At 43.2% G+C, this 72,089-nt stretch overlaps 2 protein-coding genes across 2 annotated transcripts in view; both read right to left on the reverse strand.

The window, feature by feature from the left end:
• Positions 1–643: 643 nt before the first annotated feature.
• On the reverse strand, positions 644–45,464 carry fndc4a (fibronectin type III domain containing 4a; the record flags this gene model as incomplete). The annotated part of the gene is made up of 6 exons (XM_083791040.1): positions 644–685; positions 5,127–5,272; positions 9,809–9,898; positions 27,657–27,870; positions 34,068–34,183; positions 45,389–45,464. 6 exons carry the CDS (start codon positions 45,462–45,464, stop codon positions 644–646), a joined length of 684 nt encoding a protein of 227 aa, XP_083647166.1.
• Positions 45,465–59,087: 13,623 nt separating this feature from the next.
• Positions 59,088–72,089, reverse strand: part of blk (BLK proto-oncogene, Src family tyrosine kinase) — a gene marked incomplete at its 3' end in the record, with an annotated part of 20,592 nt that continues 7,590 nt past the window's right edge. The window contains exons 9-13 of the mRNA XM_083791032.1: positions 71,317–71,496; positions 70,180–70,256; positions 64,936–65,086; positions 60,047–60,178; positions 59,088–59,290 (exon numbers count right to left, since the gene is read on the reverse strand). Of these exons, the coding sequence (XP_083647158.1) occupies positions 59,088–59,290; positions 60,047–60,178; positions 64,936–65,086; positions 70,180–70,256; positions 71,317–71,496 (743 nt within the window). The remainder of the gene's footprint in view (positions 59,291–60,046; positions 60,179–64,935; positions 65,087–70,179; positions 70,257–71,316; positions 71,497–72,089) is intronic.

The raw sequence follows: 72,089 nt of genomic DNA on the forward strand, positions 1-72,089 counted from the left end.
GACCGGGCACCCATTTTGGTGTTAGCATCATGTTATGCTTTAGCTATTGAAAAATAGCAGATCTACAAGCTCATATCGATTATTTTTTTTGAAAAATCGACGAACGACTGACATTTTTATAATCTGATCTCAGGTCAGAATGGGTTCATCAGACCAGTGTGTGTCCGGCGGAAACCTCGTATGAATCTGATCTCAGGTCAGAATGGGATAAAGTGAGAATGGTTGGCAATGAATGAAGCGACTGCGCAGGAGAGGGAGAAAGGCAGACGACTTCTGTCTCAATGAAGCGACTGCGCAGGAGAGGGAGAAAGGCAGACGACTTCTGTCTCAATGAAGCGACTGCACAGGAGAGGGAGAAAGGCAGACGACGTCTGTCTCAATGAATCGACTGCGCAGGAGAGGGAGAAAGGCAGACGACGTCTGTCTCAATGAAGCGACTGCGCAGGAGAGGGAGAAAGGCAGACGACTTCTGTCTCAATGAAGCGACTGCGCAGGAGAGGGAGAAAGGCAGACGACTTCTGTCTGAATGAAGCGACTACGCAGGAGAGGGAGGAAGGCAGACGACGTCTGTCTCAATGAAGCGACTGCGCAGGAGAGGGAGAAAGGCAGACGACTTCAGTCTGCAGCGTCCGTCCACCGTCTCTCAGACCTCGATGATGTTGATTGACGGCACGGATGGATGGAACTGCAAACAGGACAGAAGAAATGAACAATGGCAATGAATTGACTTTCCTCCTTTTGTTTAGCCCATTCTGACCTGAGATCAGATTCTAAAAAATGTCTTCTACATCCTGACAGTTTTCCATTCTGACCTGAGATCAGATTCTAAAAAATGTCTTCTACATCCTGACAGTTTTCCATTCTGACCTGAGATCAGATTCTAAAAAATGTCTTCTACATCCTGACAGTTTTTCATTCTGACCTGAGATCAGATTAAAAAAAATGTCTTCTACATCCTGACAGTTTTCCATTCTGACCTGAGATCAGATTCTAAAAAATGTCTTCTACATCCTGACAGTTTCCCATTCTGACCTGAGATCAGATTCTAAAAAATGTCTTCTACATCCTGACAGTTTTCCATTCTGACCTGAGATCAGATTCTAAAAAATGTCTTCTACATCCTGACAGTTTCCCATTCTGACCTGAGATCAGATTCTAAAAAATGTCTTCTACATCCTGACAGTTTCCCATTCTGACCTGAGATCGGATTCTAAAAATTTCTTCTACATCCTGACAGTTTTCCATTCTGACCTGAGATCGGATTCTAAAAAATGTCTTCTACATCCTGACAGTTTTCCATTCTGACCTGAGATCGGATTCTAAAAAATGTCTTCTACATCCTGACAGTTTTCCATTCTGACCTGAGATCGGATTCTAAAAAATGTCTTCTACATCCTGACAGTTTTCCATTCTGACCTGAGATCGGATTCTAAAAAATGTCTTCTACATCCTGACAGTTTTCCATTCTGACCTGAGATCAGATTCTAAAAATGTCTTCTACATCCTGACAGTTTTCCATTCTGACCTGAGATCAGATTCTAAAAATGTTCTTCTACATCCTGACAGTTTTCCATTCTGACCTGAGATCAGATTCTAAAAAATGTTCTTCTACATCCTGACAGTTTCCCATTCTGACCTGAGATCAGATTCTAAAAAATGTTCTTCTACATCCTGACAGTTTTCCATTCTGACCTGAGATCGGATTCTAAAAATGTCTTCTATGTCAGTCGCTCTTCGATTAAAAAATAATAATAGCAGACCTACAAGCGCGCTACCGAGTGGTGCGCTACGAGCTTGTAGATCTGCTATTTTTCAATAGCTGAAGCATAATGTAATGCTAACACCAAAATGGGTTAAAACCACTTTCTCCTCCTAATTTCCCTCTAGTCTACACCGAACCTCTTTTCCAAAAAATAGGCGATATACAAGTTCACAACTGGTCGTGCGGCGACACTATGTGTGAGCTTGTAGATCTGACATGATGGTGTTGTCAAAAGCCACATTTACAGTATGTGACATGGTTATTGTGAAACATACCAGTGGAATATCAGAAATATATTTGTGATCATTTTGTATTGGCAATCTTTCCACAAGCTATAGGATCTGGATGGACATGCCATGGTTTCATGTGGTTGTTGTACTATGCTCCACATAGCGTTTGTCATACAAAAACTAACCAAATTAAAGGAGAATTCCATACTAAAAGGCTTTCTTACCTGTCTTTGTAGTTGTTACATCCCCACCAAAGAGGTCCAGGTGTTATTTTGTCCAAAAGCTCCTTATTGGCTATTTCCCCTACCATAAGCCCTCAATGAATTGCATTGAATTGAATGGGAATTGAATGGGGCTATGGGGTGTTGTGCTAATTCGCTTATTTCCATCGCTCAAAATTATAATTTCTTTGTATATATCCTCTCTTCATAATGTAAATAATATCCCAAGCGGCACACTTTACTACTGCTTTCGATGGAAATAAGCAAACTAGCATAACACCCCATAGCCCCATTCAATTCCCATTCAATGCAATGCAATTCATTTAGGGCTTATGGTAGGGGAAATAGCCAATAAGGAGTTTTTGCACAAAAAAAACACCTGGACCTCTTTGGTGGGGACGTAACAACTACAAAGAAAGGTAAGAAAGATAAGAAAGCATTCTAGCATGGAATTCTCCTTTAACTGATGAAAAGCAAAATCCTATTTCTAGAAGTGGCACTGGGCACACATCCCTTTGCTCCCCCTCCAAAAAAAAGTTAGAATGATACATTTCCATAATATTTTCACGGGTCATAGTTTAGTTTTAGAGGCATAAAGTACCAGTATTGCTGACTCGGTCTTTAATTAATTTAATGAATTCAAGACGGTGCACGCATTGAATCATAATACAAACGTTTTTTTAATGCAAGCCTTGAGTTAAACAGCAATCGCAAAATGGCTCAAATGAAGAGGAGAACTGATAGAGCCAGCGTACATTTAAACCTGTAACTTTTGATATAATCTTTTCACTGGCATATTTTTCACAGCAACCGTTCCACAAAATGTGCAATTAACTATTAATATTAACCCATTTTGCGCGGGAACCCCTTTTGGTGTTTTAAACATTATGTTATGATTTAGCTATTGAAAAATAGCAGATCTACAAGCTCATAGCGCGCCACCGAGTGGTGCGCTACGAGCTTGTAGGTCTGCTATTTTTGAAAAATCTTAAAAATGTGGCGCAAATCTTTGAATATGTATTCTTTCAAAGTTAATGTTTTTAAATCGGGTCTAAATTTTGTGATTTTCTGCCGCTGGCAGAAATATAATGTCCGTACCAACGTATTGTAACTTTCCAAATATCTCCAGGCGCTAGCCTAGGACTCTTGCAGCAGATTCTGTATATCAGACAAACGCTGAGTTGCCAATGTTACACAGAATTATATTTTTTGGGGCATTTTCTTCTTTTTTATTTTTATTTTTTTAAGATATTTTTTTGCGGCTTACGCCTTTACCGCGACTGGATCACCAGTCCGGTGCCCAGACCGTTATGCTACGGCCTGGGCCGATTTTCTTCTTTTTTTTAATATATTTTTTATCCCACGATTTTGTAACCCATTTTTCACCCCTGTGTCAATCATCTAATCACCCTCCGCCAACCTAGTCCCTTGCCTGAGTGTCCAAGTTGCTCCTTTACACCTGACAGGGGGGAGTTTCCCTGGTTGGACGTAGCGCGTGGAAGGAGCACGTTATTCCAACCAGTTCCTTTCCCCTCCACCAGGCGCCCCGGCTGGCCAGGGGGAGGCAGTTTAGAGACCAGGATTACTGCATGTTTTTGTGAGGGTACCTACCCTAGGGGACACGGGGGGGAGAACATGTGATGGTATCTACCCTAGGGGACACGGGGAGAACATGTGAGGGTACCTACCCTAGGGGACACGGGGAGAACATGCAAACTCCACACAGAAAGGGGCATTTTCTACTGTATCTGACGGTGACAGTGAGTGAGAGAGACGTGGCAAAAAATGGGAATGAGTCTGACATGCAGCAAAGGGTCTCGTGTTGGATTCAAACCAACGTTAAAGGGACACTTCACCCTTTTTGCAAAAACATATATGTTAATGACGTTTAGAAGATTTAGAACACTTTCCTGGGGGTCTTTATGTGTGTAATATGTGGTTTTAGTTATTTTAGATTGTAGCAGTGAGCACAGTGTCTCTAATGTCATGGACACTGGTCTCACTACCTTCCTGGACTTCATTTCCCATAATGCTTTGGTGCACTGCTCCTCCTTGTGGATAGGGGGAGAGCTGTCTTACTGAGACAACATGTAGTCCAGGAAGGAAGTGAGCCCAGTGTCCATGACATCAGAGACAACAGGCTCACTGCTACAATCTAAAATATCTAAAACCACATATTACACACATAAAGACCCCCAGGAAATTGTTCTAATGCTTATAAACGTCATTAACATATATTTTTTAGCAAAAAGGGTGAAGTGTCCCTTTAACTAATGTAGCAAAAAATACATCTTTTCATGTCATATGAAAGCAGGGAATCATATTGACATATTGGTTGTTCAGTTTGACCCACCAGTTTTGGAGATATGGCTTATAGAGTAATGTCTTGCAGAAAACGGTGAGTTGAGAAAACAGGCTTGAAAGGTTCACTTCTGTGGTCTCTAACATTACACCTAGCTACATGTTTATTTCATATTTACATGTAAATTTCAGCTCTGACACTTATTTCAGACATGATCTAGTATGTGAAGATGTGTCTGCCTGTGCTATTAATTCATTTTGAAAAACAAAACAAAAGTTTTTCTCCTCTGGTGAAAAGCTGGAATGTGCATGATGGCTGCAGGCTCTCAGTCGAATCTGGTGCCATATGGCTTAGCCTTAGAGAACCCCTTTTGGTGTTAGCATCATGTTATGCTTTAGCTATTTAAAAAATAGCAGATCTACAAGCTCATAGTGCGCCACCGAGTGGCGCGCTACGAGCTTGTAGTTCTGCTATTTTTGAAAAAATCAAAGAACGACTGACCTATAGAAACATAGCTTTTTCAGAAAACTGTCAGGATGTAGAAGATCTAACATTTTTTAGAATCTGATCTCAGGTCAGAATGGCTTAGAGAACCATGCTATACAGTATACCTTGCTGCGTAGCAGTCCTCCGTTGGGGGGGTGCTCCGGCGTGCTCCTCTCTGAACACGGCTTGGCCTTCTCCTTCTCCTTGCTGCTACTGGTGGAGTCGTTGTCCTTGATGATGTCATACTGTCTGCAGAACAGGGCAATGACGGCTGCCAGGGTGAGAGATGGACACACACACACACACACACACACACACACACACACACACACACACACACACACACGCACACACACACACACGCACACACACACACACACACACACACACACACACACACACAGAGTCAGGTATAGCCATTCATATATATTGGCACCCGTCACTCACAGACCTGTCACCTCGTGCTCTGACTGAGCGTGTCACATTGAAAGCCCCATGTTGGATAATGGAATTCAGCCCCCAGCGGGGGGGGGGGGGTCTGTGCCTTTATCTCTAAGCTCATTGGGTTGGAAAATCTCCACAGACTTGCTTGAAAATCAATTAGCTTGCTTGCTTCATTGCAATTTTTTTTTTAAACAGTTTCCGTGCCGGGAATGAAGGTTACTGTCGCTGCCAACCCCGCTAATACCGCCTTTTGTTTTATGTGTTTAATCCGCCATAATGTAATAAATAAAAAGAAAATCCGTCTTCGTCGCGGAGAAAGAGACTAGATGCATTCGCTTTGATGACGAAACCGGAAATCGTCACATGCTGTGGGCTGCTAGGGCTTCTGGGAAATTGAGGCCAATGGAAATGCATGGGGTGCAACGCCTCATTGAGTCGAGTCTTGTGTGCGTCTTCCGGGTGCACCAAGATGGTGGATGATATGCTCGGATCACAACAAACCACGGGAGCTTTTTTTGCTGGATTTTCGCGGATTAAAAGCCCAAATAATTCAGCGTATGCTCTAAAGGTAATACAACAATCTCGGCAGTGAAGGGGGGTTGATTAAAATGCGGGTTAAGCGTGAAAAACAGTCAAACTTACAGTAAATATAATGATCATTATTTATTGAATCCTTCTCCTATAAAGTGCGAGAGCGGGGACCAGTTTATATTCATAATAAACTTAATTACCAGATGTTAACGACGTACTGTATAGTGTTTCATATTCAAGTCAGTTAAGCATCTTGATTGGATTGGAAGTACCATACTTCAATCTCTTCCCGAACAAGATAGTGATTATTTCCTGAGGCAAAGCATGGTGTAAAGTGTAAACGGAAAGCATCCGTCATGATTTCCCATTCAACCTCCTCCTCAGCTATGTAATTCTTGGGGAGCTTACGATCTGGTTTCATTGGCATATTATGCATGTTGGCACCAAGAAAGTTTTTTAAATAATTACACCTGTACGTGCCCGTCGAAGTCGGCCACCGGAAAGATGCAACTTGGGAACCTAATGATATACGTTGGGAACCTAATGATATACGTTGTCGTAGCACCGTTTTAACGGTCAGCTGGTTGTCCCACATGGAGATCTGTGTATGTATACTTGGCAATCATTTGGGCCCACTGGCAGAGCCTGATTGGTTGAGCCTCATTAGGCCGACTGGCAGAGCCTGATTGGTTGCGCCTCATTAGGCCCACTGGCAGAGCCTGGTCCATGTAAAAGGAGTTGGCCTCATTAGGCCCACTGGCAGAGCCTGGTCCATGTAAAAGGAGTTGGCCTCATTAGGCCCACTGGCAGAGCCTGGTCCATGTAAAAGGAGTTGGCCTCATTAGGCCCACTGGCAGAGCCTGGTCCATGTAAAAGGAGTTGGCCTCATTAGGCCCACTGGCAGAGCCTGGTCCATGTAAAAGGAGTTGGCCTCATTAGGCCCATCTGGCAGAGCCTGACCAGAGCCTTTTGTGGTGGTTCTGGAGAAACATGGACACGTGGGTCCGACCGACCCGATACCGGGCACTGCACTCCCTGTGTGAGAGTGGAACGCGTGTGTCGAATGTGAAGTCGGTGGGGCAAACGGTTCTCGACTTACGTGCATTACAACCGCACGCGCACGCACGCACGCACGTACAGTACGCAAAGACGTGGCGCATTTATAGTAGGATAGCATAATGTAATCATTTTTAGTTAGTTAGTTCGTTTATTTATCTCAGTAATTTACAGTACAGTACATTTCAGAATGGGGGTTTCGGAATTACAGTTTGACTGAAAAGGTTTGGGCTGAAGCCGAAGCTTATTATGCCCACCTTTTTAATGATTCAAATAATAGAAGAAAGGGAAAAAAAGGAACAGAAAAAAAACAAAAAACAGGAACAATAGCAATGGGAAAAACTGATTATCTGTAGTGATGTGCTTCTTGTATATCAATGATGAACAGAAAATTAATATTTAGCTTAAATGCCTTATACTAGTTACGTTACGCCCACATAGATTTAGCTTTTTTAGAGCATACTTTTATATTTGAAGTGGTTGCTTCAAATATAGTGTATTTTTTTATTCTCGTTTACTTTTACTGCATATGTGTTTGTATATTTATGTTTGAAGTGGTTACTTATAATAATAATTTATTTTATATATATATATATATATATATATATATATATATATATATTTCTTTTTTTTATATATAATTTTGTAATATAATTTTGTAATATCTACTGCCTATGCATATTGTATATATTAAAGTGATTTTATATATTTGTCAATTATCATAGCTTTATATGATCTTTTAAATGTTCTTATGGAGTTGCTCCCTTTTAGTTCTGTATTGAGTTCGTTCCACAGATTCACCCCAATGGCAGATAGACATCTCTGTTTTATGTTAGTTCTTGAGATTTTGATTTTTTGGAATAATCCAGTTCCTCTGAGTTCGTATCTACTCTCCCTGGGTTTGAACAGATCCTGCATGCAGGTTGGAAGTAGCTTACACATTATTGTAGCTGAATCATTGCAAAGGTTGCATAATAACATGACATTTTGTCGAGTTCAGGAATCAAGCCCTTTTCTAAACGGTATGCTTTACGTCTTGCGATAGTGGATAATCCATAACATTTTATAGAGAGAACAAACGGCAATAGTGGAAGTGGAAGCCAAGGCCTTAATTAGCTTTCCATTTACCGAAGCGATAAGAGTGACATTCAATTTTCATTTCAATGAATATTTAACAAAGGTGTTAGCTGTTTATTCCAAACGCATGCAAAAGCCATCTGTGATACCGTATTACTAATTCATTAGGTATCTGTAAACTACCTATACTGTATTTTGCAGATTGAACTGACACGGGTAATGAGCTACTGTACATTTTAGAGCTCCATAACCACATAAGATCCTTCTGTACTTTGTTATCAGGAGGCCAACAAGGGTCTTATCCCATTCTGACCTGAGATCAGATTCATACGAGTTTTCCACTGGACACACACTGGTCTGATTAAACAAGGACTGCTTCTTTTTCCCCTACATCAAATCTCACTAAGTAGCCGATCCCACAAGTTTACAATGCGTCACGTGGCGACATGTGAGTTTGTAAATCTGCTATTTTCGCCAAATGACACTATACTGTAGTTTAATGTAATTTAATCACAGTCTTTATATTTGTTACCCGCTCTTTCTTTCACCAGCTGGGCTATAGAGCGTTGCAGTCCCGCCCCCTCGAGAGACCCGGTAGATAAATCCCTGTTCATCCCCGACTTTTCAAAAAGTTTTTATTTACGTTTACGCCGCGGACAAAGCCAACTCTTGTCGTGACCAATCATGACAATAAACACAATGTTTTGGGCCAAACAAAGAATTAGAAAGTAGAAAATAACATCAGGTTACAACACTTTTTTTTGTTGTTTTTCTTCTTTGTAATTCTTTGTTTGGTCCAAAATATTGTGTTTGTCGTCATGATTTGTCACGACTCCAGTTGGCTTCGTACGACGCTTGAAAGGTCTTTAAAGAAATACGTTTTGAAATGTCTAGGGGAAAGATTACCGGTATGGAGTTAATGATTAAGCTGCTGTCTAATGTATTGATGTATTGGCCCTTGGACGATTACGCTGTGAAATAGCTGGAATATGTGCAACGTGACCAGCACAGTCTATACAGTAGATACAGTACCTACTGTACTCTCTTCTTCAACTTCCCATTGAAAACGACCCAGCATATCATGTGAGATCTGTAGTGTGCGTGTGTGCTTGTAGAAATGCTATTTCCGCTGAATGTACGCTTTATCATCACATGCCCAGAATAGGGACGCTAGGGTCCATTTGGTTAATATTTCATGTAGGCCTGCTCTAGGCATCGCATGCAATGTGTTTGTCGTGTGTTTGGACTGTTATGTATTAACCATGTCAGTAGTACGGTGTGTGTGCGCTTTGACATTTTATTATCAATTATGTTTTAGCACCCATGTAACTTAAGACATTTCTGCACAGTAACTGGCAACCCTAGTCTTATTCCTTAAAGGGACACTTCACGCTTTTTGAAATATATATATATATGTTAATGATGTTTAGAAGATTTATAACACTTTCCTGGGGGTCGTTATGTGTGTAATATGTGGTTTTAGATAACAAGTAGTTATCATGAAACATATGCGTAAGGATGTCGGGGCTAGGGCAAGTGCTACGGGCCATGATGGAGTCTGAAGACACTTAGTGCGGACACTTTTTTGTCTTTCAAAGACTATGCCTTTTAGAAAAAAAGTCTGGATGTTACGCCCCAGGATAAGGACGCTATAGGTTTCATGTGGTTAATCGTTAGCATAAATATATAACAGACATACCTGCCCACATGAGCAGCACCACCACAATGATGACCATCTCCCCTGTTTGTAGATGTCTGGACTTGTCCAGTCCCTGCACTGTGGGGTCATCTGGGAGAGAGAGAGGGAGAGAGAGGGAGAGAGAGATCAGAAGTCAATACAGTCAGCGAACTGTGGGGTCATCAGAGAGAGAGAGAGAGAGAGAGAGAGAGAGAGAGAGAGGGAGAGAGAGAGAGAGAGAGAGAGAGAGAGAGAGAGAGAGAGAGAGAGAGAGATCAGAAGTCAATACAGTCAGCGAACTGTGGGGTCATCAGAGAGAGAGAGAGAGAGAGAGAGAGAGAGAGAGAGAGGGAGAGAGAGAGAGAGATCAGAAGTCAATACAGTCAGCGAACTGTGGGGTCATCAGAGAGAGAGAGAGAGAGAGAGAGAGAGAGAGGAGAGAGAGAGAGAGAGAGAGAGAGAGAGAGAGAGAGATCAGAAGTCAATACAGTCAGCGAACTGTGGGGTCATCAGAGAGAGAGAGAGAGAGAGAGAGAGAGAGAGGGAGAGAGAGAGAGAGAGAGAGAGAGAGAGAGATCAGAAGTCAATACAGTCAGCGAACTGTGGGGTCATCAGAGAGAGAGAGAGAGAGAGAGAGAGAGATCAGAAGTCAATACAGTCAGCGAACTGTGGGGTCATCAGAGAGAGAGAGAGAGAGAGAGAGAGATCAGAAGTCCATACAGTCAGCGAAACGTTGGTGAAAGTAGGACCCCACTTGACGACCCCTGTGAAGTGTCTGTCCAGCTGTCTCCACATCACAGTGCTCAAGTCTTCCAGGTATGCGGTCAATATGCTTACATATTTTGTCAATACTTTCAGTTGTTACACCTAATAATGTGTAATCATTAACTATAACATTACAACAAACAAAAACATGGTGCAAACTTGAAAGGAAGAAGAAAGAGAAAAATAATAACGATTGAAAGTAATCATGGCAGCTCAGATCTAACCCTTCTGAGGTGTGCACTGTGCATCGGCCTTTTGCTAAAAATTGGGCACAAAAGTGTGTTTACCTGATGCAAGCATCATGCCATTATTTATTTTCAGAAGCTGCTGAATCCAATGTTCAATCCTTCTTTAACCCATTTAGAGGACGATTCTACAAATCTAAATCCTGACGGTTTTCTTAAAAACCCCATGTTTCTGTGTCAGTCGTTCTCAAACCTTTGTCATGTCAAGGACCCCATAAAATATATGTAATTGGCCGCCGATCTGAAAATATGTTGTTCCAGAGACCTCCCCTGCATGCAGAAGCAATGATTTAAGTTAAAACTGTTCGCCACATTTTCACACTTTTTCAAAAATAGCAGATCTACAAGCTCATAGCGCGGCACTCGGTGCCGCACTACGAGCTTGTAGGTCTGCTATTTTCCAATAGCTAAAGTGTAACATAATGCTTAAAACACCAAAAAGGGTTCCCACAAAGAATGGATTAAGAGGATTGACGGTGAGCCTAAACTCCTTCTCCTGAACCATCTTTTAACCTGTAAGGATGGAACTCTTCCAGAGCACCACTCTTACCAATTGCTACTCTTTTAGTGAAGCAACTCATCAAGGCATATACATATACATATTGGCCCTGAATACCAGAGTGTCAGCTCTCTCTCTCTCTCTCTCTCTCTCTCTCTTTGTCCACTTCTTGGGTCATAAAGAGAGCTGTGACTCCTTGTGGAAGCATTTACCAATTATAATTATGTAGTAATGATCATCATTCTAATGGACAATTTGCCATGAAACGTGATGAGCACAAGCATATGCTCCCTCACTGCAACTTTTAGTGACCAAGAGACCTTGGGCTGTATTTTGCGTGTCTTAAGTACCAGGTCTTATTCCCTAACTTGAGTAAACTAAAGACCTGGAGGCGTGATCAATGCTCTTTGGCCACTCAGAATATAATAGCCAAATGGCATTGATCACGCCTCCAGGTCTTTAGTTTACTCAAGTTAGGGAATAAGACCTGGTACTTAAGACACGCAAAATACAGCTCCTTTCCTCTATAGTGCTGCTCTCAGGCTGAAATGTCCACTTGTTTTCAGTTTTAAAAATGCAGAGTAACGATAACGTGTTCATCTAGCAGTTAATCAGACCCAGTGTGTGTCCAGTGGAAACCTCGTATATGAATCTGATCTCAGGTCAGAATGGGTTAATATATATGTATATAAATTTGAGGTTTTCTCAACTTCGACGCTACACCTTTTGCTGCCGAGCGTTCCGATGCTAACGCTCACAGTATCTCCACACTGCTGGTGTGAATGTTGTCATATTTAACACTGCTGGTGTGAATGTTGTCATATTTAACACTGCTGGTGTGAATGTTGTCATGTTGATCCTTTGCCTTTCCCCAGCCGTAACCTGTTTGAAACCTACATTATTGTCCATTCCCATAGTTATTGAAAATGCGAAATATATATTTTTTAATTTGGTCTAGATCAGTGGTTCCCAAGCTTTATCATATCAAGGACCCCCACATTGACCCTAATTATCCCGTGGACCCCCCATTTGAAAGAAATATGCCAGGGACCCCACCATAAGAGAAGGTTTTTACGGCTCTAGCAGAGATTCTCAACCCGTTTAATTTCAAGGACCCCCTCAGTTTGACCTGCATTAGTCTACGGACCCCCCAATTTAATGGCATTTCTATCTCTGGGACCCCCGAATTAAATTGTAAAATCAATGCTAATTTAACTTGAGAGCATACAAAATGTACATTTGTACACTCTCTGAGTCACAGACCCATATAAGGGTCCATTTGGTTCCAAACTATCATTTAGCTGGGGACCCCCGGCCTGTAACTCCCTCAAGGACCCCCAGGGGTCTCCGGAACCCACTTTGGGAACCACTGGTCTAGATAATCAAATGATAACCTACTTTTAAGAACGAGATTCTGAATCTTAACAAAGGTTTTGTTCCTGAATTAGTCGAAGGAACCTGACCTAGTAGTGTACAGTATGCTGCTACAGTATACCCTACATATTTCAGTACAGTACACTACAGTATACCCTACATATTTCACACTAAGTATTCAGTTTCTCAATGAGAACAGTTTCAGTGGATTGTGCTCGACACTTTCCAAGGACACTGTGATAATTAGTCCAGCCGTGGCCAAAGATCCCATGACGCTCTTCTTTGGGATTGTGAACTGTACAGCAAAGCTATATGCACTAATAATACCCCAGCTGCTCCTAATTGGTCCTACAACTGATACAACTCCTCTGCTGATTCATTTCACATGTACATTATTCCTCTTTGTTTGTTTGTAGTTATAATGTGAAGTATGTTGTAATCAAAGTGTTCCCAGCTCAGCTGTGGCCTTGTGGTTACTCAGAGTGTTCGCCCCTGAGACAGGGAGGTCGGGGTTCAATCCCCGGCCGGGTCATACCAAAGACTCTAAAAATGGGACCCAGTGCCTCCCTGCTTGGTGCTCAGCATCAAGGGTTGCATTGGGGGGTAACGGCCGATTCATACTCTTATTTTAGAGCCGAATAAAAGTCGGTTCGGCTCTGTAGAGCCTGCCGAAACAGCGGTAAAATAGGAGTATGAATCGGCCCTAACAAGTCCCTGCAGCATACTAGCGTCATGTCCAGGGGGTGTACATCAAGAATAGATGCCTCACGCTACAGGCACAGGAGATATAGGCTCCTGCCGTATGTGCTTCCATGGCTATCTGCAAGGCTTACTTACTGTATGTTGTAATCAATAATAGCATGCTAACACGATGTCAGTCGGTTACCTTTGTGGTTTGTTCATGGTTTTGTAATACCCTGCAGTATCACTTCCAATTTCATCGTCTGATTTATGTTTTGGAAAGTGGATTTGTCTATTATTTCCCCTGGTATTATCACTGAATTTACAGTATGTATATTAGGACTTGTGGATGGTGCATTGCATAAATATATAGGCCTATAAATTAAATAGAAACATGTCTGGGGAAAAGTTCCTGACCACAACCAGGCGATCTCTGACGCTGCACTAGCGACTCTTACTGGTAGGTGTGTCTTTGGCAAGGAGAGGAACTATAGCTTGTATATAGCATGTGTGAATGCCATCCCAGTTAACCCATTTTGGTGTTAGCATTACGTTATGCTTTAGCTATTTAAAAATAGCTAAAGCAAGCTCATAGCGCGCCACCGAGTGGCGCGCTACGAGCTTGTAGGTCTGCTATTTTTGAAAAATCGAAGAGCGACTGACCTAGAAGACATTTTTTAGAATCTGATCTCAGGTCAGAATGGAAAACTGTCAGGATGTAGAAGACATTTTTAGAATCTGATCTCAGGTCAGAATGGGTTAAAACTCCTCACTCCTCCCATGCAGGGCCAGATATAGGCATGGGACACGAGTGTGGCAATGCCCCCTAAATTACCCGACTGCCTGCCCCACCAAACATGATCGTGCAAAAATCCCAAATTTCAAAGATATTTCAAATGAAAGGGCTTATATTTAAAACCATTTGAAACACTATGCTACTAATTAACCAAAACTGTCGCACCAAACCACCACCAAACCAACAACATTTTTATCATCCAAAAAATAAAGATCTCAGTCGGACCGCTCTTTGCTCTTTGCCCACTGATCTGGGATCAGATTACCTGTGCACCGAGAGAGACAGCTCTGATATCTACAACAACCCCCCAGAGCAGAGCACAAGATAAAGACATTTAACACTCAATTTAACTACTTTCAATTGAATGCCATATACCACAGATACATATCACAATAGAACAACATCACATTATAATCACAGAGTCACCCATTACATAGCCTCGATACCCAGGCTTTCATTTCGTCTGCGCGAAAGATGAAAGCCTGGAAAAAGCCGTGGGCTGAACCAGTCTAAAAGTGGGAGTCAACCCTTCCGGGTGGGCGTCGCTCTAAACAGAGGCGCAACACGGACCGAACGCTAGGGGGGGACAAATAGCGGCGCCGCGAAGCGGCGCCGCCGAAAAATCCGTCCCCCCCGTCCCCCCCACCACCCTAGGGGAGGGGGGGATGGGGGGGTCTAACCACAAAAACGTGGGGTTATGGTTAGGGTTTGGGGTCGGACTGAGAGGTTGTTCCAGTGACTCAATGTACATACAAAACTGCGTTTTGGCACAGTTATTATTATTATTATGAAATACCTGGCTGTGATTCCTCCTCCTCCCCATTTGTCTCAGAACGTAAAAGTTTAACCACATTATCAGCAGCGCCTCGAACAGGTCAAAACTCACTGACCATCTGATCTGTAAGTTAGCCTATCCTATATAAAATGTACAACACCTGGGAAGTTTTCAGGAGAGGATGTTTTAACATCAACATATATAGTTAGTGTTAAACCCATGCAACTCGAGAGGAAAGAAAAACCTGCAGCGCCTTACCTGCATGTTGACAGTTTTGCTTAATAGCGGCGTGACCGGCGTCGATCTCCTCCTTTCCCCAAATCCCCCCAAATAATAATATAATTCCCAAAGTGGGGTCCGGGGACCCCCAGAGGTACAACTACATGATAGTTTGTGGCATGTCATGTGGACGCTCTCAGTTTTTTAAATTAGTCCCATCCCATCCCACCGCTAGACATGGCATTACAATAGGGTCCGTCCGAGCTGTATAAAACTATAAATCTTCTCTTATGGGGGTCCTTCTCTTCTCTTCAAATGGGGGGGTCCGCAGGCTAATACGTGTCCATTTGGGGGTCCTTGACATGAAAAGGATAAAGTAAATCCATTCATCTACTGATAGCCAATACACCAAAAGTGGTGCATGACACCAAAAGCGGTGACCTATTGAATCCTGTTCCTGTATTATTAGAATCATTACAGAGTGCAAAGCACATTGGGTCACTGATGGCGGTGTAACAACTCCCAAACTTCCGAAAACACAGAACAGGCCAAACCATTTTGGGATTTAAACAGGGGTGGATCAAATATATATGCTTCAAAATATATCGCGTTTATGAACGCAGGATTTCAAAAGTATTACTCCTAAGATAACTTTGGAGCCAGGGGGGATACAGGGGGGGACCCCCCCAGCCAGGGGGGACCCCCTAACTCATCTGGGGGGGACCAATGTGACGCTGGCAGGGGACTCGTCCCCTGCGTCCCTGTGGCTATTGCGCCTATGGCTCTAAATGATGTGACGTAGCGCTGCACTAGGGGGGAGAGGAGGGGCCGGGGGTGACGGACAGATCGATGAGATCCAATCAGGGTGCGCGCTTTTCTGAGGCGCGACCCTCCCATCTAGGCCAGAAATGTCTCTGCTTAGGTCAGGCTACCCATTACACAACTAGATGCCACTTATCATGGTACAACCGCCATTAACCCATTTAGGCCCCGACGTCGAAATTCATAAAATATCAGTGGTGCTCAATATTTCATATGTCAAGGACCCCAAAAATTATATGTAATATGCCTCCGCCCCCCCGTCTGAAAATATGTTATTCCAGGGACCCCAGAAGCAAAGATTTGAGTTAAAATGTTCACTCTGTAATAATATATATTCAAAGATTTGTGCCACATTTCCACGACTTTTCAAAAATAGCAGACCTACAAGCTCGTAGCGCGCCACTCGGTGGCGCGCTACGAGCTTGTAGGTCTGCTATTTTTCAATAGCTGAATTATAACATTACATAATGTTTAAAACACCAAAAGGGGTTGTGTCAGCTATAGCATTTACAGTAATAGTGACTGCTTGTATAGCGAATATGAGAGTGAAGGGCATTGACGTGGAGAGACAGCTGAAGGAGCAGAATGAATTACTGTTAGAGAATGAATTCTGAACGGGGGCCCGGGAAATATATAATAAACCTTCTGACTTGCATACATGTCTCAATGAACTATCGCTGCGCTGGATTTATTACAAGATGTATTCATATCAGCGATCAGCATCGATCATGGATTTCACATCAACGCCACGCCAGACTTCCCGGTCCTTCATTGCCCATCCCCAGTTCCTGCTTACTGATGCCTGTGTCTCCTATATAGGGATGACATCAGAGGGAACGACAGCTTTCTACCTCTGGTCTGCTTTGAGGCAGGACTCCAGAGGAGAAGGGAAGATATATAACCTCATTGTCAGCTCTGTAGCAGTGGCCGGAAAACTGTGTTCTTCTGGATCGGACTAGTGAAGAAACACGGGGGAGGTTGCCGTATATTAGATCAGTCGATGGGTGGACTAGTGTAGAAACACAGGGAAGGTTACCGTATATTAGATTAGTCGATGGGTGGACTAGTGTAGAAACACTGGAAAGGTTGCCGTATATTAGATCAGTCGATGGGTGGACTAGTGTAGAAACACAGGGAAGGTTGCCGTATATTAGATCAGTCGATGGGTGGACTAGTGTAGAAACACGGGGAAGGTTGCCGTATATTAGATCAGTCGATGGGTGGACTAGTGTAGAAACACAGGGAAGGTTGCCGTATATTAGATCAGTCGATGGGTGGACTAGTGTAGAAACACGGGGAAGGTTGCCGTATATTAGATCAGTCGATGGGTGGACTAGTGTAGAAACAGGGGAAGGTTACCGTATGTTAGATCAGTCGATGGGTGGACTAGTGTAGAAACACGGGGAAGGTTGCCGTATATTAGATCAGTCGATGGGTGGACTAGTGTAGAAACACAGCGGAAGGTTGCCGTATATTAGATCAGTCGATGGGTGGACTAGTGTAGAAACACGGGGAAGGTTGCCGTATATTAGATCAGTCGATGGGTGGACTAGTGTAGAAACACAGGGGAAGGTTCCCGTATATTAGATCAGTCGATGGGTGGACTAGTGTAGAAACACGGGGAAGGTTCCCGTATATTAGATCAGTCGATGGGTGGACTAGTGTAGAAACACAGGGGAAGGTTCCCGTATATTAGATCAGTCGATGGGTGGACTAGTGTAGAAACACAGGGGAAGGTTGCCGTATATTAGATCAGTCGATGGGTGGACTAGTGTAGAAACACAGGGAAGGTTGCCGTATATTAGATCAGTCGATGGGTGGACTAGTGTAGAAACACAGGGGAAGGTTCCCGTATATTAGATCAGTCGATGGGTGGACTAGTGTAGAAACACAGGGAAGGTTGCCGTATATTAGATCAGTCGATGGGTGGACTAGTGAAGAAACACAGGGAAGGTTGCCGTATATTAGATCAGTCGATGGGTGGACTAGTGAAGAAACACGGTGAAGGTTGCCGTATATTAGATCAGTCGATGGGTGGACTAGTGAAGAAACACGGGGAAGGTTCCCGTATATTAGATCAGTCGATGGGTGGACTAGTGAAGAAACACAGGGGAAGGTTGCCGTATATTAGATCAGTCGATGGGTGGACTAGTGTAGAAACACGGGGAAGGTTGCCGTATATTAGATCAGTCGATGGGTGGACTAGTGTAGAAACACAGGGGAAGGTTCCCGTATATTAGATCAGTCGATGGGTGGACTAGTGTAGAAACACGGGGAAGGTTCCCGTATATTAGATCAGTCGATGGGTGGACTAGTGTAGAAACACAGGGGAAGGTTCCCGTATATTAGATCAGTCGATGGGTGGACTAGTGTAGAAACACAGGGGAAGGTTGCCGTATATTAGATCAGTCGATGGGTGGACTAGTGTAGAAACACAGGGAAGGTTGCCGTATATTAGATCAGTCGATGGGTGGACTAGTGTAGAAACACAGGGGAAGGTTCCCGTATATTAGATCAGTCGATGGGTGGACTAGTGTAGAAACACAGGGAAGGTTGCCGTATATTAGATCAGTCGATGGGTGGACTAGTGAAGAAACACAGGGAAGGTTGCCGTATATTAGATCAGTCGATGGGTGGACTAGTGAAGAAACACGGTGAAGGTTGCCGTATATTAGATCAGTCGATGGGTGGACTAGTGAAGAAACACGGGGAAGGTTCCCGTATATTAGATCAGTCGATGGGTGGACTAGTGAAGAAACACAGGGGAAGGTTCCCGTATATTAGATCAGTCGATGGGGGTGGCTCTTCTCTTCCATGACAGATTTTGCGCTCTCATTAGAAGGCGGGTGTAAAGGTGCCATCAAACCGTTTCTCTAATATCTTTGAAAGTGTCCACATTGTCTCTGAGCCATAGAGTAGAATCGGCTCAACGGTCGTCCTAAATATTTTATATTTTTAAGCTGGGATGAGCAGATCGTATGCATGTCATTGCAGGCTGACCAGGCCATATCCTTCCTTCCTTCCATGCATTGTAGGGGAAAGCGCCCTTCAAAATAAGTGCCTTAACCCATTCTGACCGGGCACCCATTTTGGTGTCGGCATCATGTTATGCTTTAGCTATTGAAAAATAGCAGATCTACAAGCTCATATCGCGCCACCGAGTGGCGCGATACGAGCTTGTAGGTCTGCTATTTTTGAAAAATCGAAGAGCGACTGGCATTTTCAGAATCTGATCTCAGGTCAGAATGGGTTAATCAGGACCAGTGTGTGTCCGGCGGAAACCTCGTATGAATCTGATCTCAGGTCAGAATGGGTTCATGTGTATCCTCCATCATGACTAACTGTAGGGGTCAGCACTTAGCAGTGACAGGGACTTCACGTATGTGTGTGTGGAGAATATTGGGAATTGTCATGATGACTATATTTGGAGAGCCTTTTGAGTGCCAGCATTGAGCGTATAGTAGCTTTGATATATTTCCTTCCTGCTGTTAAAGCGTTGCAGCGAGGTTTAGACTCAGCAATAGGGATTATAGTGAACCTGTCATTCCTTTGAAGTATTGCACAGTAATTGTGTCTATAAGGGGACCACGTTTCTATTGTTTGACAGCCTATAATAAGACATTCATGCTTTTGACTTTTGCTGTTGTAGGTCTGCTATTTTTGAACAATCGTGACAATGCAGCACAAATCTTTGATTATATATTCTTTCAGAGCGAACGTTTTTAACTCAAATCGTTGCTTCTGAGGAGGTTCCTGGAATAACATATTTGTGACCCAGCCCAGCAGAATGTGCCTCAACTCGCCAGAATGAAATGGTCGAAATGGTCGAAATAAAACCTTTTTTATTTATTTATTTATGTGATTTTCGTTCTTTTCATATTAACACAGTTTGAATGTTGAAGAAGGTTTTCGTTCCAACAGATTATTCATTTGGGCAAATTAAATGTATACATTTATCAGTCAAAGATGTGCTTGTTTTGTCAGGATTCTTTGCATGGCAAATTCTCTGCTTTGGGGTATCTGTTTCAACAAGTTTTAGATGGTCATATCTCCTTCAATTATTCCAATTAGTCCAATTTCATTGAATGATACATCATATGAAAGCTTACATTCTGTACTTTAATAATCTGTAAAAATCTGTAATCTGTAAAAATCGAGTTGAGGCATTTTTTGCTGGAGTTGGTCACATATTAGCTCAAACTCCCAGACTCACCTGTCCTGGACCTGTGTGCCTTATTGGGGGCACACCGTTTGAGAACCCCTGCTCTGTCCTCTGTAAACTAAGATTGGCTGGATGAAGGATGGCTGCAATTCGAAACTGGCCTCTGTAAAATCTGAATCCCCCCCACCCCCCCCCCCCCCATTTCCCCTCACTGTATAATGTATCTTTTCCCTTTTTTGCTTCCTATATGATGAATTCCTGTTCTGTTCTTTAGCTACATAGAAATGTCTATTTGTATGTCTCTAAATGTTTTGATGAATTGAACAATGTGGACCCTGTTGTAAACAAGTGTAATGCTTAATTGGGTCGTCCACTCACAGTTAACAGTCTCTGTATTGAGTTTGTGCTGTAAATTCTACAAACTGTTAATAAATATTTCAATCAATTCAATCAATCAATGTCCTCTCGTCACCAGGTACTTTTATCACTTTAATAAGGTGTTATTATTGCTCCTGGTTAGTTCACCTATTAGCCTCCTTAAGTGCAGACATTGTGCTTTCTGTACGTTGTAAAGATGGATTTGTTGTGGAAAGTTGACACTGATTGTTTATTTACTCACTACAGTACTATGCCACACTTCAGGTAATGAAGCCCGTAAACAGATTCTGCGGTTCCTCTGACCCACTTGGATCACTCACGGGGCTCCCAAGACCCCACGTAGTAAATCTTTACTTTTATGAGTCTAAATGTAGGGAAGCATTTCATCATTCTATTAATGTGCCATGACTGAGTTATTTCATCACTCTCTAGTCACATTGTGTGAATTTCATTTTATAGGTAAATCAATATAATCTCATTGACAGAATGATATCCAAATGCATGCATTTTGGGGCGGGAACCCCTTTTGGTGTTAGCATTATGTTATGCTTTAGCTATTGAAAAATAGCAGATCTACAAGCTCATAGCGCGCCACCGAGTGGCGCGCTACGAGCTTGTAGGTCTGCTATTTTTGAAAAATCGAAGAACGACTGACATAGAAACATAGCTTTTTCAGAAAACTGTCAGGATGTAGAAGACATTTTTAGAATCTGTCAAAATGGGTTAATACCACCATGGAATGCATACAGTACAGGGATCAGTTTAGAGGTTGATTGTAAATTAGTCGGGATCAGTTTAGAGGAATGCATACAGTACAGGGATCAGTTTAGAGGAATGCATACAGTACAGGGATCAGTTTAGAGGAATGCATACAGTACAGGGATCAGTTTAGAGGTTTATTGTAAATTAGTCTCTCCTCTCACTTTTGCTGATCGTGCCAAAACTAAACTAATGCTACCGGATCTGAGTCAGCTGGAGAGAAACATGGTTCACGAGCATCAGCACTTCCCACATATTACATAATAGGAACTTTGGCTGCACCGCCTAAGTCAAGGAGAACAAGTATAGGTCCGGTGTTTAGACCTCTTTGTTGTTGTGGGCAGCGGTGGCCGAACGGTTTGCGGAGCGGTCTTGATATCGGAAGGTCGCTAGTTCGTATCCCCACGTTAAAATCACCACTGTTGAAGTGCCCTTGAGCAAGGCATTGAACCTCTACCATGAAATGTTCTATGAGCAGGGCCTGGCTGTAAACAAGTTCTTGAGCTTAGTCCAAGAACTTGCTTTGCTTTTCTTTGGCTGTCACTATTTCAGTCATTCTGACCTGAGATCAGATTCTAAAAATGTCTTCCACATCCTGACAGTTTTCTGAAAAAGCTATGTTTCTATGTCAGTCGTTCTTCGATTTTTCAAAAATAGCAGACCTACACAAGCTCATAGCGCGTGCTATTTTTCAATAGCTAAAGCATAGCATAATGCTAACACCAAAAGGGGTTCCCGCCCCAAAATGGGTCATTAAAGTCATTTTAATTGATTTATCCTATATTCATGACTGAACCAAAAATTGAGTCATAACATAACCCAAAATGATTGCTTCTGAAATCTAGTCTGGTCACAGTGTGATAGCCTGGTTAACCCTTTTACTGCTGCCATTTATTGAGAAATTAGGACCTAATTCATGCCAGCATTTTTTTAATTTGAGCTCTTATTTTGAAAAGCCACATTTTGCCTCAACCGGAAGTGAGCTTATCCCTGCCAGCTTTACGTTGCCAAGACAACCTTTGTTTACATAATCGAATCAATGCCGGTACATATAGCACTCCACAACGTCGGCTCTGTGCCGTCAAAGAAACGCTGTTTTGACCAAAAATGCCATCTGGGACAAGGAATAGGAGATACAGGCGATTGAAAGAAACGGATAGAATGGATTCTTATGGCGACCGCGATCTAATCTGAACGATCCAGTGCAGTGCTAACAAAACTGCTAGCTAACCGGCTAACGTGAGTAGCATTATGGCTCGATCGATCATATGCACTATAAAAGTATAATTGCCGAAGGGCTACGGCAATGGCAGCAAGGTGTATTATCAAATTGAGGCTTTGATTGCCGAAGGGCTTCGGCAATGGCAGGAAGACGGTTAATAAACCAGACCGAATCAGCCGTTGGCAAAAAAAAATTGCCTACCGGCGGATTTCGGTCTGGAGAGGCTCAATTGTACGCCCATTTTCTACACACGAGAACGTGTGCACCCAATAGGGACACGGTATGCAATATGGGCGGGCTTTGGTACAGTGACGTTCAATGCTTGAGACCTTTGACTGACAGTATACCTCTGACCAATTGCGACAAAGAGAAAATGTTTCCCTGGAAATGAAATCCAAGCTGAGCCTCCCCAGACTAATATCCCGCGGATCCGTGCGATATTAGTCTGGTTTATTAACCAGGCTAACAGTGTGATGCCCTGCGCTGTCGATATACAGTATCTCCGTCCCACTGCTCTCATCTGCTGCTGAAACCATACAGTACCTCCGTCCCACTGCTCTCATCTGCTGCTGAAACCATACAGTACCTCCGTCCCACTGCTCTCATCTGCTGCTGAAACCAGTCAGTACCTCCGTCTCACTGCTCTCATCTGCTGCTGAAACCATTCAGTACCTCCGTCTGTCTCACTGCTCTCATCTGCTGCTGAAACCATTCAGTACCTCCGTCCCACTGCTCTCATCTGCTGCTGAAACCAGTCAGTACCTCCGTCCCACTGCTCTCATCTGCTGCTGAAACCATACAGTACCTCCGTCTCACTGCTCTCATCTGCTGCTGAAACCATACAGTACCTCCGTCTCACTGCTCTCATCTGCTGCTGAAACCATACAGTACCTCCGTCCCACTGCTCTCATCTGCTGCTGAAACCATTCAGTACCTCCGTCCCACTGCTCTCATCTGCTGCTGAAACCAGTCCCAATCCGTCATGGTCTTCACTTCACCAGCACATCAAATGCAGAGCTCAGACACTGAATCTCAAGTGCTTTAGAGTGCGTGTCAGAATCCTGATCAAGCACCCCCCCCCCCCCCCCCCCAAAGTGATATATATATATATATATATATAGAGTTGCATATATTTAGAGAGCCCGGCCTGTCTCTAGCCATGCGTGAAGACACACTGTCAATAATAAATTGGATGGTTGGAGGAAATCAACCTTTAGAGAGCCAGGCCCTCTGGGAGATGAGCTGCAGAGAGGGGGTTCTCAGGCCAGGTGCACTTATCGTGTCTATATACTCTATGTAGCTCGTTTTAAAATGTCAACATGCTTGAAAGCATTCACAGTCCAGGAGAGGGCATACTGTGCAAGACTCCCTATACTGTATGTTCTGCCTGAGGAGTAATATGGCCTTTATAGCAGACCGTGGGGCTGTATTTTGCGTGTCTTAAGTAACAGGTCTTATTACTTAAAGGACAACTTTAGTTTTTTTCAACCAAGGTTCATGTTTTAGGTTGTCATTAGAGAAACTAAAAGGTTGAGAGTTCATTTTCTTTCATTTGCTGCTTTCTTTCGTTTTTGGGATTTTACCAGTTTCTGATAGGGGGGTGGGGGCATTCGAGCATGGGGATAAATATGTATTTTTTGACAAAATATTATGGCGATTTATTATTTTATAATTTACTATAGTCCTAATAAACCCCAAGAAATTACATCTGTCCACAAAATATCACAGGATCTACTGAATGTGACAAACTGACATATTGAGCCTATACACACAGTATAAGCCTTCCCCCAGTAGGCTACCTTCACATTCAGTAGATCCTGTGATCTTCTGTGGCCAGATGTAATTTCCTGGGGTGTATTACGACTATATATCATAGTCAATAATACAGAAATAAATCACAATAAAATTTGGTAAAAAAATACATATTTAGCCCCATGCTCGAATGCCCCCGCCCCCCTGTCAAAAAGAGCTAAAATCCCTAAAACGAAAGAAAGCAGCAAATGAAAGAAAATTAACACGCATCTTATACTTTCTCTAATGACATCCTAAAACATGAACCTTGGTTGAAAAAAACTAAAGTTGTCCTTTAACTTAAGACCTGGAGGCGTGGTCAATGCTCTTTTTGCCACTCAGAATAGCCAAATGGCATTGATCCCGCCTCCAGGTCTTAAGTTAAGTGATAAGACCTGGTACTTATAAGACACGCAAAATACAGCCCCATGTGTTTAGTGTGAGGTAATTCAGCCGTAAAAACATAATTTTCATCATCGTTATAGAGTGGTGAAGTCACTGCATGGGCCCCTATTTAGATGATTGTAATTGCGGGTGCTATGTTCTCTCTGTGTACATTAGCCACGTATTTGATGGTGATCTGCATTACTGCGTTGATCAGAAATGAAACTATAGGATTCATGAACTATGGATTCATGATTCCCTTCTGGCTCCAAAACTATGGAATGCACTTCCCATCACAATCAGAACTGCAGCCTCACTCCCCAATCTAAACTATGGAATGCACTTCCCATTACAATCAGAACTGCAGCCTCACTCCCCAATCTAAACTATGGAATGCACTTCCCATCACAATCAGAACTGCAGCCTCACTCCCCAATCTAAACTATGGAATGCACTTCCCATCACAGTCAGAACTGCAGCCTCACTCCCCAATCTAAACTATGGAATGCACTTCCCATCACAGTCAGAACTGCAGCCTCACTCCCCAATCTAAACTATGGAATGCACTTCCCATCACAGTCAGAACTGCAGCATCACTCCCAATCTAAACTATGGAATGCACTTCCCATTACAATCAGAACTGCAGCCTCACTCCCAATCTAAACTATGGAATGCACTTCCCATTACAATCAGAACTGCAGCATCACTCCCAATCTAAACTATGGAATGCACTTCCCATTACAATCAGAACTGCAGCCTCACTCCCCAATCTAAACTATGGAATGCACTTCCCATTACAATCAGAACTGCAGCATCACTCCCAATCTAAACTATGGAATGCACTTCCCATTACAATCAGAACTGCAGCATCACTCCCAATCTAAACTATGGAATGCACTTCCCATCACAGTCAGAACTGCAGCATCACTCCCAATCTAAACTGTGGAATGAACTTCCCATCACAGTCAGAACTGCAGCCTCACTCCCAATCTAAACTATGGAATGCACTTCCCATCACAGTCAGAACTGCAGCCTCACTCCCAATCTAAACTGTGGAATGCACTTCCCATTACAATCAGAACTGCAGCCTCACTCCCAATCTAAACTGTGGAATGCACTTCCCATCACAATCAGAACTGCAGCATCACTCCCAATCTAAACTATGGAATGCACTTCCCATCACAATCAGAACTGCAGCATCACTCCCAATCTAAACTGTGGAATGAACTTCCCATCACAGTCAGAACTGCAGCCTCACTCCCAATCTAAACTATGGAATGCACTTCCCATCACAATCAGAACTGCAGCCTCACTCCCAATCTAAACTATGGAATGCACTTCCCATCACAATCAGAACTGCAGCCTCACTCCCAATCTAAACTATGGAATGCACTTCCCATCACAATCAGAACTGCAGCCTCACTCCCAATCTAAACTATGGAATGCACTTCCCATCACAGTCAGAACTGCAGCCTCACTCCCCAATCTAAACTATGGAATGCACTTCCCATTACAGTCAGAACTGCAGCCTCACTCCCAATCTAAACTATGGAATGCACTTCCCATCACAGTCAGAACTGCAGGCTCACTCCCAATCTAAACTATGGAATGCACTTCCCATCACAGTCAGAACTGCAGCCTCACTCCCCAATCTAAACTATGGAATGCACTTCCCATCACAGTCAGAACTGCAGCCTCACTCCCAATCTTCCACCGTAGTCGGGGAAACCCACCTGTAGACTTAGATAGCATTTTATACAGACTTATAGCATGTTATGTAGACGGCACTAGAATTGCATTTTATGTAGTCATAGTATAGTATAGTATAGTATATATATAGTATATATATTCCATTGTTACGTTCTTAGCTTACGCATGTTTCATGATAACTACTTTGTATGTATGTGATGTATTGCTGTGCTTTTCGTTCTTGCTTAATGTAAGTCGCTCTGGATTCTGCTAAATGCCTAAATTGTATGATATTCTTACGATGATGAGAAGTATCATTTATCAGCAATAAAGGCTATACTTAAATAATCCATATATTCTCTAACTATATCCCTCCGTGCTCACCGTTCTTGTCTCCAAGGACACATTGAGACATAATTATATTATTCATGACTCTTATTGGTGATATTGTTATTAATAGATCTAATTAAAAAAAAATCTATCGCTTGAAAGTACTGTAGTTTATTTGATGATATTGAGCATGAAAACAGTTTGTTTAGTTATTTCTACATTTACGTCTGATTTCAAATGGCCAACAGTGGTGTTGGCCAGTGATTTGATATTAATATTAACGTGATGGACGGAGGTACATGGTCTTGATATATCAGAAGTCTCTTTCTATTTGTACATTTGAAAAATACACAAGTCTATGTCTAAAGACATCCTCACACATTTTAACCACACTGGGTAGTCTAGACTAGAGGAGTAATGTTTGTTGAATGTAAACTGCCACACATATCTGTGTACAGAGAGATCATATGATTCTAAGACATTTCTGTGTACAGATCATATAGTAAGTAGCCTTGCCAAGCCATGGGGCCCATAGGGCAGGAGCCTATCTCCTGTTTCTGTAGCCATGGGGCCCATAGGGCAGGAGCCAATCTCCTGTTTCTGTAGCCATGAGGCCCATAGGGGCAGGAGCCTATCTCCTGTTTCTGTAGCGTGAGGCAGCTTGATGTACAAGTACACCCCCTGGACATGACGCTAGTATGTCGCAGGGACTTACCCCCCAATCCAACCCTTGATGCTGAGTGTCAAGCAGGGAGGCACTGGGTCCCATTTTTACAGTCTTTGGTATGACCCGGCCGGGGATTGAACCCACAACCTCCCAGTCTCAGGGAGGCCACAAGGCCACTGAGCTGGTGTACAGATCATATTATGCTAGGATAATACTGTATGATCCTCCCTCAACAGTGTAATGATGGAGATCCAGACACCAAAACACATGTACGGTATGTGTGCACTTTCATTTACACGGTGAATCCTCACCTTGGTTGGAGCTGTTGTTGGAGGAAGAAGGGAAGCGGTCAGACTTCCTGAGGGTGCGGAAGTGGACCTTCTTGCTGGCCTGGCTCTCTCCGTACAGGCCGATGGACTGGACCTGGATGAGGTAGTCCGTGTCCTCGCCCAGGTCCCACAGAACGCAGGCCCGGCTGGTGGTGTTCACCTCGCGTATGGAGCGCTGCATGTGGCCATCCTGTCTCTGGGTTAGGGAGGAGAGGGTGCAGGCCGGGGTTGTTTTTGGCAGCAAATTTCTATTTTAGTTTTAGTCATCATAGTCTCCTGAATAGTTTTCACTTAGTCTTAGTCACATTTTAGTCACCTGGAATGTATTAGTGTTTAGTCTAGTTTTAGTCGACTAAATGTCATATGATTTTAGTCGACTAAATCTACAGTTGATTTAGTCGACTAAAATGTGTTTTGACAGGCCTTGATGTCATTGTAATGACATATTTTTCTGCGACGCGTTGTGAGATTGTAGATCTGCTATTTTCAGCATGCAACCCAGCATAAAACTGGATCTGTTGTCCACTAGTCCCTTCCTAACATTTTAGTCTAGTTTTTATTTGTTGACGAAATTGTCAGTATATTTAGTCTTAGTTTTAGTCACCATAGCATAGTTTTCATTTAGTTTCCATTTAGTTTTCTTCAGTGGAAAAAGGTAGTCGACGAACATTTTTCGTCTTAGTTTTAGTCGACGAAAACAACACTGGTGCAGGCCAGGGTCCGGTTGTTGTGAACGTTTCTGTTTTAGTTTTAGTCATATAGTCTCTTGAAACGTTTTCTTATAGTCACATTTTAGTCACCTGGAATGTTTGTGTTTTTAGTCTAGTTTTAGTTGACTGAATGTCATAAGATTCTTTGTCCACTAAATCTACAGTTGATTTAGTCGACTAAAATGTATTTTGGCGGGCCTTGATGCCGTCGTAATGACTGATTTCACACTTGCTGAAAATAGCCGATCTACAAGCTGCGACGCGTTGTGTGTTTGTAGATCGGCTATTTTCGCCATGCAAACCAAGTGTAAAATGACTTATACTGGATCTCTTCCTAGCATTTTAGCGTAGTTTTTATTTGTTGATGAAATCGTCAGTATGTTTAGTCTTAGTTTTTGTCATCATAGATTAGTTTTCATTTAGTTTTCGTCAGTGAAAAAAGGTAGTCGACGGACATTTCTCGTCTTAGTTTTAGTCGACAAAAACAACACTGGTGGGGTCAGTGGGATGGATGGATGGACGGATAGATGGACGGATGGTCAGATGGATGGTTGGATGCATGTATTGATTGATAAATGGAATCCTTAGTCAGACCAGTGTGTGTCCAGTGGAAACCTCGTATGAATCTGATCTCAGGTCAGAATGGGTTAAATGATAGAGTGGGTAGATGGTAAACCACAATCCGGTTTACCACACTTGACAGATGACTAGATAGATGCTCTTGTCTCAAACTTTATCTGCTCCTCTAATCCAAACACAGTGTGGTCAGTGGCGTGCACAGATAGACACTAGGGGGTGCTAGAGCACCCCCTGCCCTTATGGCTAAGGGCAGTGTGGGCTATGTGCTAAAAAAAAAAGAAAAAAAAATCTTGATAAAAAACGCTTCTACTATATTATTTAGGCCTCCACAATCTAAAGCTATGTTTCTATGTCAGTGGTTCTTCGATAAAAAAATAAATAGCAGATCTACAAGCTCATAGCGCGCCACTCGGTGGCGCGCTATGAGCTTGTAGATCTGCTATTTTTCAATAGCTAAAGCACCAAAATGGGTTCCCACTTCCCGCCCCAAAATGCGCTGCACAAGGTGCCCCTTTTTTTCACTTGAGCACCTGCCCCTCTAAATGTCTGTGCACGCCACTGAGTATGGTATACGTTATTATTTGATATTGAATAGCTTCTGAGATCTGTGACGGATCTCGATTCTCGTGGCTTTCTTTCTTTAGACTTTGTCTTTGACCATTTGTGAAAGTTACGCACAGTAGGTTATTGAAACCTATAATGTGTGAAAGTTACACACACAGTAGGTTATTAAAACCTATAATGTGTGTGAGTTATTCCTCAAAGAATGTACTATGCACAGTTGTTTACGTGTAGCTCTCGTCGGCCCGTTGGAAGCAATGGGCCAGATGTCTTTGATGACCTTTAATAGGGGCGGCGGTGGCTGTACTGTATGCTCTGTACTGTACTGTACTGTATGCTCTGTACTGTACTGTACTGTATGCTCTGTACTGTACTGTACTGTATGCTCCCCCAGAGTCAGTGTCTTTTATAGGGGCGGCGGTGGCTGTACTGTATGCTCTGTACTGTACTGTATGCTCTGTACTGTACTGTATGCTCTGTACTGTACTGTATGCTCTGTACTGTACTGTACTGTATGCTCTGTACTGTACTGTACTGTACTGTATGGTCCCCCAGAGTCAGTGTCTTTTATAGGGGCGGCGGGGGCTGTACTGTATGCTCTGTACTGTACTGTACTGTACTGTATGCTCCCCCAGAGTCAGTGTCTTTTATAGGGGTGGCGGTGGCTGTTCTGTATGCTCCCCCAGAGTCAGTGTCTTTTATAGGGGTGGCGGTGGCTGTTCTGTATGCTCCCCCAGAGTCAGTGTCTTTTATAGGGGTGGCGGTGGCTGTTCTGTAGGCTCCCCCAGAGTCAGTGTCTTTTATAGGGGTGGCGGTGGCTGTTCTGTAGGCTCCCCCAGAGTCAGTGTCTTTTATAGGGGTGGCGGTGGCTGTTCTGTATGCTCCCCCAGAGTCAGTGTCTTTTATAGGGGCGGCGGTGGCTGTTCTGTAGGCTCCCCCAGAGTCAGTGTCTTTTATAGGGGCGGCGGTGGCTGTTCTGTAGGCTCCCCCAGAGTCAGTGTCTTTTATAGGGGTGGCGGTGGCTGTTCTGTAGGCTCCCCCAGAGTCAGTGTCTTTTATAGGGGTGGCGGTGGCTGTACTGTATGCTCCCCCAGAGTCAGTGTCTTTTATAGGGGCGGCGGTGGCTGTTCTGTAGGCTCCCCCAGAGTCAGTGTCTTTTATAGGGGTGGCGGTGGCTGTTCTGTAGGCTCCCCCAGAGTCAGTGTCTTTTATAGGGGTGGCGGTGGCTGTACTGTATGCTCCCCCAGAGTCAGTGTCTTTTATAGGGGTGGCGGTGGCTGTACTGTATGCTCCCCCAGAGTCAGTGTCTTTTATAGGGGCGGCGGTGGCTGTTCTGTATGCTCCCCCAGAGTCAGTGTCTTTTATAGGGGTGGCGGTGGCTGTTCTGTAGGCTCCCCCAGAGTCAGTGTCTTTTATAGGGGTGGCGGTGGCTGTTCTGTAGGCTCCCCCAGAGTCAGTGTCTTTTATAGGGGCGGCGGTGGCTGTACTGTAGGCTCCCCCAGAGTCAGTGTCTTTTATAGGGGTGGCGGTGGCTGTTCTGTAGGCTCCCCCAGAGTCAGTGTCTTTTATAGGGGCGGCGGTGGCTGTACTGTATGCTCCCCCAGAGTCAGTGTCTTTTATAGGGGCGGCGGTGGCTGTACTGTAGGCTCCCCCAGAGTCAGTGTCCAAGTGACCTTGAGCATGACACTGACAGAACCCCTACTTGCTCCGGATGTGCTAGTTGGTGCCTTGCATGGTTTCCACTGCCGTGTGTGTGTGTGTGTGTGTGTGTGTGTGTGTGTGTGTGTGTGTGTGTGTGTGTGTGTGTGTGTGTGTGTGTGTGTGTGTGTGTGTGTGTGTGTGTGTGTGTGTGTGTGTGTGTGTGTGTGTGTGTGTGTGTGTGTGTGTGTGTGTGTGTGTGTGTGTGTGTGTGTGGTGGCTCAGGTGGTGGCTCAGGGGGTAGAGTGGCTGGATGGTAACCACAAGGTTGCCAGTTCGAACCCGGGCTCCCCCAGAGTTACTGTCGAAGTGTCCTTGGGCAAGACACTGAACCCCTAATTGCTCCCGATGTGCTAGTTGGTGCCTTGCATGGTTTCCGCTGCCATCGGTGTGTGAATGTGTGTGTGAACGGGTGAATGTAATGCACAATCTCTGTAAAGGTGTGTGAATGGATGAATGTAATGCACAATCTATGTAAAGCGCCTTGGATAAAGGCGCTATATAAATGCACCATTTGCCATTTTGTGTGTGTGTGTGTGTGTGTGTGTGTGTGTGTGTGTGTGTGTGTGTGTGTGTGTGTGTGTGTGTGTGTGTGTGTGTGTGTGTGTGTGTGTGTGTGTGTGTGTGTGTGTGTGTGTGTGTGTGTGTGTGTGTTTATAAATGCACCATTTACCATTGTATAGCCCTCCTTGACAGGGAGATCTGTTAGAACTGAACTCATTACACTCTTTATACGGTATGTGCAATGAATAAACATAAACATAATGATGGAAACAGACACACAGCCATACTCAAATTATGATGGCTACCATGATGAGTAGTTATGGGGAGCGTTGGTTTTTCACAGGATGAACAATGTGGGCAAAAGTCCATAAAGTGGAACCTTCATAATTACTGTAGTTATACAGCATAATATCCACATCCATAATCAGTTTTCAGTGAGCCATTTGATTAAACTGAATGATGTGGGTTGGCATTCACATTTGCAACCTTGTTTTTCTGTCTGTAAATCAAGCATACGGTGTCAGCCTTTGGTGTAAGATTAAGATTTGTGTTAGGCTTGCCCAGACTCAGCAGACTGCCAACATAACTAATCCTTATTTAACAAGGATCTTGTTAAATAAGTACAACATCTGATTCGCAGTGTGATGAGGCCTTTTTCGCTTAGTGCACAAATCCTCCACAGAATTGAATCGGTAAACTAGTAATTTCGTATTTCACAGTTAACATGACCATTTGGACCTGGGAACGATTCTACAAATGTCTTCTAAATCCTGACAGTTTTCTGTAAAACCCTCTGTTTCTATGTCATTCGTTTCTACAGTATGTCATTCGTTCTCAAACATGTCAAGGACCCCAAAAATATATAATATATTTGGCCGCCGACCCCCATCTGAAAATATGTTGTTCCAGGGACCTCCCAGAAGCAAAGATTTGAGTTAAAAACGTTCGCTCTGAAAGCATTTTTTTCACGATTTAAAAAAAATAGCAGACCTATGAGTTTATAGATCTGCTATTTTTCAATAGCTAAAGTGTTAAAGCTTAATGCTTGAAACACCAAAAGGGGTTTAATAAAACATTAGGGAGATCAGATTCATACGAGGTTTCCACTGGACACACACACGTCTGATTAACCCATTCTGACCTGAGATCAGATTCATACGAGGTTTCCACTGGACACACACACTGGTCTGATTAACCCATTCTGACCTGAGATCAGATTCATACGAGGTTTCCACTGGACACACACACTGGTCTGATTAACCCATTCTGACCTGAGATCAGATTCATACAAGGTTTCCACTGGACACACACACACTGGTCTGATTAACCCATTCTGACCTGAGATCAGATTCTAAAAATGTCAGTCGTTCTTCGATTTTTCAAAAATAGCAGACCTACAAGCTCATAGCGCGCCACTCGGTGGCGCGCTATGAGCTTGTAGATCTGCTATTTTTCAATAGCTAAAGCACGACACGATGCTAACACCAAAATGGGTTCCCCGTTCAGAATGGGGAAACTTCCCCCATATGCTCCACAGACCGACAGACAGTGAGTAATACAATATAAAATACATATCAGGTGTGTCGCCTGCGGGGCTACTGTATACCGTAGGTGGGTGCCAAAATCACATCAGAAGGATATTGAGCAATAAGGCCTAATGCCAAAACACCATTACTGTAAATGGCTAAAGGTAATGTAGAAATGACATCGCTTCCCTCGAGGGACAAACAAGACGCGGTCAAAATAACAGTGTGACTTTATGGATTTCAGACTGTTTTCAGGCTACGACACCAGTCAAGGTGTACACTAGTACCTATGATGTATGACTATACTGTATTCGCGCGCGCGCGCCACCGAGTGGCGCGATACGAGCTTGTAGGTCTGCTATTTTTTGAAAAGTAGTGAAAATGTGGTTCCAAATCAGCAGCCAATTACATATATTTTTTGGGGGTCCTTGACATGAAATATTCAGCACCACTGATATAGAAACATGAGGTTTTTCAGAAAGAAATACTTAAAAAAAAAGACATTTCTTTATTTCTATGGGTCAAATGGGTTAACCCATTCTGACCTGAGATCAGATTCATACGAGGTTTCCACTGGACAAACACGGGTCTGATTAACCCATTCTGACCTGAGATCAGATTAAAAAAATGTCAGTCGTTCTTCGATTTTTCAAAAATAGCAGACCTACAAGCTCGTATCGCGCCACTCGGTGGCGCGCTACGAGCTTGTAGGTCTGCTATTTTTCAATAGCTAAAGCATAACATGATGCTGACACCAAAATGGGTGCCCGTTCAGAATGGGTTAAAAGTAAGAGTACTAGAGACGTATCACTCGCCTGCTGTGAGATGGAGAAGCCGATGATCACGTCGCCTTCTGGAACCTCCCAGGAAACGGTTGCAGAGTCAGCACGGAGGTTCATGACGGACACGTTGACGGGAGCTGGTGGTCGATCTGGAGAAATGGTTAGAAGAATGGCTCGGTTTTGTAGAGAAGGGTATAACCATGGAAATGTCAGGACTGCAGGCGTCTTACTGTACTGTTTATTATTCCAGACAGTGTTATTTTTATTCACATCAGTCACCGTGCTGATTTGCATGCGTCCTGTTGAGGTAACGGATAGGTTTTTGAGCACTTTACAATACCTCAGACTATACTGTATACTATAACATGGTAGAAATAGAATAGCGTAGACCAAATTATAGCTTTTTATCATCGCAGTCACACTGCACTGATACATTTCTAAAGGTCCTGTTTGTCCTCTCTTTTCTTAAACCATGTGCCACGGCAACAGAACCTGCCAGGTTGTGTTAGATAGAACGTATCGATGTCACCAAGGTTACGGTATCCCTTTCATTTCATGTCCATCCATCTCTCTCTCTCTCTCTCTCTCCTCTCTCTCTCTCTCTCTCTCTCTCTCTCTCGCTGCAGCCAATTTATCGTCATTTATCCGCCAGCGGACAAGCTGAATACAAAGTGGTACCAAAGCCTGGGCAGCGAGCGGGCAGATGGAACGGAGTGTGACCGATCCAGTAGAGGGGCGATACGGCCGTACACAGAGTGGCGCGATACGAGCTTGTAGGTCTGCTATTTTTGAAAAAAATCGAAGAACGACTGACATTTTTAGAATCTGATCTCAGGTCAGAATGGGTTCATCAGACCAGTGTGTGTCCAGTGGAAAACCTTGTATGAATCTGATCTCAGGTCAGAATGGGTTAAGAAAGTGACTACCATGACCCGTGGTAGTCACTTTAGGGCAGTTATTGCTGAGAGCAGCAGGTGCCACGTTCACTTATAGAATTGGTCATTAATTATTACTAATTATAGAGCCCTATGTTGCTATATTTATATTTTCCACTCCAGGCAATATGAGCAAACGAGCCCCTGCAGGGCTTCTAGCGTTACGTACTGTTTTCAGTATGTTGGTATTCAATTAAACCCCATTTTGGACATGAGGTCCATTAAAAAAAAAGGCTTCTAAATCCTAACATCTTTCTGAAAAACCCTATGTTTCTATATGTCAGTGGTGCTCAACCTTTTTCATGTCAAGGACCCCCAGAATTATCTCTATTGGGCCACACAGACCCCCCATCTCAGAATATGTAGTTCCAGGGACCCCCCCCCCCCCCCCCCCCCCCCAGGAGCAAATATTTTAGTTAAAAATGTTCGCTCTGAAATATATATTCAATGATTTGCGCCACATTTTAAAGATTTTTCAAAAATAGCAGACCTACAAGCTCGTAGCGCGCCACTCGGTGGCGCGCTATGAGCTTGTAGGTCTGCTATTTTCCAATAGCTAAATTACATTATATATGAATCCACGGTATGAGTCTGGCCCCACCAGGCGAGAAATCACCTAACTCAAAAAATTTAATTTTCTTTGGATTTTCTTTTTCTTTCCCATGTTAACTGTGATCCCTGTTAACTGCCAACCCCCTGTTGGCCAGGGGAGGGTGCTGTCTCCTCCTCTGACCACTGCAGCTTTTCACCTGACAGCGAGGAGTTTTACCAACGCAGGACACGAGACAGTTGTAACAGGAACAAATCATTCCAATGCTCTCGCTCTCCCAGCAGTCCTTATCTTACTTATATACCACATGATTGACTTGCAAAGTCTCTCCATAATTGCCCCAAATTACGTATATCCGTTCTCCATGGATTCTTCTAATTCATTCAATCAATGTAGCCATTTCTTTTGTCGTCCGGGTCAACAGGGTTGATTAACAAACTGGATTACTTCCATGAATTAATCCATTTTGTGCGGGAACCCCATTTTGGTGTTAGCATTATGTTATGCTTTAGCTATTGAAAAATAGCAGATCTACAAGCTCATAGCGCGCCACCGAGTGGCGCGCTATGAGCTTGTAGATCTGCTATTTTTTTTAAATCGAAGAACCACTGACACAGAAACATGGATTTTTCTGAAAACTGTCAGGATTTTTTGATTGATTGATTGAAATATTTATTAACAGTTTGTAGAATTTACAGTACATTTTAAGCACAAACTCAATACAAAGACTGTCAACTGTGAGTGGACGACCCAATTAAGCATTACACTTGTTTACAACAGGGTCCACATTGTTCAATTCATCAAAACATTTAAGGACATACAACCATTTAGAGACATACAAATAGACATTTCTATGTAGCTAAAGAACAGAACAGGAATTCATCATATGGGAAGCAAAAAAGGGAAAATATACAAGCACTGGGAAAATATACAATATACAGTGAGGGAAATGGGGTGGGGGGGTGGGGGGGATTCAGATTTTACAGAGGCCAGTTTCGAATTGCAGCCATCCGTAGGTGCCCTTTGAGAGCGGTTTTGAAGGAGTCAAGGGATTCACATGTCTTAATGACTGTTGGTAGGGCGTTCCACATTTTGGTGGCATAGGAGCGAAAATAATTTAGTCCCTTGTTTGTGCCGAATCTGGGTTGTACATGGTTTGTTGCACTCCCTCTGGTGTTGTGGGTGTGGACTTCGTTTACATTAAGGAAGTATTTAGACAGGTACATGGGTATCTTGGTGGTGTATCGAATCTTGTGGACCAGACCCATTGCAAGATGCTGTACTCTGTCGACGACCCTAAGCCATCCCAGCCTGTCAAAGTGGGCAGGGGTGAGGTGGGTTCGGGGGGTGAGGCCAAGTAGGAGCCTGACCAGTTTGTTTTGGGAGGTCTGGAGCCTTGTTTTAAGGGCCTTTGAGGTGCTGTGGTACCAAGAGGTGGATGCATAGTCAAAGAAACCTTGTACGAGGGCTCCTGTTAAGGTCTTCAAGGTGTTTTTGCTGACCAGTGAGGAGATCCTGTAAAGGAATCTTGTTCTTTGATTGACTTTTTTGATTACGTTGGTGGCCATTTTATCACCGGAAAGATTAGCCTCCAGGATGGAACCTAGGTAGGTAATTTGATCTTTTCGTGTGATAATATTGTCACCCACTCTAACCAAGAAGCCATCTGCCTTGCTGAGTTTACTATTTGATCCGAAGAGGATGGATTCAGTTTTTCCCAGGTGTAAGGATAGTTTGTTATCAGCGAGCCAGGTGCAGATTCTACCGAGTTCAGAGCTGAGGGTCTTTTCAACCTGCAGTTTGTTCCTGTCCGAGACCAGCAGTGCTGAGTCATCTGCGAACAGGAACAAGTTGCAGTCACAAGCTGAAGTCATGTCGTTAACATAAATTAGGAACAGTAAAGGCCCTAGTATGCTTCCTTTTTTTTTTTTTTTTAAGATATTTTTTTGCGGCTTACGCCTTTATTGATTTTTTTTAAGGGATAGAAAGTAGGCTGACAGGAAACGGGAGAGAGATGGGGGATGACATGCGGTAAAGGCCGTGTCGGGTCCGGGAGTCGAACCCGCGGCACACCGCGACTGGATCACCAGTCCGGTGCCCAGACCGTTACGCTACGGCCTGGGCCCTAGTATGCTTCCTTGTGGGACACCACAGCTCACTGGGAGGGGAGGGGACAGTGTTCCGTTCACCTCCACCATCTGTTCTCTCCCCTCCAGGTAGGATTGCATCCAGCTCACTGATGTGCTATCAAAACCAATAGCTTTAAGCTTGTTAACCAGTATGGAGTGGTTCACGGTGTCAAAAGCCTTTTGGAGGTCCAGCATGACCATGCCGCAGTATTTTCCAGCATCCACCTCGTGTTTGATGTGATCGCTCAAATAGAGGAGGCATGTGTCAGTGGAGTGGGATGTTCTGAAGCCAGATTGGAACTCGTACAGCAATTTATTAGTGGCAAGATACTTTTCAACCTGTTCATAGACTATTTTTTCCATCACTTTCGAGATGGAGCTTAGAATAGAAATAGGGCGGTAGTTGCCGGGTTCTAATTTACTCCCTTTTTTGTACAAGGGGGTTTACTTTGGCCAGTTTAAAATCTTGGGGGACCTGTCCCTGTTTGATGGAGAGGTTAACTATGTGGGTGATGACTGGAGCTATGGAAAAGGCTGAGTCTCTGAGAAATTTGGAGGGAATATTGTCATGGCCAGTGGCCTTGTGGGGTTGGAGGGCACTCAGTTTTTTAAGTACCTCCTCGGTTGTTACCATTGCCATTTTAAAATCATCTTTACAAACACCAAGGTTTTTGTAGAATGCTTTGATGTGCTCTACACCAAAACGCCCAGAGTGGGAGGGCAGTTTGCTAACCAGCTTTGTTGCAATGTTTGTAAAGAAGATGTTCAAGTGGTTGGCTACATCGAGTTTGTCAGTGATGAGGGTGTTATTCAATTTGATGTTTATGTTAGTAAACCAGGTTTTTAGTTTCCGACCACAGCCTAGTTGGTTGTTTAGTAACTTCCATAGCTCCCGAGGATTGTTTTTGATTTCCTCGGCTTTATCATTGATAAAGTTACATTTGGCTGATTTGGTCATGGCAATTACACAGTTTCTTAGCTTGTTACACTGGGCTTTTAGGTTGTGCAGTTTGGTTTGGAGATCACTGTCGAAGCGCTTGCACTTGGCTAGTTTGGACTTGCATTTAAGAAGTTCAGAGCATTTGTTGTCTCTGGCTTTCATTGCAGTCAGTATGTCCGAATTCATCCATGGCTCCGAGCGGGTTTTGACCCTGACGGTACTCAAAGGAGCCATGATGTTTAGTACTGATGTAAATTTGGTTTTAAAGCCATGCTTCTTCGACTAGTGAGCTCCTGAGCACATCGGACCAATCCAGATTCTCCAGTTCCAGGTTAAAGGCCTCACTAGAGTAGGTTTTGAGGTCCCTAGATATGACTGTTTTGTGACAGTCAAACTTCTAGATTCAGAAGACATTTTTAGAATCTGATCTCAGGTCAGAATGAATTAAGTAGCCTACAGTTGTAGTTAGTTATTGACCCTCTGGCCCACAGAGGATGTGTTATGTAAAGATCTGTAAACGGCGATAGATGATCGATGGATACACTGGGTTGTCTATAGGCACGTGTTTGGGACAAACCAAAGATGGCGCCCTCTTGGGGCGTAGGCGCGTATAGCAGGCACCCTGCTGTCATGTGATGAATCATAGAACACAGCTATGGCCCTGCACATTAGATACACACATTATGAGGCACAAACACAGCCTAATCCCTGCAGTAGGTATAGTTAATTTAGATACATGTGATGAATCATAGAACACAGCTATGCACATTAGATACACACATTATGAGGCACAAACACAGCCTAATCCCTGCAGTAGGTATAGTTAATTTAGATACATGTGATGAATCATAGAACACAGCTATGCACATTAGATACACACATTATGAGGCACAAACACAGCCTAATCCCTGCAGTAGGTATAGTTAATTTAGATACATGTGATGAATCATAGAACACAGCTATGCACATTAGATACACACATTATGAGGCACAAACACAGCCTAATCCCTGCAGTAGGTATAGTTAATTTAGATACATGTGATGAATCATAGAACACAGCTATGCACATTAGATACACACATTATGAGGCACAAACACAGCCTAATCCCTGCAGTAGGTATAGTTAATTTAGATACATGTGATGAATCATAGAACACAGCTATGCACATTAGATACACACATTATGAGGGCACAAACACAGCCTAATCCCTGCAGTAGGTATAGTTAATTTAGATACATGTGATGAATCATAGAACACAGCTATGCACATTAGATACACACATTATGAGGGCACAAACACAGCCTAATCCCTGCAGTAGGTATAGTTAATTTAGATACATGTGATGAATCATAGAACACAGCTATGCACATTAGATACACACATTATGAGTGCACAAACACAGCCTAATCCCTGCAGTAGGTATAGTTAATTTAGATACATGTGATGAATCATAGAACACAGCTATGCACATTAGATACACACATTATGAGGGCACAAACACAGCCTAATCCCTGCAGTAGGTATAGTTAATTTAGATACATGTGATGAATCATAGAACACAGCTATGCACATTAGATACACACATTATGAGGCACAAACACAGCCTAATCCCTGCAGTAGGTATAGTTAATTTAGATACATGTGATGAATCATAGAACACAGCTATGCACATTAGATACACACATTATGAGGCACAAACACAGCCTAATCCCTGCAGTAGTTATAGTTAATTTAGATACATGTGATGAATCATAGAACACAGCTATGCACATTAGATACACACATTATGAGGGCACAAACACAGCCTAATCCCTGCAGTAGGTATAGTTAATTTAGATACATGTGATGAATCATAGAACACAGCTATGCACATTAGATACACACATTATGAGTGCACAAACACAGCCTAATCCCTGCAGTAGGTATAGTTAATTTAGATACATGTGATGAATCATAGAACACAGCTATGCACATTAGATACACACATTATGAGGGCACAAACACAGCCTAATCCCTGCAGTAGGTATAGTTAATTTAGATACATGTGATGAATCATAGAACACAGCTATGCACATTAGATACACACATTATGAGGGCACAAACACAGCCTAATCCCTGCAGAGGTATAGTTAATTTAGATACATGTGATGAATCATAGAACACAGCTATGCACATTAGATACACACATTATGAGGGCACAAACACAGCCTAATCCCTGCAGTAGGTATAGTTAATTTAGATACATGTGATGAATCATAGAACACAGCTATGCACATTAGATACACACATTATGAGGGCACAAACACAGCCTAATCCCTGCAGTAGGTATAGTTAATTTAGATACATGTGATGAATCATAGAACACAGCTTTAGATACACACATTATGAGGGCACAAACACAGCCTAATCCCTGCAGTAGGTATAGTTCATTTGCGTCATGGAATGACTTGAGCTCGTGTACGTTACCATTCGGCTAAAGACTAAAGAGCCATGGCCCGATAGGCTAGTAGTAACGCAGCCACCTATAGCCTACAGTTATATTGTGCAGCAGACAGTACAGTACACCACAGACAGTACAGTACGCCACAGACAGTACAGTACACCACAGACAGTACAGTCCCATTTGGCAGCTGTCAGTAACGAAAGGTTTTACTATAATTACGTTTTCTACTCTTATTTAGATTGAAATACATTCTGGCTTCTTCTGCCAGTGATTCATCTATCTTGCACAATTATGTTGACGATTTAATAACTGTAGTAAATACCATTTAAAAACTGTAATTTATAGAACCTTTTGGCTTTTGTCCACACATTTCACAAAATAAATCACACACCGTCACTGAGAACATAATCGCACTGCTCGCCCTTGTATAACCCATTTAGACCCGAGGACGATTCTACAAATGCCTTCTAAATCCTGACAGTTTTCTATGTTTCTATGTCAGCGGTGCTCAAACATTTTCATGTCAAGAACCCCCAAAAATATATGTAATTGGCCGCCGACCCCCCATCTGAAAATATGTTGTTCCAGGGACCCCCCCAGAAACAAAGATTTTAGTTTAAAAACGCTCACTCTGAAAGAATACAATTTACAATTACAATTTACAATTTAGGCATTTAGCAGACGCTCTTAATCCAGAGCGACTTACATTTAAGCAAGAACAGAAGCATGGGAATACATCACATAAAAGTATTTATCATGAAACATGCGTAAGCTAAGAAAGTAACAGTGGAATATCTATATAATGAAACTATACATACACTATACATATATACTATACATATTTACTACTATGCTATACATATGTACTATGGCATGCTATGACTAAATACAATACAATTATAGTGCTGTCTACATAACATGATATAAGTCTGTATCAAATGCTATCTAAGCCAACATAAATGCTATCTAAGGGGTTAGGGTAAGTGCTATGGGCCATGATGGAGTCTGAAAAGGTGGGTTTTCAGGCTACGGCGGAAGAATATATATTCAAAGATTTGTGCCACATTTTCACGATTTGAAAAAGATAGCAGATCTACAAGCTCGTAGCGCGCCACTCGGTGGCACGCTATGAGCTTGTAGATCTGAGATCTGCTATTTTTCAATAGCTAAAGTATAACATAATGCTTGAAACACGAAAAAGGGGTTCCCGTTCAGAATGGTATAAGCTACTGTAGGTTCCAATAGTACCACATCATTCAAAAGCTCCCAGTGCATAACCCATTCTGACCTGAGATCAGATTCATACGAGGTTTCCGCCGGACACACACTGGTCTGATTAACCCATTCTGACCTGAGATCAGATTCTAAAAATGTCAGTCGCTCTTCGATTTTTCAAAAATAGCAGACCTACAAGCTCGTATCGCGCCACTCGGTGGCGCGATATGAGCTTGTAGATCTGCTATTTTTAAATAGCTAAAGCATAACATGATGCTGACACCAAAATGGGTGCCCGGTCAGAATGGGATAATATGTATGAGTTGTCAAAACGCTGCCATTTGTTCTGTCCTGTAAATGTCCTCCATAGAGAGACAGAGGCGGTCTACTGAATGTATAATGTCAACTTGTCAAGCATGACACGAATGAGTACCCAGCATTTTATTCAAGGGGCGTAAAAGTTCAAAGGGATTCATCGGCTCACTAACATTGTCATAATGGAACTCCCCGAGGTGTATATAATTCATACTGCTTCAAACAGTTGAAGCAAGGTGACAGGCTTTATGACAGGCTTCATCCCCATTCTACCAGCTCAGTGGCCTTGTGGTTAGAGTGTCCGCCCTGAGACTGGGAGGTCGGGGGTTCGATCCCCGGCCGGGTCATACCAAAGACTGTAAAAATGGGACCCAGTGCCTCCCTGCTTGGCACTCAGCATCAAGGGTTGGATTGGGGGTATAAGTCCCTGCGACATACTAGCGTCATGTCCAGGGGGTGTAGTTGTACATCAAGCTGCCTCACGCTACAGGCACAGGAGATAGGCTCCTGCCCCTATGGTCCTCATGGCTACAGAAACAGGAGATAGGCTCCTGCCCCTATGGGCCTCATGGCTACAGAAACAGGAGATAGGCTCCTGCCCCTATGGTCCTCATGGCTACAGAAACAGGAGATAGGCTCCTGCCCCTATGGGCCTCATGGCTACAGAAACAGGAGATAGGCTCCTGCCCCTATGGGCCTCATGGCTACAGAAACAGGAGATAGGCTCCTGCCCCTATGGGCCTCATGGCTACAGAAACAGGAGATAGGCTCCTGCCCCTATGGGCCTCACGGCTACAGAAACAGAAGATAGGCTCCTGCCCCTATGGGCCTCATGGCTACAGAAACAGGAGATAGGCTCCTGCCCCTATGGGCCTCATGGCTACAGAAACAGGAGATAGGCTCCTGCCCCTATGGGCCTCATGGCTACAGAAACAGGAGATAGGCTCCTGCCCTATGGGCCTCATGGCTACAGAAACAGGAGATAGGCTCCTGCCCCTATGGGCCTCATGGCTACAGAAACAGGAGATAGGCTCCTGCCCCTATGGGCCTCATGGCTACAGAAACAGGAGATAGGCTCCTGCCCCTAATGTAGTGGGATCATAGTTATAGTTCTAACTTTGTGGCTTGAATGATGCCTTAACTTACAGTAACTGATATATGTAGATGTATTCACTCACGGTTCAACCTTCAAACAACGCAACCTGAATTTGTGTTACCCTAAGCTCTGGGAAGTCCATATGTATCCCTCCAAACAGCAGGGGGTTGGGATTTGCTGCTCTCAGACTCCTATTAAGCAAATTGCCGCAATACCGTGCTATTTTATCTCCACCATAGCAAAGTCTCAGCATGCCACGATCTAAATCTAGGCCATAATCTGGCGTTGAACACAGTGGAAGAGGAAAACATTATTTTTGTCTAGTAACTTCAGTCCACCAGGCTTGGCTAAATCCTATCAGGTTTCCACTGCCTCTCTAGTCTCTACACAGCAGCTATACACATAGTAAAGTATACTCTCTATGCCGTCCCATCTCCCACAGGGACGCTGTCCGCTTTGTTTTTTAGAGAATACAGCAGAGCGTGCCTCTGAACACTCCTCACTCCTCACACACCCAAAGAAGCACTACAGAACAGAACAGAACATGGCAACCTCTCTGTCACAGTGCTGTCAAAGAAGCACAACAGAACAGAACAGAACATGGCAACCTCTCTGTCACAGTGCTGTCAAACTGCTCTGGAATCCCCCAGTGAGAAGACACACACACACGGAGCCAAACAGATAGTGAGAGACAATGTGCAAACACAGCAGCAAGATTTGTGAGTTGCTGTGATAGGAGAAGGATATCAAATGGAACACAACCACCCTAAATACTAATCATTGTGTATATTCCTGCACTATACCTGCATCCAGTGACCTTGGTATACATATAGAATTTGATCTGTTGAAGATTCTGACCTTCAAATGTACATCATTTTTGTTTTGATTGTATTGCTGTATTGTTGTATTGTTCTTTCTGCTTTGGCAATGTAAACGTATGTTTTCTCATGCCAATAAAGCCCTTTGAATTGAATTGAGAGACACACAGAGAGACTGAGAGAAAATCTGACAGGAGTGTGGCGGGAGCTACTCCTGAATAGCAAATGTGTCGCCAGGCTTCTCAAAGAAGCAGTTTGGTTTCTCAACAGTGTCAGTGCCTTGAAATTGGTATAGTTTATGTGTATTGCATGATTGGTGAATTTGACTGTATACTATAATAGGTGAGCCAGTGACACACCCTTACTTTAGATGTATTTTTGTTTGGGTCAGTTGTAGCTATAGTATAAGATGAGCTCTCCTAATTTAGACAGAATAGAGGCTGTGTGTTTGACGTGCTTGACCACATAGACATAATTGTATAAATCACATGGAACATCACTGTATACTGCATTGGCATGTCGTATAAGGTGGACATTTGGTTTAAAATAAATAGCAGATCTACAAGCTCACAAGCAGTTATTTAGGGGGAACAGACCACCTGTTAATGAAGTTATTAAAGGCATATGATACTGATTTTGTGTTGATCATCAAGGAAGCTAGAACAACCTTGCAACATAATTTACATTAAATCCTGTGACAATAATATTATATATTTTTAAACTGTGTCCCATTCCAATACAGACAAACGTTGATACAATAAGATATTGACATTGTTGTAACTAACCAGAGTCATATAGAGTAAGACTCTTATGTCTCTGCATTCTATACCACTTGGTGTGACTGAAGGTAATTTGTTATTATTATTAACCATTATACAGTCGACACGTTTGTTAGAGACTATATATACTTACTTGCTCCCACCAAGAAAATGTCGCTGCCGAAAAGCAACAGGACCACGGAGCTAATTAAAACAAGCAGGCGAGCCATGTCTTAGTTGTCTTAGTTGGTGTCACTCTTCTCTTCTCAGAAAGACAAAAGCGTAGATCTTCTGTTTGTAGACCAGCTTAATCAGTTCATTTTATTTGCTGCACAGACTAGTGATGGTGACAAATCCTTTCGCGCATATTTTCGTCATGATCGAAGTATAGTGGCTATACAACGAATCCAAGTAGCCAATTAGTCTTGAGTCGTTCAATTCGGACACTTTTACCCAGTTCTACGTGGCAGGTAAACTATTTCTCTACAGGCAATAATGCTTCCTTTCTATATATCAATTCCCACAAGTGAATTCAAGCGATTCATTCCCGCTGAGATCAACGAGAACAATTGGTTTCCAACTAATCCATCCAGGGCATTTGAAAACTATTCTTCACAAGTATGGTCATTCCATCTTCTCATGGAGTCGTCCGTCCCCTCAGAACAGACCGAGGGGACATATACCGTTGGAGAGGTTCCAAGGACCAAGGACAGCGGCTCGTTGCGTGTGAGTTTAGACTAGTTAGTACGTTACGCTTTCCTTCACTATATTTAGACCGCTTCATGCAGTGCACGTGGGTCGACATCCCGCATTATTCTCCATACTTTAATTAGCACACACCCCGTGCGCGTGCCTATACAACTTCTAACATGGGCTTTTTGTTTTTCGCATATTGCATATTGCTCGTGTCATCAGAATACCGTATACGCAGTCATATCCCAATATATAATCATTCTCTTATGCATTAATGTCTGTGTCAGCGAAGCAACAGCTGGCTGGGGGCTGTTTCGATATCAAAATCCGTTGGTGAAATTCGTGCGCGCGCGCGCGCGTGTGTGTGTGTGTGTGTGTGTGTGTGTGTGAGAGAGAGAGAGAGAGAGAGATGGGCGTGGAAATACAGCTGCACGGTCACGGATCACGCCTACAGCTCACGTGCACATGAGTCATGACCTACTCCATTCATTCATTAAATTGAGGGTGAGAAATTAAATAAAATATACCAAGGAGTGAGGGGAGTATCTTCATCAACGATTCCTGTGTTCTGTGTATAGCAACCTCATCATCAGATTTGTCAACTAGTATATATGCAAATGCAATTGCAGTATATTAATATACTATAATACTGCAGGTCTGCAGCACAGCGTAATTTTAATGTGTGTTAATTTATTTATCAGCGAGATCAATCATGGGCTGGATGCTCGCGGGACAAGCGTTCATGTCGTTGTTTAGTTATGAGCTGGTTTCCTGACTTTGATGATGGCTTGTAGGTGTGGAGATATTGTGTTTCAAGACATCATCGGCCAGAAAAAAAGATAAATGAGCAAAGCAGTTAAAGGAAAATCGAGTGTTAGAGGTATTTATTCGGGATATAACAAAGAGAAAGGCTGTGTTTTTGTTTTGGTCGTGCATATGCACGGCTTTTGTTTTGTTGAAAATAACTTTGCCACTGCAACAGTTTTCTCATATGGGCTATAGTATACTGTAGTCCTTGTGGAGCTCTTCCTAAGTATTAGCAGGTAAATCATACATATCAAACATCCAAGCAGACACAACATGAGCAGTCGTGCGTCTCTCTGTAAGATTTAACAGACACTATAGTCACTCATCCTTTCAAGGGATTCACCACCTCGGTTTTCTGAAAAACTTCAGAGGTAAAGGTATAGTTACGTAGGGAGGGGTTCCCGGTCTAAATGGCAACCTGAGCGGCTAGTAAGCCGTACAGCTGTAGCTAATTAAATGAATAACTTGTGTGTATTAGATTTGGGTATGTTAAGAGTTATATATAACATAACCTATTAGTCACATTATAATTAGTCACACACATGGGCTCGGTAGAGACTGGGGCGACTGTGGCTCAAGAGGTAGAGCAGGTCGTCCAGTGACGACGGCGGTTCGAATCCCAGCTCCTCCTGTCTACATGTCGAAGTGTCCTTGGGCAAGACACTGAACCCCAAATTGCTCCCGATGTGCTGGTTGGTACCTTGCATGGCTTCCGCCGCAATCGGTGTATGAATGTGTGTGTGAATGGGTGAATGTAATGCACAATCTATGTAAAGCGCCTTGGATAAAGGTGCTATATAAATGCACCATTAACCATTAGATATCCTGCAGCACTGACTGCATACTTCTCATAATTACATTTTCCACTTTCCGGTGTGTCCTTGACTCATCATTGAGCTGATCCATCCAGTGTGGTCAATTAATGGGGGGGTAGGGGGCTGTACGGTAGGGGGGGTAGGGGGCTGTACGGTAGGGGGGTAGGGGGCTGTACAGTAGGGGGGTAGGGGGCTGTACAGTAGGGGGGTAGGGGGCTGTACAGTAGGGGGGTAGGGGGCTGTACGGTAGGGGGGTAGGGGGCTGTACAGTAGGGGGGTAGGGGGCTGTACAGTAGGGGGGTAGGGGGCTGTACAGTAGGGGGGGTAGGGGGCTGTACGGTAGGGGGGTAGGGGGCTGTACAGTAGGGGGGTAGGGGGCTGTACAGTAGGGGGGTAGGGGGCTGTACAGTAGGGGGGTAGGGGGCTGTACAGTAGGGGGGTAGGGGGCTGTACAGTAGGGGGGTAGGGGGCTGTACAGTAGGGGGGTAGGGGGCTGTACAGTAGGGGGGTAGGGGGCTGTACAGTAGGGGGGTAGGGGGCTGTACAGTAGGGGGGTAGGGGGCTGTACGGTAGGGGGGTAGGGGGCTGTACAGTAGGGGGGTAGGGGGCTGTACGGTAGGGGGGTAGGGGGCTGTACGGTAGGGGGGTAGGGGGCTGTACAGTAGGGGGGTAGGGGGCTGTACAGTAGCCACGTCATGGCTTTTCACAATAAATGAGTTGACATACACTCATGTATCACTAGGAAATGTCAATCTGCCAGATGGCTTTCCTGCATCATTCCAAATGAGAATCCATATAAACTGTATAAGCAGGCATCTGTAAAAGTGTGTACCTTGTGTACACAGGTCTCTTACTGTACAGTATGTACAGTATTGGCTTTATCGAGGGCAAATCCATCAATCGTATGAAATAGCATTTTGATGTCTGAGAATGTTTTCAGAATACATAATACTGTGTGTACTGTACACCATGAGGAAAGTAATTCATGCCATCTGAGTCCGCCTGCCTTGGATTATTGCTGACTCCCTGCTTTGACTCTTGCACACTAGGGACGGTTATTCTCAACCTGTGGTGCTTGAGCCTCTCTCTTATAAAATCTGAATCCCCCCCCCGCCCCATTTCCCCTCACTGTATATGTATCTTTTCCCTTTTTGCTTCCCATATGATGAATTCCTGTTCTGTTCTTTAGCTACATAGAAGTGTCTATTTGTATGTCTCTAAATGTTTGTACGTCTCTAAATGTTTTGATGAATTGAACAATGTGGACCCTGTTGTAAACAAGTGTAATGCTTTATTGGGTCGTCCACTCACAGTTAACAGTCTTTGTATTGAGTTTGTGCTTAAAATGTACTGTAATTCTGCAAACTGTTAATAAATATTTCAATCAATCAATCAATCTGGTGGTACACAGAGAAGTCGCCCCAAAAAAAGGAGAAAAAAGTGAATGAAGTGAATGAAATACTTATATTACTAACGGGTAGTTATTTTGACAAACCAATTGATTCAAATAATATGCTCTCCAGCCGTGCTGAAAATGGGCACGACAGCACGCCTATACCGTTATAGATTTGAGAAGGGATTAATCACATTAGAAATATCATCAGTTGTGCTGATTAGACAGTTTCATTAGAGAAGCAGCATTATTGGCTTTAGGGATAGAACACATTTAAATCAAGGACTTTGAATAGGATGGGGCAGGTCTACGCTCCTGTATTTTAACATACTGTAAGTTATTATTATTATAAAAGGGTTGAGAACCACTGCACTAGGATGTACAGTACACACTACAACAGAACCATATGATGACGAGACTTACATTATTCACTAATACTGTATATTCACTGTTAACAGACTGTTGATACTGTAGTCTACAGTATATTCATGCAATCATTGATGATAGATGCACAGTACAGTATAGTATTAATCTTCACTGGTGTATACTCTACTGTGTATTGATTGCATATTGATTGAAAGGCTGTATAGAAGTTCATTCATTCATTCAGAGACAGCGCAGCACGAAGTTGGAGCATACAGTTGGAGCTGTAAACATTTAAATCAGGCTTAAATATACTGTAAAACTCATAATGTGCTGCAGTCTGTTTATTTTTTTAGTAAAGTATATTTATCAGTAAATATTCTGTGGAATGTTATGTTTTGTATGTGCCAGTGATGGAGTATGCAGGGACAGTAGTTTCCATTAGTTAATAGGAAACAAGTAGCCCATACAGCCACTTACAAATAGTAATACCGTCAGAACATCTTGGCTATCGTTTCAACTCTTGGCTATCATACCACAGGAATAAATTCATCATCGTAAAAAACAGCCAATGAAACATTCTCAAAGCCCTGAATTGTCAAGACCAACAGAGGGTGAATAAAGTGAATGGCAAAACAAAGTGGCAAAATCGAGTGTCAAAGTGAGTTCAACGTTGTTTAACCCATTCTGACCTGAGATCAGATTCATACGAGGTTTCCCGCTGGACACACACTGGTCTGATTAACCCATTCTGACCTGAGATCAGATTCTAGAAATGTCAGTCGCTCTTCGATTTTTCAAAAATAGCAGACCTACAAGCTCGTATCGCGCCACTCGGTGGCGCGCTATGAGCTTGTAGATCTGCTATTTTTCAATAGCTAAAGCATAACATGATGCCGACACCAAAATGGGTGCCGTTCAGAATGGGTTAATGCAATCAGACAGGACTTTTCTGTGTGGATGTATGGGGCTGTCAAGGCCAGAAAGTAGTTTGTGGCCCACTCAGTAGGCACTCCTAACTTCTGGGTATGACGATAATGTCACGCGCATATACCCTCTATTAACATTCTGCACAACCTAAGCCAGTGACATTCTCAAAACAAGCGATTTCTGAACCTTTTACTCACTATGTCAGCCTCTTCTGTTGTTGTTTTAACCCATTCTGAACGGGCACCCATTTTGGTGTCGGCATCATGTTATGCTTTAGCTATTGAAAAATAGCAGATCTACAAGCTCATATCGCGCCACCGAGTGGCGCGATACGAGCTTGTAGGTCTGCTATTTTTTGAAAAATCGAAGAACGACTGACATTTTTAGAATCTGATCTCAGGTCAGAATGGGTTCATCAGACCAGTGTGTGTCCGGCGGAAACCTCGTATGAATCTGATCTCAGGTCAGAATGGGTTAATGTCTCCGTGTCTGCTGGACCAAAGACACTCGATTGATGTTGCATGTCAATTTAATGGCATCAAACCTCAGGAGAGAAATTGTTATTAGGAGGTGGCGCGTTAATGCCTATAATGAACACCAGAAAACGGTGGCAGCGTCTTATCCTATCTGTTGGTGATGTGTTTATCGTTTGTCCCAGATGACTAGTCTGTGACTGCATCCTAACACAACGCTAATGATGCGTTCCTGTCTCCCAGGGATTGTCTATCAGTCTGTGACTCTGTGCATGAGCCTTCCGGTTGCTCATCATTATTCTCCTGGTAAAATGAGTGAACAGTAATGAATACGAGGAAGTGTATATAATAGTGGGGGGGGTTAAGACCTTACCGCATACATCTTATCATCTAGGTAGGATCATCCACGTTGGATGTGTCAGTGTGTCAGGTTGTGGCCTCTAGCCAAACTTATGCTTTGTCATATAACTGTCACATAACTTTGCGGAAAATAACTCATTTTCAAGTATGTTTTGTTGTTGTTTAGGGCCCTTTTTTATCTCTAAGGGAGATGCCAACATGGCAACCACCGTCTGACAAAACTCATTTCATCCGCTTGTATCCGTGACCTTATGCTTTCGGTCATGACCCCCTACCAGGGCCCAGTCCCACCCCCTACCAGGGCCCAGTCCCTCCCCCTACCAGGGCCCAGTCCCACCCCCTACCAGGGCCCAGTCCCACCCCCTACCAGGGCCCAGTCCCTCCCCCTACCAGGGCCCAGTCCCACCCCCTACCAGGGCCCAGTCCCACCCCCTACCAGGGCCCAGTCCCACCCCCTACCAGGGCCCAGTCCCACCCCCTACCAGGGCCCAGTCCCTCCCCCTACCAGGGCCCAGTCCCACCCCCTACCAGGGCCCAGGCCCAGGAAATGATTTTCCTCATAGACTTTTCAGAAAGTATTTATTTAAAGACGGTTACGACGCGGACAAAGCCAACTCTTGTCGTGACAAATCATGACAATAAACACAATGTTTTGGGCCAAACAAAGAATTAGAAAGTAGAAGAAAACACTTTTTTTGTTGTTTTTCTTCTTTGTAATTGTTTGTTTGGTCCAAAATATTTTATTGTCATGATTTGTCACGACTGGAGTTGGCTTTGTCCGCGACGTAAATAAATACTTTTTGAAATGTGTATGAGGAAAGATCATAGAGTATATATATCTATAGAGAAGACACCCGAGTTCTCCTCCCATCCACTTGCATTGAGTTGCTCAAAAGCGCATGAGGCGGATTCACTCCTCCTTCCTGGTAGGAACAGAGTGCATTCTGGGACGGATTGCAATGGTGAGTGGCCCCAAACACATGAACGCGCTGCCGTTGAACGCGCACGAGCGGCGTCCGTCGTGAACGTGTACAATGATAGTCAACGGACAGCGCGTTCATGTGTTTGGGGCCAGGCTGCAATACCTTCATTCGGCCACTATGTCCATTTCGCCTCAAGATTTCCTCTGGGTGCCTTCTCTATTCATATATATACTCTAAGGGAAAGATGCATTGGGATTAATTTCCTGGTCCTGGCGTTGTCATGACAGGGGGCGGGACTGTGACGCTCTATAGGTGAGACGGTGAGAGTAGGAACAAAGACTGCTCGGCTTTGCCTTCTGGCTCAGTTCTCAGCAGGGCCGTGCACACATAGACATCAAAAAGGGGGGCTTCAGCCCCTGCCCTTTTTTTTTTTTTTTTTTAAGATATTTTTTTGCGGCTTACGCCTTTTATTGATTTTTGAAGGGACAGACAGTAGGCTGACAGGAAACGGGAGAGAGATGGGGGGATGACATGCAGTAAAGGCCGTGTCGGGTCCGGGAGTCGAACCCGCGGCACACTGCGACTGGATCACCAGTCCGGTGCCCAGACCGTTACGCTACGGCCTGGGCCCGCCCTTTTACCCGTCTGTAAAACAACTGCCCTTTTACCCGTCTGTAAAACAACTGCCCTTTTACCCGTCTGTAAAACAACTGCCCTTTTACCCGTCTGTAAAACAACTGCCCTTTTACCCGTCTGTAAAACAACTGCCCTTTTACCCGTCTGTAAAACAACTGCCCTTTTTACCCGTCTGTAAAACAACTGCCCTTTTACCCGTCTGTAAAACAACTGCCCTTTTACCCGTCTGTAAAACAACTGCCCTTTTACCCGTCTGTAAAACAACTGCCCTTTTTACCCATCTGTAAAAAAACTGCCCCTTTTACCCGTCTGTAAAACAACTGCCCCTTTTACCCGTCTGTAAAACAACTGCCCGTTTACCCGTCTGTAAAACAACTGGCCCTTTTACCCGTCTGTAAAACAACTGGCCCTTTTACCCGTCTGTAAAACAACTGCCCTTTTACCCGTCTGTAAAACAACTGCCCTTTTACCCGTCTGTAAAACAACTGCCCTCTCCAGACCATGAATGCAGCATTTACTACACGGTGAAAGAAACGCAAATGCCTTCCTCCTCCTTTTCCATGCCATACCAGAGGGCAGCATTCAGGAGAATTGCTTTATTTCCGAAGCGCAGCGTTTTGCTTTGAACTAATTTGTTTCTAAATCCATGTCGTACACCTGCATCTCCAGTAGTGCTGGGTTGAGCCTCGAAAATAGCTGATCTACAAGTAGATCTGCTATTTTCGCTATTGTCCAAAAGTGCCCTCTTAACGCCAGGCCCTGCCTCTCTGCACGTGCCTGCACAACAGCGCGGTACAGCGACTGCAGTCTGCAGTAAAAATAAATAAATATATATATATATATATATATTAGGGCCGGGACTAATTGCGATTAATTTAGATTAATTAACTACAGAAAAATTAATCGCGATTAACTACAGATAAATTAATCGCACCTTTTTTTTCACCGCGGAACGTTTCTCACTGGGCGCTTTTCTATAGTACTGAAAACTGGAAATAATAAAAAGTCACCCCATTTTGTGTTGCCTAGAACTGGAGGTCTGACAAAAAACAGTAACAATATGAAGTAAGTACAGCTTTGTGATGTCACTGAGATGTACTTGTTACTGTTACTAATTTTCTTTCAGACCTCCAGTTCTAGGCAACACAGAATGGGGTGACTTTTTATTATTATTTCAACAACAGGTATATTAATGACAGTAAAATGTTGAAAATGAGTGGTATCCTGTAGTCACTATTCATTGATTCACTGGGATACCAAAAAACATTAAAAAAAAGGTTGAATATTGATATGCGATTAATCTAGATGAATTAATCCCTCTGTCAAAAATATCTAAAAACGCTAAAACGAAAGAAAGCAGCAAATGAAAAACTTTGATCACTCATCTTTTACTTTCTCTAAATAACAACCTAAAACATGAACCTTGGTTCAAGAAAAAAAAAGCCCAAAGTTGTCCTTCTCCTGCATGGGGCAAAGTCTCAATCCCAGAACGGCACAATCCATTGAGGTTTTCTGCTGAGAACCACCAGGCCTCAGATTCATGGATATATGCTGATCCTATTGCTTGATTTGAATTAACCCGTTCTGACCTGAGATCAGATTCATACGAGGTTTCCACTGGGACACACACTGGTCTGATGAACCCATTCTGACCTGAGATCAGATTCTAAAAATGTCAGTCGTTCTTCGATTTAAAAAAATAAATAGCAGACCTACAAGCTCGTATCGCGCCACTCGGTGGCGCGATATGAGCTTGTAGATCTGCTATTTTTAAATAGCTAAAGCACGACATGATGCTGACACCAAAATGGGTGCCCGGTCAGAATGGGTTAATTGCTGGCACATCTTGTACAAGGCTAACGACTAAACTAAAGAGTATACAAAGATTTTAAGAGATTGGTATTTTTTCCTCCATCTAGATGAGAATATTAATCACAGCTTTATTGATCTGGAAGCTGGAGCATCCTGTAAGAGATAAAGAAATAAAAGATGCATTGTCAGGATGATTGAACCATTGCAAATTGCCAGTGCTGACCGTGCAAAAGACATAAATTAATGCTTACAGAGACAACCAAATGACCTGACAATATTCTAACTGGCCAAAACAGTATAGGCATAACCGATGAAGATTAAAAATTGCATGGATGCAAGTCTACTGATTTGATTGTTTTTTTAAAACTATGTCCATCTTATAAAGGTGATTTCTGGCACAAATAAATAGACATCCTCACTCAGTAGTATTAACCGGCTAAACCCTACTGTAGGCTACATACACAATATTCTTTTGCAGCATGTTGCTCACATGTCGATTCGTCGACTAAAACTAAGACAAAACATGTTCGTCGACTACCTTTTTCCACTGACGAAAACTAAATGGAAACTAATTAAAAACTAAGCTATGATGACTAAAACTAAGACTAAATATATTGACAATTTCGTCAACAAATAAAAACTATACGCTAAAATGTTTGGAAGGGACTATAGTGGACAAGAGATCCAGTAGAAGTAATTTTACTCTATAATAGCAGATCTACTGCGACGCGTTGTGAGCTTGTAGATCGGCTATTTTCAGCAAGTGTAGGCTACTAAAAACAATCATTACGACAGCATCAAGGCCCGCCAATTGCCAAAATACATTTTAGTCGACTAAATCAACTAGATTTAGTCGACTAAAATCTTATGAGGTTTAGTCGACTAAAACTAGGCTAACACTAAAACATTCCAGGTGACTAAAATGTGACTAAAACTAAATGAAAACTATATTCAAGAGACTATGACTAAAACTAAAATAAAAATGTGTTGCCAAAATCAACACTTCCACATAATAGGTTATTAATAGGCCATGTGGTTAAAAGAAAAAAGCTAATTTGTGGATGAAGGTAAATACAGAAATATTGTCCTGTTAATATAAAACGAAATAACGGTAAATAATACATAAAATAGGTTCAAAACGTCTTATCTGAACCTAATGCGACACTGACCTCTGCTGGCCGGAAATAATAATACTTATAATAGCTTGTGAGTTCTGCATGATGATGAGAAACTGCACTTGCACTTTATTTAACAGTTTTCTGCATTTACAGTTCTTCTCTCGTGGTGAATGCATATTTATTACACTTCTTACAGTATATTAAAGGGCCTATAGTCGAGACAGTGGTAACTACATTTGTGAAACATAGGCTATACCAGGGGTGGGCAACTGGCGGCCCGGGGGCCACATGCGGCCCCCACCTTCACTTAATGTGGCCCTCAGGTTAATGTCAGAATACTGATATAATGTTGGTTCCAGCTGTCACTATTCCACAACATGCCAAACATGACCTGCTTTAATTACTTCAGTCTAAATTAGTAGCTCATTGCCCAACACACGTATAATTAAAGGCATTTGAAATTACCGGTACATAAAAATGTAAATTTTCAGGATTCCAATTCGAATATAGCAAAAATAGCCGATCTACAAGCTCAAAACGTGTCGCAGCGCGACGCGCTTTGAGCTTGTAGATCGGCTATTTTTGCTACGACAGTAATATATGGCCCTAGGGAGTGAGTGTGGAAATATAGTGGCCCTCTCCATCGTCAAAGTTGCCCACCCCTGGGCTATACTAACACAGCATAACCGTGATATTGATTTGAAGTCATATCATCCAGCCCCACTTTATCTAATATGTGTCCGACTCCTCTTTGTCACATAAGCTGGAGTTGGAGAGCAAGCTCTGTTTCATGTGTCCAGAAATTGGTTATGGGTGAAATATAATGTATTTTGGTTCTATAGCATATCTTTCAAATTTTGTCTCAAAGATCTCTCTCTCGCGCTGTATATTTCATCACTTTTTAATGCAAATGTTTAGTCTGTTTGTTGTTTTAAGTCACTATGCTTCCTCTCCCTCGAGAGGCCTTACCTGTTGCCGGGCTGACATTGTAAATAATAATTTGTGACTATATAACTTCACTGACTCTTCAAACATCACCCCTTTCCCCATGTGAGTCGATATATGACGTGTTTTCCCGACAACTTTGCCCCAACCTTGCTGCCCCCTATTTCACATTTTCATTAGTTGGCCGCAAAATATAAATATTTCTGAACAGCACAAGCGTGCAGAGGGCAGGCTAAACCTTTTATAACTGGCTATAGTGAATAGTCATGGCATGAGAGGAATGCTTAAACTCACACGTCCTGTTTCCTGTCTATACTTCACTCAGGAAGTGGCAGCTAGGATGTGTCCCTTGGCGGTGGTGGCGGTGCCATTCCTCTGTCTTATCAGTTATCAGTCAGTGGGAGGGCTTGCTTACAAAAACCAAAGCCATGTTTGCTTGGTGATCTTTTTACCAGGTCAGTTGGGCTGCAGTACATCAGCAGTATAGCCTAGGCTACGTACGTGTGTTTGTGGTAAAGGGTAGCACATGGTGTCACTGTGGTTTGTAAGGTGTCACTTACATTTGCATTCACTGCAGTAGTCGGGATTATTCTGCACTTTCGGCAGTAGCCGTACATTGAAACCCATTCTGACCTGAGATCAGACTCTAAAAATGTCTTCTACATCCTGACAGTTTTCTGAAAAAGCTATGTTTCTGTGTCAGTCGTTCTTCGATTTTTCAAAAATAGCAGACCTACAAGCTCGTATGCTATGCTGAGCTTGTAGATCTGCTCTTTTTCAATAGCTAAAGCATAACATAATGCTAACACCAAAAGGGGTTAAATCATTATGAGGTAAATGTTTTATTTAACAATCATTTATATGAGGGCAACGTTCGCTCACATTTAAAAACTAAATTATAACTTTTAATCATGTTAAAACATGGTAAAGCACATTGTTATTATGTTGATCTGCCATCCCTCTCTGTTGATTGATTGACGTAATTATTAACAGTTTGCAGAATTACAGTAGCCTACATTTCAAACACAACTCATTACAAAAACTGTCAACTGTGACTGTGCTTTACGACCCAATAAAGCACTACACTTGTTTAAGAGGGTCCACCATGTTCAATTCATCATAACATTTAGAGACATACAAATATCTATATAGCCAAAGAACAGGAAATCATCATCATTGTTTAGTCATCACTTTTGTATAAGATATCATTATTTGGAACTTCATTTGGCCTTCAGCAATAGAATATTTGATTTCTCTTGAATAATCACTGATTGTATATAATCATGAATATATCAAATACTCCAAGAATGCAAATATTTATAAATCATTTCATGCATTCACTTCACCTGAAGGTCCCGGTTTCTGAAAGCTTATTGCTACTGAATCATTAAGGAATCCGATAAATGTGATATGATTTTTTTAAATTCTAATTCTATAGTCGTCATAGTCATTTATGAGAAAAGTACTGCCGAAGCAGACAACACTCCAGGTTAGAACAAAATCCTTTTAGGTGCAAGGCTCGAAGATACAAGTTGAAGAATTGCAGAAAATGCCAGCTGCACTCATTATGTCCTTTTCATATGATTTTATTTCCCTCTGACAACGCTGTGGAAGGCCAGCCAGGCCGAAACGCGTACGGCGTACGTTGTCTCTCGTCAGAGGTTAATAAAATCATGTGAAAAGGACACAATGAGTGCATTTTCTTCAATTCAACTCATAGTCATTTGTACCATGCAAAGGTTTGTCGTGCAACTGCACTTGTGCTTATATCTATCTCTGCAAGTCCAGGTTGTACACTATAGTCACTAAACCTTCCATCCATGTGTAACCTTTATATCACACAGTGTTTATGAATACTGGACTACTCGCCCCGGTGCGTGCCCGTTTTTCCTCCCGGAATTTTCCCCAGTGAGGGGGATAACTTTGTAATGTGCTATTGGCTGTTTGTATTCTTTTTGGAAAAATATAAAAAGATACTCCTGTGGAAAGGCTATATTATTTGACTTATATTGAACCTATAAACAATTTAGTATTATTTAGTATATGTAAGGTTTTGCCCCCTCAACTGGTACCTCGTCAGATAATCCCCACATATGCCTACAACAACTTCTGTGAACAGACTTCACTGTAGTAGCTTTTCATAAAATATATTTGTACTCATGAAAGTTTATAGTTAGAGAAATTCAAAGTCCAGCCGTCTGCTGTCCAGCTTCTCCCACCCCTCACTGGGGAAAAGTCTGGGAGGAAAACAGAAACGGGGCGAGTCTTCTTGTTACCGTGTTTATCATGTCTCTTCCTAATCCAAAGCAGTCTAATGTCAACATGGACTGTCAGAAAGAAACTGAAATGAGTTCAGTAAAGCCAAAGTTTCCTGTAGAAGGTTTGAAGTGTGGTACGTCTGCCTCTAGGGGGGGGGGGGGGGGGGGGGGACCGTCCACAAATAGCCTTTTATTTATATCCACGCAGCAGGAAGGATCGAAGGCACAAAGAAAAAGTATGAAAAATAGTCATTAGCGTGACTATTAGCGTGACAGTTAGCGTGCTTTGAAAGTATAGGTTTCCGCTCATCATCATCATCATCATCATCAGGGCTGCATCTCATACTGTCCCTCTGTGGCGATGAAGAAATCGTTAAGGGTGGCCTGCAGGTATTCAAAGGTGGGCCTTTCCTCCGGCCTCTCCCTCCAGCAGAGCATCATCAGGCCGTAGAGCTCCTCGCTGCAGCCATCGGGACGCGGCATGCGGTACGAACTCTCCAGGTTCCTGATCACCTCTGGGTTGGTCATCCCTAGTGAGGAGAGAAAGAGAGCCCGGGTTACTGCTGTACCTCTACACAGAAACAAAGTGTTACTACTGTACCTCTACGCAGAAACAAAGTGTTACTACTGTACCTCTACACAGAAACAAAGTGTTCATTTAGTTTCAGCTGGGTCTATTGAGGTTTGGTTATGGATGATGACATTATAGGGAACTGACATGAATCTAATCTAGCCATTCTGAGAAAGTGCAACAGTCATGGGGTCGAGGGACGTACTGTACACTCTTAACCCATTTGGGCAGGAACCCCTTTTGGTGTTTCAAACATTGTTATAATTTAGCTAGCTAAGCAGTACAAGCTTGTAGGTCTGCTATTTTGAAAAATCGTGAAAATGTGGCACAAATCTTTGAATATATATTTCAGAGAGAACATTTTTTAATAACTAAAACATTTGCTTCTGGGGGGTCCCTGGAGCAACATATTTTGAGATGGGGGTCGGTGGCCCAATAGAGATAATTCTGGGGGTCCTTGACATGAAAAAGGTTCAGATTTATTTATTTATTTGGAAGCCTTTTTTTTAATCGACCTCAGTCCAAAATGGGTTAAGAGTTGAAATTAAAAGTGGATTGAGGATAACTGCAGTACAGTATGCTAGATTATATACAATACAGTTATTGCAGTGTATATATTCTTTTCGGTTGTTTTCACTGACCTGGGTATGGTATTCTGCCGTAGGTGGGTTCACTGACCTGGGTATGGTATTCTGCCGTAGGTGGGTTCACTGACCTGGGTATGGTATTCTGCCGTAGGTGACTATTTCTGTCAGGAGGATGCCAAAGGACCACACGTCTGACTTGATGCTGAACGTGCCATAGTTGATGGCCTCCGGGGCGGTCCATTTGATGGGGAACTTGGCTCCTAGGCATCCAGAGAGACAGAAGGTAGTTCCCAAACCTTTTCATGTCAAGGACCCCCAAATCAACATTTATTTAGGCCACGGACCCCCATTTGAAAACATATACATGTACCAGTGACCCCGATAAGGGAGGATTTCTACGGCTCTAGCAGTGATTCCGAAACATATTAATTTCATGGACCCCCATAGTTTCACAAGCATTATGCTGCTACGGACCCCTGATTTAATGGCATTTCTATCTCTGGTACCCCAATTTATATTGTAAAACCACCAAGGTTCCATGTGTACACTCTCAGAGTTACAGAGCCATAAGGGTCCATTTGGTTTATAACTATCTCTAATTGAGCTACTGTAGGTACCCCCTGGAATTCCCTCAAGTACCCCTAGGGGTCCCCGGACCCCACTTTGGGAACCAGTGGTATAGTGTGCAGAGCGGTGGTTCCCAAACCACCCAAAAGAGAAGCTCACAACGCGTTGCTTTGTGCCACTTTGTGAGCTCGTAGAGATCGACTGTTTTCACTACATCTTAACCCATTCTGACCTGAGATCAGATTCATACGAGGTTTCCACTGGACACACACTGGTCTGATTAACCCATTCTGACCTGAGATCAGATTCTAAAAATGTCAGTCGTTCTTCCATTATTCAAAAATAGCAGACCTACAAGCTCGTATCGCGCCACTCGGTGGCGCGATATGAGCTTGTAGATCTGCTATTTTTCAATAGCTAAAGCATAACATGATGCTGACACCAAAATGGGTGCCCTTTCAGAATGGGTTAAACATTTGTGTTCTAACTTCTAATGTATAGACTTTCTTTGGTTTCTTCATGAAATCAAATTACTGAACAAATCACAGAATTTTTTTTGTTAATTATTCTTTCCCCCTTTTTTTTCCATCGGATGGAATTTGTTTTCACCAGTGTTTTGTTATGATTTCTCTGTAACCTATAGGCAACGGTTTCCTGTAACTGACATCACATCTCTGACTTACTGTAGCTTGGAACATTTGTTCACACATGGATCACACATCATGATTATTTGTTTTAATCAGCCTGGGTTCTTTTTCAGCAATGCTCAGCTGCTTCACACTCACACACTTAAACACCTGGGCCCAGGACTCAGGAGTTCAAAACCTTTATTGGATATCTGATCTGATCAGATTTAGAAATCCTATATTTTGTGATCCAGGATCAGACAATCCAGCCAGATTTTGTCCCGGTTGTTCAAAGAACTTCAGGATGGGATCACCTTGATCCAGACTCATGTTTCTAGATGAACAGATCCTGAATACTGTATCAACAATGCCACCTAGTGGATATGAATAGCAACATAGGCGGGGTAGAGTGGCTGGATGGGAACCACAAGGTTGCCAGTTCGAACCCTGTGGGCTCCCCCAGAGTTAGTGTGGAAGTGTCCTTGAGCAAGACACTGAACCCCTAATTGCTCCTGATGTGCTGGTTGGTGCCTTGCATGGTTTCCGCTGCCATCGGTGTATGAATGTGTGTGAATGTAATGCACAATCTATGTAAAGCGCCTTGGATAAAGTTAAAGGCGCTATATAAATGCACCATTTACCATTTCTAAGGGAGCCGGACAGTAGGCATAAAATTATAGCAAGTTAGAGCCATGTATTAAGGATTTATTTTTGGAATTATGTTGGTGATAATTGTTATGATCACAAACTCTTTAGGAGCAGTTCAACAATGGGTTTTGAGGGAGGGTTTAGTGCTAATTTAGTGGTGCTCATTTAATTCCCCGCCCATACTGTATTTTACCTGCTGGTTCGGTGGATCGAACCGGGAATAATTTATCCACAAGCTTGCTCCTCTAACCTTCAGGCCAATGCTGCCTGATAGTAAGTGCTGCTAATAAGTGTGGTTGTTTTACACAGAATAGCTTTGCCTCTAAAAAGCAGGTGCTTATTTTAGTGCAAGCAGGCTAAAGGAAGCTTCTTGTGGTGGAAATGACAGCAAATGCAGCAAGATGACAGATTTGTACTACAGATAAGTCTTGAAAACATGCTGAGAGAATCACTTAAGCATGAGTCACGCGATAATTAGCGTACTCTTGACTTGAAGCCACAGTTCTAGGCTATCTCTAGCGCAAACGTTCCAATTGGGCAAAAGTTATGCCGCTTGTTTTAGCCTAAACTATCTGGATATAATGATAATATTATAATAATAAGCTACAATAATGTACAATAGCACTGTACCTGGAATATCCCAGCCTGCGGTCGTACCTGTCCCAACGCACTGCCATCAGTTTGTTGTGATTCCTGATGTATCTGTGTGTGTTTATTTTATTTTATTCAAAAGTGGCCCCATTCCTCCCAGTTGGAGTTGCATTATGTCCCTACAAAATGTTTGGTGTTAATCGATGTCAGCATTATCACTAAATTGAGTTTTTCAGCCTGTTTCAAGCATCCAAAATTCCAAACCTGTGCAGCTTTTAAGCTCTGTTTGTTTCACAATGCATTTTAGACGACTGCATATTTACAGTATCTGCTGCCAGCATGTTCCCATGAACCTTACCGGGACACAAAATGCACCGATGCATGCAATGCAAGTCTGGCCCCAGGAGTTAACAAAATTAACCGGGACACAAAATGCACCGATGCATGCAATGCAAGTCTGGCCCCAGGAGTTAACAAAATTAACCGGGACACAAAATGCACCGATGCATGCAATGCAAGTCTGGCCCCAGGAGTTAACAAAATTAACCGGGACACAAAATGCACCGATGCATGCAATGCAAGTCTGGCCCCAGGAGTTAACAAAATTAACCGGGACACAAAATGCACCGATGCATGCAATGCAAGTCTGGCCCCAGGAGTTAACAAAATTAACCGGGACACAAAATGCACCCATGAATGCAATGCAAGTCTGGCCCCACAAAATTAGTTTTTCAATGCATCTGGAACAGCTACAGTACATCATTTACACAGCAATATCCTGAGTGTGAATTTAGTGTGTGCAAATAGTGTAGAAAATGGAACCTTATGGAAATGTACGTAACTCAGAGAGAGTAAAAATGGAACCGAATGGACCCTTATTATGGCAATGATAAAATGTTAAATTCATATAAAAAAAAAAAAGAGTGTCAAAAAAGATGAAAATGTGTTTTCATTTTGATACCTACTTAAAGGACAACTTTAGTTTTTTTCAACCAAGGTTCATGTTTTAGGTTGTTATTAGAGAAACTAAAAGGTGAGTGTTAATTTTCTTTCATTTGCTGCTTTCTTTCGTTTTGGGGATTTTAGCAGTTTTTGACAGGGGGGCGGGGGCATTCGAGCATGGGGCTAAATATGTATTTTTTTTACCAAATTTGATGGCGATTTATTTATTTATTATTTACTATAGTCCTAATAAACCCCAGGAAATTACATCTGGCCACAAAAGATCACAGGATCTACTGAATGTGAAGGTAGCCTACTGGGGGAAGGCTTATACTGTGTGTATAGGCTCAATATGTCAGTTTGTCACATTCAATAGATCCTGTGATCTTTTGTGGCCAGATGTAATTTCTTGGGGTTTATTAGGACTATAGTAAATAATAAAGAAATAAATCGACATAATATTTTGTAAAAAAATACATATTTAGCCCCATGCTCGAATGCCCCCGCCCCCTTGTCAAAAACTGCTAAAATCCCCAAAACGAAAGAAAGCAGCAAATGAAAGAAAATGAACACTCACCTTTTAGTTTCTCTAATAACAACCTAAAACATGAACCTTGGTTGAAAAAAACTAAAGTTGTCCTTTAAAGTACACAATGAAAGCCAAAAATCTATCTCAATTGGTTGAGAATGAAAATAAACATGCTCTGAAAATCCATGCGGCCAACCCATCTGACCAGGTGGCATGGTAGCCATTTATTTGGCTGCCATGTTGAATGGTCACATACTGTAGGCCAACATGGGCCGTGAACGGTTGGGAGAATTTCAAGTGCGCCCTGAATGATCTAGAAAAGGCTGGGGAACCACTGCCTTACGGGACAAATTAGCCATTGGGCCAGTGGGGCCGTGGCCCAGGGGCCCTTGGCTCTCAGGGGCCCTTCAGGGAAATTGGACCATGCAGTACTAGGTTTGAGGCCCTGAAAAGGGCTCCTGGGGACCTTCATTGGCCATTGACTTAGTTAAATTTAGATCAAAAACATGATAAAAACACGGAAAAACACAAAAATGTTGCGCGCACGCACGCTATGGGGGCCCTGCAAAAAATGACCGGCCCAGGGGCCCTCATGGGGGTTAATCCGTCCCTGACTGCCTTACGGGTCCATTCACACACTCAGAGTTACATGAACGTACTCGTAACGTAATGTAGGCCTACAGTGTATTTGATCAAGTTGATCCTGTCAGGGACGCGCAGAGAGTGTCAGAGAAGCAGGGGCTGAAATCACGTAAGGGGGGGGCGCTTATGGACAAAAATAGCAGATCTACAAGCGCTCGTAGATCAGCTATTTTCGGGGCGCAACCCAGCACTCTTTAGCTAGTGGAGATATGTGGTGTAACGGCATGGATTTATAAACACATTTGTTCAACGCAAAATGCTGCGTTCAAAGTTCATTCTCCTGAACGCTGCCTTATCCGGGCATGGAAAGGAAAGGAAAGGAGAGGCATTTGCATTTCTTCCACCATGTAGTAAATGTTGCGTTCATTCGTGGTCTGGAGAGGGCAGTTGTTTTACAGACGGGTTAAAAGGAGCAGGGGCTGAAGCCCCCTTTGATGTCTACAGTATGTGTGCACGTGGTACTGTACTGTACCTTCCTGTGCGGTGTATTCAGACTCTATGACCCTGGCCAGGCCAAAGTCCGCTATCTTGCAGTGCAGTGTCTCGTTGACCAGTATGTTGGCTGCCCGCAGGTCTCTGTGGATGTAGTTCTGCTTCTCAATGAAAGCCATGCCTTCAGCTATCTGTCCACAGGAAGAGAGTAGTTTATTCTGACCTGAGATCAGATTCACACGAGGTTTCCACTGGACACACACTGGTCTGATGAACCCATTCTGACCTGAGATCAGATTCTAAAAATGTCAGTCGTTCTTCGATAAAAAAAGAAATAGCAGACCTACAAGCTCGTATCGCGCCACTCGGTGGCGCGATATGAGCTTGTAGATCTGCTATTTTTAAATAGCTAAAGCACGACATGATGCTGACACCAAAATGGGTGCCCGGTCAGAATGGGTTAATACGTTTATTATCCGTAGTTTATTTTAGTAGTTTAGTATCTGTCCACATGAAGAGACGACAGGGAGATATAGTAGTAAAGGCATTAGGCCTGACGTCGAAATTAAAAAAAATGTCTTCTACTGTAAATCATGACAATTTTCTGAAAAACATCATGTTCACTTCAGTGGTTCTCTGCAATATTTCATGTCAAGGACCCCAAAAAATATATGTATTTGGCCGCCGACCCCCATCCGAAAATGTGTTGTTCCAGGGACCCCCCCCCCCCCCCCCCCAGAAGCAAAGATTTGAGTTAAAAACGTTCGCTCTGAAAGAATATATATATTCAAAGTTTCGAGGCACATTTTAACGGATCTTTCAAAAATAGCAGACCTACACATCACGACTTTTAGAGGTTGTGGCCGCATGAATTCATTGATGATGAAGACCTCATTTATAGAATGTGAAATAAAAGAAAGATAAATAAATAAATAACTAAATGTGGTATAAAATAAAGCGGTATCTTTAAAGGTTGGGACGTGTATCCTGGAAACCAACCGAATTTGTCATTGCAAAAAACAACTGTGTGTGTGTGTGTGTGTGTGTGTGTGTGTGTGTGTGGGTGTGGGTGTGGGTGTGTGTGTGTGTGTGTGTGTGTGTGTGTGTGTGTGTGTGTGTGTGTGTGTGTGTGCGTGTGCGTGTGCGTGTGCGTGTGCGTGTGCGTGTGCGTGTGCGTGTGCGTGTGTGCGTGTGTGCGTGTGTGTGTGTGTGTGTGTGTGTGTGTACGCGCGTTCATCAACTAACAGGAAGCTGAAGCATGTCGCCTCGAGGGGGGTGGGCACACTGGGGTTGGGAGCTTAACAACTTCCTGTCCGGATGTTAATAATTGACGCAGAAATGAGGTTTTGCAGCCAGAAGAGGAAGAGCCTCGCCACAGAAACATCACCGTTTACGTGGACGTTATAACGTGTGTATCCTACTGTACTACAGTACACCCAGCTATAAATAGAGATGATATGATCCTCAGTATGGAGCTGAGTTTGGAGATGTTCGGGACAGCTGTTGTACAATCAGGTGTTAATTGGTGTATATATCGCGATCAGTAAATAGTACGCAAATAACTTCGACGGTGTCGACTAATGCAGAGGTTTTCAACCAGTGGTCCGGGGACCACCAGTGGTCCTTGAGGAGGTTCCAGGTGGTCCCCAGCTAAATGATGGAGTGTGTTGGAAACCAAATGGACCCTTATTATTAGATATTAGATATTATTGTTAAAACATCTACATTGCTTAATTTACAAGAAGTCTTAAGAAGTTATTTTGATCAACGTTTCAATACAGCAGCATGGAATTGTGGACAAATTATTAACCGACAACTATATATATATATATATATATATATATATATATATATATATATATGTATGTATATATATATATTATATATATTCTTTGGTCTCGGCCTCTCGGGTCTAAGAGAGGCTAAATGTCATCAAATGGTGGTCCGTGGCTCAAATGCCAAATTAATAATGGGCCTTGAAATGAACATTGTTGAAAACCACTGGACTAATAATGTAATTCAACTCAAATTGTAAACACAAAAAAGCAGGAGCCACATGCGATACAGTATAATGAATACATATTTACCAAGAGTGAGTGGTAAATATGTTTCTAAAAGAAACTAGAAGCCATGACGTATTTTTCCATTCTGGGTGGGGACCCCTTTTGGTGTTTTAAGCATTATGGTATACTTTAGCTATTGAAAAATAGCAGATCTACAAGCTCATAGTGCGGCACCGAGTGCCACGCTACGAGCTTGTAGGTCTGCTATTTTTGAAAAATCTTAAAAATGTGGTGCAAATCTTTGAATACCGGTATATATATTCTTTCAGAGCGAACGTTTTAACTCAAATCTTTGCTTCTGGGGGGTCGTGCCTGGAACAACATATTTTCAGATGGGGGCGACTGTGGCTCAAGAGGTAGAGCAGGTCGTCCAATGATCCATGGGTCGGCGGTTCGAATCCCGGCTCCTCCTCCTGTCTACATGTCGAAGTGTCCTTGAGCAAAGACACTGAACCCCAAATTGCTCCCGATGTGCTGGTTGGTGCCTTGCATGGCTTCCGCCGCTATCGGTGTATGAATGTGTGTGTGTGAATGAGTCACCCAAAGGCGCTATATAAATGCACCATTTACCATTTATCAGATGGGGGGGGGGGGGGGCGGGGGTCGGTGGCCAATTACAGATAATTCTGGGGTTCTTTGACATGAAACAGGTTGAGCACCACTGACAGAAACACAGGCTTTTCTGAAAATTGTCAAGATTTAGAAGTTTTTCTTTTTTATTCGACGTCAGGCCTAAATGGGTCAACTAACTAACCCACCTGTGCTGTCATGTCTATCAGTTTGGTTAGCCTCCTCAGCCCTATAACTAACCCACCTGTGCTGCCATGTCTATCAGTTTGGTTAGCCTCAGCCCTATAACTAACCCACCTGTGTTGTCATGTCTATCAGTTTGGTTAGCCTCCTCAGCCCTATAACTAACCCACCTGTGTTGCCATGTCTATCAGTTTGGTTAGCCTCCTCAGCCCTATAACTAACCCACCTGTGCGGCCATGTCTATCAGTTTGGTTAGCCTCCTCAGCCCTATAACTAACCCACCTGTGTTGCCATGTCTATCAGTTTGGTTAGCCTCCTCAGCCCTATAACTAACCCACCTGTGTTGCCATGTCTATCAGTTTGGTTAGCCTCCTCAGCCCTATAACTAACCCACCTGTGTTGCCATGTCTATCAGTTTGGTTAGCCTCAGCCCTATAACTAACCCACCTGTGCTTCCATGTCTATCAGTTTGGTTAGCCTCAGCCCTATAACTAACCCACCTGTGCTTCCATGTCTATCAGTTTGGTTAGCCTCAGCTCTATAACTAACCCACCTGTGCGGCCATGTCTATCAGTTTGGTTAGCCTCAGCCCTATAACTAACCCACCTGTGCTGCCATGTCTATCAGTTTGGTTAGCCTCAGCCCTAACTATAACTAACCCACCTGTGCTGCCATGTCTATCAGTTTGGTTAGCCTCAGCCCAATAACTAACCCACCTGTGCGGCCATGTCTATCAGTTTGGTTAGCCTCCTCAGCCCTATAACTAACCCACCTGTGCTGCCATGTCTATCAGTTTGGTTAGCCTCCTCAGCCCTATAACTAACCCACCTGTGCTGTCATGTCTATCAGTTTGGTTAGCCTCCTCAGCCCTATAACTAACCCACCTGTGTTGTCATGTCTATCAGTTTGGTTAGCCTCCTCAGCCCTATAACTAACCCACCTGTGCTGCCATGTCTATCAGTTTGGTTAGCCTCAGCCCTATAACTAACCCACCTGTGCTGTCATGTCTATCAGTTTGGTTAGCCTCAGCCCTATAACTAACCCACCTGTGCTGTCATGTCTATCAGTTTGGTTAGCCTCAGCCCTATAACTAACCCACCTGTGCTGCCATGTCTATCAGTTTGGTTAGCCTCCTCAGCCCTATAACTAACCCACCTGTGCTGTCATGTCTATCAGTTTGGTTAGCCTCCTCAGCCCTATAACTAACCCACCTGTGCTGTCATGTCTATCAGTTTGGTTAGCCTCCTCAGCCCTATAACTAACCCACCTGTGCTGTCATGTCTATCAGTTTGGTTAGCCTCCTCAGCCCTATAACTAACCCACCTGTGCTGCCATGTCTATCAGTTTGGTTAGCCTCAGCCCTATAACTAACCCACCTGTGCGGCCATGTCTATCAGTTTGGTTAGCCTCAGCTCTATAACTAACCCACCTGTGCTGCCATGTCTATCAGTTTGGTTAGCCTCAGCTCTATAACTAACCCACCTGTGCTGACATGTCTATCAGTTTGGTTAGCCTCAGCCTTAACTATAACTAACCCACCTGTGCTGCCATGTCTATCAGTTTGGTTAGCCTCAGCCCAATAACTAACCCACCTGTGCTGCCATGTCTATCAGTTTGGTTAGCCTCAGCCCAATAACTAACCCACCTGTGCTGACATGTCTATCAGTTTGGTTAGCCTCAGCTCTATAACTAACCCACCTGTGCTGACATGTCTATCAGTTTGGTTAGCCTCAGCTCTATAACTAACCCACCTGTGCGGCCATGTCTATCAGTTTGGTTAGCCTCAGCCCTATAACTAACCCACCTGTGCTGCCATGTCTATCAGTTTGGTTAGCCTCAGCCCTAACTATAACTAACCCACCTGTGCTGCCATGTCTATCAGTTTGGTTAGCCTCAGCCCAATAACTAACCCACCTGTGCGGCCATGTCTATCAGTTTGGTTAGCCTCCTCAGCCCTATAACTAACCCACCTGTGCTGCCATGTCTATCAGTTTGGTTAGCCTCCTCAGCCCTATAACTAACCCACCTGTGCTGTCATGTCTATCAGTTTGGTTAGCCTCCTCAGCCCTATAACTAACCCACCTGTGTTGTCATGTCTATCAGTTTGGTTAGCCTCCTCAGCCCTATAACTAACCCACCTGTGCTGTCATGTCTATCAGTTTGGTTAGCCTCAGCCCTATAACTAACCCACCTGTGCTGCCATGTCTATCAGTTTGGTTAGCCTCCTCAGCCCTATAACTAACCCACCTGTGCTGTCATGTCTATCAGTTTGGTTAGCCTCCTCAGCCCTATAACTAACCCACCTGTGCTGTCATGTCTATCAGTTTGGTTAGCCTCCTCAGCCCTATAACTAACCCACCTGTGCTGTCATGTCTATCAGTTTGGTTAGCCTCCTCAGCCCTATAACTAACCCACCTGTGCTGCCATGTCTATCAGTTTGGTTAGCCTCAGCCCTATAACTAACCCACCTGTGCGGCCATGTCTATCAGTTTGGTTAGCCTCAGCCTTCTCCCTGCATCCGTCTGAAGAAAATCCAGAAGACTTCCTGTAATAATAAAATAAAGGGTTGATTCGTTACATTTAGAGTGACTTTCATAATTTGTCTTTTGCAATGTAAATATTCACACATCCACTTAATTAGCTCCAGATGAATGGGCGTTGGACAGTGTCAAATAACCATTAATGAAAAAATACAATTATATTTATAGCTAAGATTTTAATTAACATTAATTGAGGGCGCTAGTCCATGCTAAACCCCTTATGTGCTTAAACTACTTTTCCCTTTTTTCTTTTTTTTACTATTTTGCAAAACATTTTTGAATAGAAAGAGATCACTTTTGGACGAAAATAGAGAACATAGCAGATCTACAAGCTCTCAACGCGTCACGCTGCGACACGTTGAGAGGTTGTAGATCAGCTAATTTCAATATTTTATGCGCAACCAGCACTCTTTAGCTAGTGGAGATGCAGGTGTAACGGCATGGATTTCTAAACAAATTAGTTAACGCAAAATACTGCGTTTAAGTTCCGGAGACTTCTGGAAAAAAGCAATTCTCCTGAACGCTGCCTTCCGACATGGCATGGAAAGGACTCGCAGAGGCATTCGCATTTCTTCCACCATGTAGTAAACGCTGCATTCGTGGTCTGGAGAGGGCAGTTGTTTTTACAGACAGGTAAAAGGACAGAGGCTGAATGAAGAGCCCCCTTTTGATGTCTAGTATGTGTGCACGGCCCTGGTCTCACATGGTAAATGGTAAATTTATATAGCGCTTTTATCCAAGGCGCTTTACATAGATTGTGCATTACATTCACCCATTCACACACACATTCATACACCGATTGCGGCGAAAGCCATGCAAGGTACCAACCAGCACATCGGGAGCAATTGGGGGTTCAGTGTCTTGCCCAAGGACACTTCGACATGTAGACAGGAGGAGCCGGGATTCGAACCGCCGACCCATGGATCATTGGACGACCTGCTCTACCTCTTGAGCCACAGTCGCCCCACATGAACCGTGTCAAAGTAGTTTAGGCATAAGGGGTTTAGCGTGGACGAAAACAGAGCCCACAGACTCAGTCTCTCTCTCTCTCTCTCATGGTCTCACCGTTGATCATGTACTCGGTGACGATGAGGATGGGCTCCTGGGTGACCACGGCGTGCAGACGGACCAGCCTCTCGTGCTGCAGCTGCTTCATCAGGTTGGCCTCCTGGAGGAAGGCCCCGGGTTCCATGGTGCCTTCCTTCATGGTCTTAATGGCCACCTTCTGGTGGTTCTTGTAGTAACCTGTAGTGAGATAAACCATGCACTATAAATCTATTAATGGCCTTCGAGTGTAGTTTATTATGATGTCACATTCCGTCATTCATGAGCTGATCAGCTATTGTCGGGGCGCAACCCAGCACTCTTTAAAGGGATTGTGACATAAAAAAAAAAGTTTTGGAATTGTTCTTATTTTTTTTTAGGTTTTCTAATCTCAATTGCAGTAGATTTTCTGTGATCTGGGGTTTTCTGGCTCAAACAGTAGTGCTCTGATTTGCCGGCAGTAAGTGATGTAAGACCCTGCAAATCCCATATATGTCAATGGGATTTGCCAACAGATGTCACTGTTTTCACTGTGTTGCCTGTTTTCATTGTAGCTCAAAAGGCTTCCAAACCCCAAAGAAAACTTCAGACCACAGAAAATCCACTGAATGTTCAAAGTTCAGGTTTTTTGGGTGTAATTGAGGTCATAAAACCTAAAAGAAAAAAGAAAAATAAATGAAAATGAATGTCATAAAACCTTTAAGCTAGTGGAGATGCAGGTGTGTAACGACATGGATTTATAAACAAATTTGTTCAGGAGAGTTTGGTAAAAAAAAAAGCAATTCTCCTGAATG

The sequence above is a fragment of the Protomyctophum parallelum genome (assembly GCF_964188405.1).
Source record: "Protomyctophum parallelum genome assembly, chromosome: 19".
Lineage (NCBI taxonomy): Eukaryota > Metazoa > Chordata > Actinopteri > Myctophiformes > Myctophidae > Protomyctophum > Protomyctophum parallelum.